The sequence below is a fragment of the Homarus americanus genome, unplaced genomic scaffold (genome assembly GCF_018991925.1).
Source record: "Homarus americanus isolate GMGI-L3 unplaced genomic scaffold, GMGI_Hamer_2.0 scaffold2235, whole genome shotgun sequence".
NCBI classification, from domain to species: Eukaryota; Metazoa; Arthropoda; class Malacostraca; order Decapoda; family Nephropidae; genus Homarus; species Homarus americanus.
In genome coordinates, this window is record NW_024726992.1 from 257,501 (window position 1) to 313,469 (window position 55,969).

Sequence of the window (55,969 nt, forward strand, 5' to 3'; positions counted from 1 at the left end):
GGAATATTGTTTACAAAGCCCCAACTGGATAGTTGGGTTTCCCCTACCAATCACCGTCTTATGGCCGGTGAAATATACTTGCAACAGATGCGGAGACGCTCAATGTCAGCTGTGGAGACACTGAGCACCAGCTGCGGTAACAATTTTTACCAGCTGCGGTAATACACCCTGTAACAGCTGAGAGGGGAATGATATATCGTGGCCACATGACATTTGTTATTTTTTACTGAAGGCTACGTGTTAACTCCTTCAGTAAATTTAATTAACCCAGTAAGTGAACTAACCCCTTGATTACAATAACTTAATCCCTTGAGTACGATGAATTAACCCTTGAGTAAGATATCTTAACCCTTTATTTCGATGACTTAATCCCTTGAGTAAGTTGACGTAATCTCTCGAGTAATATGACTTATTACCTTGAGTACGATGACTTAACCCCGTGAGTACAATGACTTAGCCCTTTGGTTATGATGACTTAAGCCTTCGAGTACGATGACTTATCCCTTTGAGTACCTTTTGTCCTTAGGGAATGGAAAGGGGAGAAGAAAAGGTAGGAGAGGGAAGGAGAAGAGATGGGAAAGGAGGGGAGAATAGATGAGAGAGAATGGAAGGAGAGGTGGAGAGAGGAGGGGAGAAGAAGTGAAAGATAGGGGAAGAGGAGGGAAGAAGGGGTGAGAGAGAAGGGGAGAGGAAGGGAAAGGTGGTGAGCGAGGAAGTGTTGTACAAAGGATCAAATAAACATACGGGAAATGACAGGAACTCAAGCATAAGAAATTAAACAAGAGAATATTGTGATTACTCTCTCTCTCTCTCTCTCGTCACCGATACTGTAATTTGAGAGTAAATTAAATCGTCTTTACCTTGAGCGAAAGATACGTCAACACTGGGAACAATATTGACCTCTGATGCCAGGTGTTAGTCAGTGAGGTGTGGAGGTCACTCAGTACTCATTGTTACTCGACTGGTTAGAGGTAAAGGGGGTGGGGGATAGTGAGGGCGTTGAGGTGTCAGGGAGGATGGGATGTTGTGGGTCAGGGAGGGTGGTGTTAGGAGTCAGGGTGGTGTTAGGATCAGGGTGATGTTGGGGTTTGGGGTGGTGTTAGGGGTCAGGGGGATGGAGGGGGTCAGGGAGAGGGTGTTAGTAAGGGGTTAGAAGCTCGTCGTTCCCTGCCTTGCTTCATACCTAACCTAACCCAACCCAACCCAACCTAACCCAACCCAACCTAACCCAACCCAACCTAACCCAACCTAACCTAACCTACCCATTAAGAATAAATTTCCCTTAAGGTATAGCGATAGAAGCAATAAGTTTTTAAAGCTTAATTAATTGTTATCCCTATTTAGCGTGACAAAGAGAGAGAGAGAGAGAGAGAGAGAGAGAGAGAGAGAGAGAGAGAGAGAGAGATATCATATGTTGATTACGAAGATCAGTATATTGATCGAGTTTTAAACCATTACTCAGCGCTTTATTCCACACACGCCATTAAAGAAACGTTGTTCCATTGACCGACCTGAGTCATGTGGCGGTCTTCAACTCTTAAAATCGTAAAAAAAATTATCTTATAAAACAGGCAGAACAAACTAGCAATAACTAACCTAACCTAACCCACCAATCGTCCCCCACACGCTCCTCCGACACACCACCACTTCTCACCATCGACTCTCTCATCCTAACACTGACCCAGGCACAAAGTAAACATTCCTTCCTTTCATTAAAACTCTAATTAAATTTGACTCGTTTAAGCAGAAAAGAATATTGCCGCCATATACTGTTATTACATGTCTGTCTGTCTTCTCTGTCTGTCTGTCTGTCTGTCTGTCTGTTTGTCTGTCTGGCCACCGCGGAAATATTACGCATTCCATGGACAGGCCAGAGTCGGGAGATGTGTGGGGAAAGTTGGAGCATTTTAACGGTGAGAGTGACAAGTTATGGCTGTGTTAGAGGAGGAGGAGACGGAGGAGGAGAGGGAGGAGGAGGAGGATTAGGAGGAGGAGGGAAGAGAAGAAGGGGAGGAAGGGGCAGAGGAGGGGGTATGAATAAAGAGGAGATTGGAGATGGTGGAACATGAGGTCTAGAAGGAGGGGAGGAAAGAGGAAGGGTAAAGGAAGAAGAAGAAAAGGGAGGAGAGGGGAATGGAAAAGGGAGGTAGAGGGAAGAGAAGGAGGAAGGGGATAGTAGTAGAAGGAGAGGAAGACAAAAGGAAGAAGATAATAGCAGTAGTTGTATTGAAACACCCTCCCTCCCATCACCTCACCCTCCCTCCACCTCTCCCTCTCCTCCCACCATCTCACCCTCCCTCCATCCCCTCCCTCCTCCCTCCCCCACCCCTCCCCACCCTCCCTCCCATCACCTCACCCTCCTCCCATCACCTCACCCTCCCTCCCATCACCTCACCCTCCTCCCATAACCCCACCTCCCCACCATCTCACCCTCCTCCCATCACCTCACCTCCCTCCCATCCCATCACCTCACCCTCCCTCCCATCACCTCATCCTCCCTCCATCTCCCTCCCTCCCATAACCCCACCCTCCCTCCCACCATCTCACCCTCCCTCCCATCCTCACCCTCCTCCCATAACCCCACCCTCCCTCCCACCATCTCACCCTCCCTCCCATCACCTCCCCTCCCTCCCACCATCTCACCTCCCTCCCATCACCTCTCCCTCCCACTTGGCCCCACCCTCCCTCCTCATCACACCTCACCCTCCCTCCCATCACTTCACCTCCCTCCCATCACCTCACCCTCCCTCCCATCACCCACCCTCCCTCCCCACCATCTCACCCTCCCTCCCATCACCTCACCTCCCCCACCATCTCACCCTCCCTCCCATCACCCCTCACCCCTCCCTCCCATCCCCACCCCTCCCCTCCCCACCATCTCACCCTCCCTTCCATCACCTCACCCTCCCTCCATAACCCCACCCTCCCCTCCCACCATCTCCACCTCCCTCCCCATCACCCCACCTCCTCTCCCACCATCTCACCCTCCCTCCCATCACCTCACCCCTCCCTCCCATCACCTCACCCTCCCTCCCATCACCTCACCCCTCCCTCCCATGACCCCACCCTCCCTCCTATAACCCCACCCCTCCCTCCCCTCCCTCCTCCCACCTCCCTCCATCCTCACCCCTCCCTCCCATCACCCCACCTCCCTCCCTCCACCCCACCCTCCCTCCCATCACCCCCATCACCTCCACCCCCACCCCTCCCACATGACCCCACCCTCCCTCCCCATGACCCCACCCTCCCTCCCATCACCACCATCCTCCCCCACCCTCCCTCCCATCACCCTCCTCCCATCCATCCCTCCCATCACCTCATCCCTCCCTCCCATCACTTCCCCCTCCTCCCATGACCCCACCCTCCCTCCCATCACCCCACACTCCCTCCCATCACCCACCCTCCCTCCATGACCCCACCTCCCTCCCATCACCTCACCTCCCTCCCATCACCTCACCCTCCCTCCCAACATCTCACCCTCCTCCCATCACCCCACCCTCCTCCCATCACCTTCCTCCCATCACTTCCCATGCCTCATCACCTCACCCTGCCCCATGAGAGGAGAGAATAGGAAAAAGAAAGATTAAATTACTTTAAGTTACATTGAAATAAAATAAAATTAAGTGTGTGTGTGTGTGTGTGTGTGTGTGTGTGTGTGTGGAAAATGTGTGTGTGTGGTATGTGTGTGAGAGGTAATGAGTGTGTATACATATGTGCGTGTGGGGAAGGGAATATACAGTATATATGTGTGTGTGGGGTGATTTCTGTGCACATATTTAGGTGTATGTTTACATGAGGGTATGAATAAGTGAATAGGTGACAGACAGACAGACAGACAGACAGACAGACAGACAGACAGACACACAGACAGACAGACAGACAGACAGACAGACAGACAGACAGAGAAGAATACCATACAGATAAACTTGTGTTGACTATATACAAAACAAAATATAACTTCCTAATATCTCTCACCAGTAACTCTTAACATATGGAGAACTTCCAATCCACGACCAAACTTCCCCAGTAAGTTCTTGAGTTACCTAACCTTTTAATCTACTCCGTAAAATGAAATAGAACATACAGGTATTTGGGTTTAAACTTGACTGTGAGAATTGGTGAAGTCTTACGCTAAAGTTCTTATTAGGTCGATTAAGTTGCTGGGTTTTTTTTATTAGGTCTAACTGATCACCTATAGAATAGACACCCCAGCATATTTCACCTAAAGATTAATCACTATATCGCTAATATAACCTAACTTAACCTACCCTACCCTAACCTACCCTACCCTACCCTAACCTACCCTACCCTACCCTAACCTACCCTACCCTACCCCCCTACCCTACCCTACCCTACCCCGGGGTGTCAGGGTCAAACTGTTGTGGATCCCTCTCACATAGGCCTCAAAAACATGACAGGGTTGATGCCCTCGCCAAACTCGCATCTAACAAAGACACCGTTGAATACAATTTGGGTCTGTCAAAAAGAACCCTTAAAACTGTAATTAGGAAAGAACTTATTGATGAGTTTGACGCAAGTAGACAAGTGCAAACAGGCACTAGTCGATCCATAGCTTACCATGATGAGATGTATCAAGTGAAACATGTATATGGAGCAAGTAACAAGATCACTAGATTACAAGATGTTGTAACCGCTAGATTAAGGTTAGGATATAAGTACCTTTGGCAGTATGTTCCTCAAGCAGATGTAAACAAAACTAAATGTAAAGTGTGTGGCCAGACATATGGCCACACACTTGAACACTACGTCCTCGACTGTGTGAAGATAGAACCTTTTAGGGACAGGTCCAAGCACACTGTGTGTGAAATGGCACAACACTTCATCTCTAATGGCAAGATAGCCGACATATTAAGATTGTATCCACTTTTTTGCACTTAGTAACTATATCAATTCTCATGTACAGAACCAAATATGCAATGTGCTTGAATACCTCCCACGTAAATGTGAATAACAAAGTGTGAGGCCAGACATACTGCCTCACACGCCTGTTCTCACGCATTTGTGAATAAGTTACCCTTTATGTATAGAACTAAACAAATAATGTAAATGAAATACTGTGTAACTTTCAGTGCCATAATATCCTGACAACGGGGGTTAATTATTATGACCCTTTGTAAACCCTACTCTGTAATCCTTTTGCGCTACCGCTCACAGGATGAGTGTGGGGTGCACAATAAAGTAGCTGCTGCAAGCGGCAAAATCAAATAAAAAAAATCAACCCTACCCTAATCCTGACCCTAACCTACCCTACCTCCTCTCTTTAGTCTTAAATTAGTTAATCTTCCCACAATATAAGCTGGGGACTTTAATATTCAGTTGATACTATTTAAATGTTTATATTAATCTGAGACATATAGTAATGACGCACTAAAGACGATAAGCTTTATGAGTCAGCAGAGGAGAAGAAGGAAGAGTGAGAGAAAGAAGAGATATAGAGAAGTATGGGAGAAGAAGAGGAGAGAACAGGAAGGAAAATGAGGAGTGCGGAGAGGTTTGTAGGGTGGGTGAGAAGATGATGAGATAGGGAGAAGGAAGCGTAAATTAAAGGAAGGGTAGAAGAAGGAGAAGGAGAAGGAGGAGGAGGGTAGCAAAGGAATGAGAGCCAAGGAAATGAAAGGATTAGAGAGGAGAGGTTAGGAGAGCAGAATGGAAAAGAGGGAGAGGAGGAAGTAGGATCCAGGAACAAGTGGGTGGAGTCGTGCCTAAGTGGTGGGCACTGTGACTCCCTGGTCCTTTTAACCTGCTCTCTCTCTCTCTCTCTCTCTCTCTCTCTCTCTCTCTCTCTCTCTCTCTCTCTCTCTCTCTCACACATAACCGCGGTAATAACTAATCTATTTACATAAGCTATTACGTTTTTAAGCTGACTGAAGTAACACCTACAGTATTTAGGGAGGCCCGTCCACGAGCCTGTGAGGGGAGTAATTCTATTTCACTGATCGCTGGATGTCTCCCTCACACCGGAGGTACTGTATACATGCCCGAGGCACACAAACGCCCATGGCACATACACACATACACACACACACACCCGAGGTACACACACACACACCCGAGGCACACACATACACACACCCGAGATATACATGTAAGGGCGGTTACGAGGCTTATTTGAAGAATTATGAGTCTTCTTTGGGAGGACGATTTTTGTATATATCACAGTAGGAACCTTGACAGTTTCTTCCAGAAAGATAGTTCACCTTTCCCACTGTACTGTACGTCAGTAGTTGGACCCCGGTCGTAATCATAGACCATGTATAGTTGTATACTGTATACTTTGTATATTGAGAAGGTCAAGTTAAACACAAACTACAAAATTAATTACTGTATTTATTAGTTGAAATATTAGGAACACCTCAACGAACACTAAGTGTATGGAACTGAACATAAGAACAGCAAGACCAGCTGTATGGAGAGAGACTGAATAACTCCAGCACTCCCACACTCCCATATTCCCACCCCTCAGCACTCCCACTCCCCAGCACTCCCACACTCCCACTCCCCAGCGCTCCCACAGTTTCAAAGCTGGAAACTGGTACAAGTAGCTCACTCCTGTGATACTTCGTGGGTGATCATACTGCATGACGCTTGACGGCCCTCCTCTCCTCTTTCATCTTCCTCTTCTTCTTATTCTCCTCGCCCTCCTCCTCCTTGTTCTTCTCCTTTCTTCTCCTTTTCATTCTTCTCCTCATTCTTCTCCTCCTTCTCCTTCTCCTCCTCCTCCCCCTCCTTCTCCCTCTCCTCCTCCCCTCCCTCTCTCCTCCTCCCCCTCCTTCTCCTCTCCTCCTCCTGACACAGCACGTACCCCAGCAGCATCTCCAACAGCATGTAAACTTAAAAAATGTTCAAAATAAAAATACGCAACTTCCCAACCAAAACAAACACTAGCATGATATAACGTCACTGACGCCAACCCCCGATCATGGTACAGATTCTCGTGTCTCGTCTATCACAGGTAAAGGCGAGATACTGGGGCATACACAGCATCAGTTTACCTTCCCAAGATTTAAACGAGTTAATCTAATGTATGCAAATGTGGCTATGAAAACTCCTGGGTTCACGATGGTTAGGAATTAGGCAACTTTTGTCCCTGTTCCTCGTACCCACAATCCTTGGGCACAGGACTCAGAAAGTTTGGAAATAACTTAACAGAATGAATATCCTGTTACTGGAGTCCTGTTTTACATAATCCCAAGGCTTAAGAGAGTGTGTGTGTGTGTGTGTGAGAGAGAGAGAGAGAGAGAGAGAGAGAGAGAGAGAGAGAGAGAGAGAGAGTTTATAGAATGCCTGTGGATACAAAACTCTTTGTTAGGACAAACTTGAGCCCCTGAGCTTAAACGAAAAATTGAGATGTGTTACAGATTGAAAACTCAGTTGTGGGACTTCAGAGTGATCATAATACCATTTTGGGGACCTAAAACAACGGTATAAAGTATTACACACACACACACACACACACACACACACACTTAATTTTCAAATGACAACTCCAAACATCAACTTCGGCTCTCAACACCGTCGGTTACACCACCATTACCGTCCACCTTGGGAGGTCAACAAAAACATTCTTAGCGAGAGGCTCAAGTTGGCAGGTAATATATGGTACTGTAGTGCACCAAAGTCGTGTCCACTACCTAGCCACAGTGAGGGTTCGAATTGCCTTGAGTCTGAAGTTTCGAAACAGCTGGGGGAAATGCTATGGTCGGCCAACAGATGTCGCCCACTGTAGTGTGTGTGTGTGGGGGGGAGGGGATAGAGGAGGTGGGGGCTGGATGAGGCAGGTTTATTTATTATTTATACCACCATAATTTCAAGCTGTCTTTTTAACTGCATTTTGTCTTACAGTTGTTTCTTTATGGTTACGAATTCATGGAACAGGTGCAGTGCCCTCGGTGCTTATTGCCTGAACATTACTAAGAAATCTTTTTATAGAACTGATCCCAAGCCCACCCATGACCATAAGAATCTCTTAGTATTACCATTTCACAAAAATTTCTCTCAAATTCTTTTACAACTAAATACCTGGAACGTCAATATGGCATTTATAAACTCATGCACTGTTAAACAAATCAAGAACTCCCCCAACAACACAATTGGTTGCATTTATAAAGTTCCTTGCAAGGAATGTAATATGTTTTACTTAGGCCAGACAGGTAAAGATCTTGTAACTAGACTTAAACAACATAAATATAGTGTTAGGACAGGCCAGGAATCCAATGCTCTTTTTATTCATTTGAGGGATAACAAGCATTTCATTGACTGGGATAATGCCTCCTCAATTTACCTTGTAATTCAATTGACAGTAGGAACATCATAGAATTTAGTCTCATTAAACATACCGAAGCATTCAACATGAATTTGAGTAATGGCATGTACAAACTGGACAATTTTGTAATTAAGAAGATTTGTAACCAGGTGAAAAGGTTGGGTCACCTTACCCTCTGACCTGATTACCGACCGTTGCGGTGCTATTTACTTTACTTTTTTTACTTTTATCCTCTTCGCCACTGATCGGCTTGTTGGCCGCTTGGGCGATCGGTCACGTCTCTTTTCATTTATATTCTTCACCTAAAGATCGGCTCGCTAGCCGCCCGGGCGATCGGTCACGTCTCTGTCATGCACTGTTGGCAAATACTGGGCATGCTCCTGAATGTACCTGAACCCGCTCCAGTGTTGGTCAAGTCTTGTCTTGAAAGAGCTCACACTCGGTGCCGTCACAACACTCTCTGGTAGATTGTTCCAAGAGTTTACAACCCTCACTCCGAAAAAGTTTGCCCTCACGGTTTTCTGGACTTGCGGCTTCTTCAATCTTGAGCTGTGACCCCTTGTGGGGCGAGCGTCCGCCAGCTCCAAGTAAGGACACTCAACTGAGTAGTGCCCCCTGAGATGCTTATACACCTCAACTAGGTCCCCCCTTGCCCGTCTGTAGTATAAGCTAGGCAAGTTCAGGCGCTCCAATCTCTCAGGGTAGCTGAGGTGCCGAAGTGCAGGCACCAGTCTGGTGGCCCTCCTTTGAACATTTTCAACCAACTGACAGTCCCTAGCATATCTCGGGGACCAGATGGGGTGACAGTACTCCAGATGGGGAAGCACTTTACTCCTGAAGATCGTTACGAGGGACTGACCGTCTAGATATCTGAACGACCTTCTTATAAGACCCAATAATTTATTTGCCTGATTTACCTTCTTCTCACAATGGCCCGAGAACTTCAGCTCATTGTCAACATACACACCTAGGTCCTTCTCACACACAGTCTCAACTTGTGCAGTTTCTTCATCCCGTTGGGACATCTGATACGCCTCTTTACCGTTGGTACGCCCCAGGTGCATCCTCTTACACTTCGTGACATTGAATCTCAGCAGCCATTTCTTCGACCATTCCTGGAGCCCACAGAGGTCCTTCTGCAGCTCTTCACCGTCCGCTTGGTTCTTAATTTCCCGAAATAACTTGGCGTCATCGGCAAATATTTGTATGGAGGAGTGTACAACGTCAGGCATGTCATTTATGAAACAAACAAACAACAGCGGGCCCAATACACTGCCCTGTGGTACCCCACTTGTTACAGGTACAGATGACGATTTCGTGCCATTAATCACCACACACTGCTTGCGGTCATGTAGAAAGTCTTCTATCCACGCTAGGACATTTCCCCGAATTCCGTACCCTTCCAGTTTGATTTTCAGCCTTTCGTGGGGTACACTGTCGAAAGCCTTGGCAAAATCTAGGTAAATATTGTCGATATTACCACCCCGTTCCAGAATATGGGTCCAAATATCCAATATCTTGAGCAATTGTGTTAAGCAAGAGCGCCCCGGCATAAAACCGTGCTGGCAATCTTTTACAAGGTTGTTTCGTAGTAGATGTTCCATCGCGGCATCTCTGATAATACTCTCAAGTACTTTACATATTATGCTGGTCAGGCTCACCGGTCTATAGCTGTTCGTGGAGTGACGATCGCCCTTCTTGAAGATAGGACTCACATAAGCCACTTTCCATTCACTGGGGACCATTTGTTCATCCAGGTATTTACAAAACAGGATCTTCAGGGGCTCTGCAAGCTCGTTGCACAACTCTCTTAGCACTCTAGGGTGCACCATGTCAGGTCCGGGACTCTTATGAACCTTTAGCCTGGACAGTTTATTTCTAATACCCTCTTCTGTGAACACAATGTGGGTCAGTGCTGTGTCGAACCGTCTGTCCTCAAACGCAGGAACGTTAGTTGCATCCTCTCTTGTGAACATTTAGGAAAAGAAGCTGTTCAATGCCTCAGCTTTATCCTGGTCAGAATCTGCGTAACTACCATCTTCAAGTCTCAGGTCTGATACTCCTACTCGCATTTTCAATTTCGACTTTGCATAGCGGTAAAACGCCTTTGGGTTTGACTTGACCTCGCTTGCAACCAGCCTCTGGAACTCCTTTTCAGCCCTCCTACACTCTATCTTTGCTTGGTTTCTGGCTCTTGCATACATCCTCCTGTCTTGCTCATCGTTTGACCCAACCCACGTCTTGAATTTCTGGGTTTTCTTCTTAATTTTGTCGACCGCCGCATGGTTCATGTGTAGTGATCCCCTCGTATTCCTAGAAGCACTGGGTTTGGTCTTGGGTATATATTTATCGATCAAATGGGTCATTTTACTAGTTATGATATTCAGCGTAGTGTCTGCGTTCTTGTACCTTAATAAGTCAGGCCAGTTGATACCCCTCATCTCTTCCCTCATCCCATTGTAATTTCCCTTGTAATATTTGCACCTTGGCCTGGCCTTATCTTGAACTAGGTAACAGTTAAATCTGAATGACAACACTGTATGGTGATTGGTGCCAACTGGGGCAAGGTGTTCCAGTTTGGCCACCATACCCTCCTCGTTTGTTATGATGAGGTCAAGTGGCTTGGGTGTTTGCTCCCCTCTGTAATGTGTCGGGTCTCTAACATGTTGGAGCAGAAAATTATCTCTCAGAGTTTCTACGAAAAGAGTAGCAGGGTTATTCAAGTCATTCGGGGTGGACTCGTTTCTCCAGTCGATGTCGCCATAGTTAAAGTCCCCCATGATAAGGAGGTGGCTAGGGTTGAGCATCGCCGCGTTGTTTATTAAGGTTCTTAGGTTCCTTTGATTTAGTTTGCCACAGTTTGGGGATCTGTAGATACACCCGACGATAAGTAAGTCCCCTCCCTTTAATTTAATTTTACACCACTTGGACTCTTCAAAACCATCCTCTCCCTGTACCCTCGCCTGGCTGGCTCTAAGGTCTTGCCTAGCGTAGATAACCACACCCCTCTTGCAAGTTTCTTGAGATAGGTTCGTAAATGAGTCATATCCAGCAATACTGAACTCACATTCCTCTGGGTCGATTCTCCTGTTCTTGTACAACAGTTCTACAACTCCTACAATATCTGGTTGGTGTACTCTTAGTAGTGTTTCAAACTCCTCTCTCTTATCAAGGAACGTGTCAGTATTAGTGTACATGACATTCAAGCCAGAATTTGTTCTCGGTAACGTCTCTGCTCTTAGTAATAAACCCGCTCCCCCCACATTCTCAGAAGCTGCAGCATTTGCTAAGTACACTGTATTTTGCAGGGTGTGGTTAGAAATGTCATTGTTTACACGGCGCTCGTTCCCTCCTGTCCGGTAGGCTGAGCTGGTGCCGCCTCCCGGGTGGGGGGTTGAGTGGGTGGAGGGTGCACTGCTGCCCCCTGGCCCTGTGTCGGCACACTTGTTTCCACTACCCTCCCCCTGAGTATAACCCATGTACACCTGTCCCCGTTCCTCCTCGACTCCTCCCTCTTCTGCTTCAAGTCCTGCAGGAGCTTCTTGTGCTGTTCCCTCTGCATTACCGTGCGGTCTGGGTGAATGAATACATCCCGAAATGCCTCGCTCCTTGCTAAGTTTTTTGCCTGCCGAATAACCTGCCATTTCTCCTCCTCACTCACTAGTGTGATCCTGAGGGGGCGAGGCTTAGCCCCCTGCTTTTGTCCCAGCCTCCTCACATCCTGAGGGGTTGATGGAATCTTCAGAACCTCTGTGCAAATATTTTGAAACAGCAACTTATTTACAGTCTCTTCTGTAGTCACTGATGACACTATGAACTGATGTAACTAAAGGCACAATACGACACTCCCTGGTTGGCCTTTATCACAGCCGTGACCACAACTCCTTAAAAAAATAAAATAAAATAAAAGCTTTGTCATGTGGCAGTGATTGTGTGGTTATAGGCCTGTGACCCTGGCTGTACCTCCAACTCGGTGGAAATTGAGTTTTCAAAAATACAATCGCGTCAAAGATTAGTAGGGTCATTACCTATTACCTGACCATTGTGGACCTGATCTCACCCTCCTTTGTATATATACACCTTGTTTTGTACTTCTCCTTAGTCTGTACTCACCCCTGAAGATGTGAATTACACGAAAGCGCTTGGGAACTTCGTGTTTTCTTCTTTCCTTGTGGTTATCAGCATATACCTGGATCACGCGCACCTACAGTGATTTACATATATATATATATATATATATATATATATATAACTACCTGTTATAGATGTGTACCCGCATCTCTTATCTCTACCTGTATGTGTATCTGTATTTATTACCTGAATCTGTATATTTAGCTCAGTTAAACCTTCCATTAAGCGTAATTAACTATAAAAAAGAAGACTTAATCCCCAATGAGTTATTCCCTGATATATGAAACAATGGACAGTCAGCCGAAGAGAAAAACTGTTGCGTTGTGACAAAAAAAATGGGGACTCTTTTGAGCGAGCGTCCGCGAGTTCAAAGAGAGGCTGACAACAGGGTCTGCCGGGCTAAGACGTTTTCCGTGTTTAGCCCCGGGCGGCAGAGAGAACGAGTCTATATACTTTGTACGGGAAGCTCTCTCTCTCTTTCTCTCTCTCTCTCCACTACTGTACTCGTCTTTCTCATTTCTCATATTTGCTGAAGGCTAAAGAGATACTCTTGAATGAAAGGTTTTGATGTAAATGCGAATAAAAAAATTGAACCAGCAGTGAAAAGTCTTAGTGAAAGGCAGAAAAGAAACAAAAGATGGTAGAGAAAATGAAGAATGGAAGAATAACATAAAAGGAAAGAAATCAAATATAATAATAACGACAGAAAAGAAAACAAGACTATGAGAGATGTGGAAGAGGTTAAGGGAGGTAAGAGTGGGTTGGGAGAGGTGTGGGAGGTAGGATAGGGGTGGGAGAGGTTGAAGGAGGTAAGAGTGCGTTGGGAGGGATTATGGGAGGTAGGAGAGGGGTGGGAGAGGTCGAGGGAAGTAGGATAGGGGTGGGAGGTGTGGGAGGTAGGAGGGGTGGGAGAGAGGTCGAGGGGAGGTAGGTGGGGGTGGGGGAGGTTGAGGGGAGGTAGAGTGGGTTGGGAGAGGTGTGGGAGGTAGGAGAGGGTGGGAGGTCAGGGAAGTGGGATAGGGGTGGGGAGGTTGAGGGAGGTAAAGTGGGTTGGGAGGGAGTGTGGGAGGTGGGAGAGGGGTGGGAGAGGTCGAGGAGGTGGGATAGGGTGGGGGAGGTAGAGTGGATTGGGAGGATGGGGAGGTGGGAGGGTGAGGTCAGGGGGAGGTGGGAGGGTGAGAGAGGTCGAGGGAGGTAGGATAGGGGTGGGAGGGTCGAGGGAAGTAGGATAGGGTGGAGGGTTAAGGGAGGTAAGAGTGGGTTGGGAGGGATTATGGGAGGTAGGAGAGGGGTGGGAGAGGTCGAGGGAGGTAGGATAGGGGTGGGAGATTAGAGACTGTTGAAGGAGGTTTCAGCAAGTTCTCGTTGGCTCGTGAGGACAACAACAAGAGCAGAATACACACAGGATCAAAACAACTGCCTCTACCCACGGTCACCACACACACTGCCTCTACCCACTGTCACCACACACACTGCCTCTACCCACGGTCACCACACACTACCTCTACCCACTATCCTCACACACTGCCTCTACCACTGTCACCACACACACTGCCTCTACCCACTGTCCACCACACACTACCTCTACACAGTCACACACACACTGCCTCTACCCACTGTCACCACACACCTGCCTCTGTCACCACACACACTGCCTCCCACTGTCACCACACACTGCCTCTACCCACAGTCACCACACCTACCTCTACCCACTGTCACCACACACACTGCCTCCCCCAGTCACCACACACACCTGCCTCTACCCACGGTCACCACACACTGCCTCTGCCACGGTCACCACACCTGCCTCTACCCACGGTCACCACACACTGCCTCTGCACCGGTCACCACACACCTGCCTCTACCCACGGTCACCACACAGACTGCCTCTACCCCACGGTCACCACATACACACCTGCCTCTACCCACGATCACCACACACACACACACACACACACACACACACACACACACACACACACACACACACACACACACTACCTATACTAACGGTCACCACACACACTACCTCTACCAACGGCCACCACTCCCAGGAAGATAACATCATAAAGCGTAGGCAAAATACTCCCTTGCCATCACAAATAACATGGCGGTAGTATAAAACAGTGAACACAAAGAATCTGCAGACAAGAGAATCTACGTCATACTTCCTGTTGCAAAAATAACTTCTCCCTCCCCCCCCCTCTCCCTTCCTCCTCTCTCCTCCTCACCCCCTCCTCCTCACCCCCTCCTCCTCACCCCCTCCTTCCGCCTCCGTTATAACTCCCTTACACCAACGTGATCTTATGTTGTCCTGTCACCAAGCAGACCTCGTGACGCGTGTATGTCAACTTGCCATCGTTGACAGGGGCAGTATGCATACACTGAATTGACGTCAGACGAGCTTAGTGTCTTTCCATTCACTATTTAAATTAATTATCCTTGTATTAAATACGTTAATGAGGTGTCTGTAGCAAAGCGTATAACTTGAGTCTCTTGCTCCTGACGCGACGAGAAGGATAACGTCTGTCAGTTGATTTAAGAGGTGCTTGTGATTGCTTATATTGTTCTTGTAATTTTTCATCCACTGACCTTCATGTTCCCCGCCCACCTTCTTTCAACCTCAACTTTCTGCTCCTTCTCCTCCTCCTCCTCCGACCCTTCAACTCCATCCCTGTTTCTCCCTGCCCTTCTACTCCCTCACTCCGTCTCCCTTCCACTTTCCGCCCCCTCTCCTCCTCCCCGGACACTCCACCTCACCCATCGTGGCTCGAACTTCCTCTCTTGAAGCCTGAGTTAGCACCACCTGTCTTGGCTCTACACGAGACTCAAGGCACAAGACGGAACACGAGGATGAAAACCGAAGAACACAATAAAACCTGAATAACAGTGACATAAGAGAGGAGAAGATAAAGCAGAGACAACGCAGAGAGATGATAACAGGAGAAGGATGGGAGTACGGCCTCAGAATGTGGTCGTGTATTACAAAAAGGAAATGAATGAGAGAAGGAGGGAAGAGGGACACAGAGGTAAACATAAACATTAAGAACCAGGAAAACGACAGAGAAAACAAATCACGATGAAAATAGAGATACTATGGGAAAGTGACTGAAAGAGATGGTTGTGAGCTTGAGACAGCGATAAGTGGAAATCAGAAGCGACAACAAGAGCGATCGGAAAGACAGAGGTGTGATAGAGACGCACAGAGGCAACACTGATGAAGCTGCAGATAATGAGGGAGGAAGGAGCCATGTGTTTGGTGATAGGCGATGGTGTAATAGTAGTAGAGAAAAGGTATGGCTATAAGGGGAGGTTGGAGGCCATGAAAAAAGTAGTAGTAGTAGTAGTATAGTAGATCCGCCAACACCTCCACGTTGCCCACTGATCTGATAAAAATGGAAATTCCACCTTTGTCCCTATACCCGTAAACATTTTATCTCTCTCTCTCTCTCTCTCTCTCTCTCTCTCTCTCTCTCTTAGTTCCTGTAGTTTAGTTGTTATAACATAGTTTACATCCGATTGATAAGTCCTAATTCATATGGCTTAATGTTTTATAAAATTTCTTAGCATATAATTCCTGGGGGGGTTTTTCTCGGCCTGAAGTGACCTTGACGGCCGCCAATGCCGCTACCACTGGAAAAGTTGTCATAGTGTGTTCCAGGAACCGGATTCTCAAAGATTATGAAGGTAATTTTCCTCCTAAATAGGAATGAAGGATACATCTCATTACGGCAGTCGAGTTTAAGTGCAATTTGAGCACCCTTTTGGAGTGTCGTGTCGTGATAAGAACAACGTGGATGTCGTACCATATTTGCAGACAACTGGAAATGTTTACACCTACGAACTTATGGTCATTAGTGCGGTGTGTCTACGCTACACCCACCACCACAGAGACTCGTAATTATTAACGTAACATACGTTGTGTTTCAAAGACGCACTTTAACTCCCAGTGTAACATTCATCACTCACCTCCACTGTCCGGTCCATTCCTTATGATCTTTCCCGGGTGACTGAGGGACTGAGGGTCATTTGAGTGGTGGTGGTGGTGGTGGTGGAGTCTTCCCGCCCTGGTTGGTCTCACATGAACCACAATGCTTCCCGCACGTTGCTCTCTTTTGTTTATATCTTTATTTAGTTGTTTATGGTCTGTTGGCTTTTTGGCCACCTCCAGTCCTCTGTTGTTTACATTTCGTCACCAGGATGACTCTCAAACGACATAGTTGGTGGAGCTCTCGAGGTGAAGCTGTATCACATAATAACTTCGTCCTGCCCTGGTGGTGGTGGTGTGGCCTGAGCACCCGGTACTGTGCTCCGTTGTCCCGATCACTGTTTCTCAATCAGTCCTACTGTTAGATATTTCGTGGTTCAGACTTATAAAGTGAGATATGATAACCTGGTGGCGGCACTCGCTGTGGTTACAAATAATTATCAGAATGAGACGTGTACTGTGGGAGATGACGTGTGTGTGGGCCGCGGACTGTTTACCATCCTACCATCGACTTTCTGCAGGCTTTGATGCGGGACACATTTGATCTGCGGTGTGTTTACCTGGTGGCAGCAGTTGATGTCTTGTTGGGGTTTAATTCATCTTGCCTTGTGCAGCTTCCCACGGGTTTGCTGACGTCACAGGTTTTATATAGATACCTTAATACTGTAGATACGACCATGATGAGGACTGTTTAAATGTTATTATTATTATTATTAATTATTATTAGTATTATTCTGTTCTGACTTGAAATAATGTAGCCTGATCTTCAAACTGTATGAGCCCAATCTTAAAACTAACAGTCTCAGATTTCCAGGAATACATTGGTAGTTGTGTAGTTTTGAAGCTGTAGGCCTACTGTACTATTTTTAAAAACGTAGGTCATCAATAAACTAGCGAGCACAAAATAAGATGTAAAAAAAATTCTGCCAACTCTGTTACCAACTTGTAAATACAGTGATGTTCTTTATATCACTACTGAAATAGTAGCCTGTTAAAAGACATCTACAATAAAATGTATTGATTAACTGTCTGCGGTATTTTTGTTCATATTAAATGGTGTAAAGCTGTAATTACCACCATCGTTATTACTGAAGAATCGAAGGGAGTATATTCCCTTCAGTAGTTTGCCCATCGAAGTGCTCCATCCTCTTATAGTGTAGGAATCCTTGTCTTGGTTCTTAGTCTCTCCATAGCCGTGTTGTTTATGTGGCTGAGGATCTCTTTGGTGATTCCCTTGTAGCCAGGAGCTTTGTTGTTGGTGTTGGAGATGGGTGTATTGAGTTCCTCCAAGGTGATTGGGTTAGTCAGTGGGCTATCCTCTCTCAGATCCTCCCATATGATTTCAGGGGAAGGCTGAGTGCGCTGTGTCTGGACAAGCTCCTCGAGGGTATTATGAAATCCCCTCTTCTCTTCATTTGTGATTCGGAAGATGTTCCTCCATATGTCCCTGAATATAGGTTCACTGTCTTGGTCGTCATAATTTTTGTATTCCCTGTGAGGTCAGTTATATTTGGTGACTCGTTGTGGCTGGAACCTTTCAGTCTCTTAACTCGACGCCAAAACTCTCCTGGGTCGCTGTATGTTTGCGAGAGTTGTTCCACACTTTCGGCCCATTTGAGGCTGTTTTGTTCCAGAGATTACTTTTTATTTACTCACGTATTCTCCTGTATGTGTTGTAGCTTCCTATGTTCCAGCCTTGGGTTTCGGCTTTCTGTTAATGTACGTCTAGTATGTTCTGTACACAGCCTTACCATGAAGCGGGAGGTGATGCGGGTGGGAAGAGAGTGGCGAGGGAGGCGAAGGTTAGGCAGGGAAAGTCCTGAAGGGTTGAGTGGAGCGCGAGGGGTCGGGTGGGGGTGGAGAGAGGAAGTGAGAAGATGCAGGAGTGGTGTTATCTGTCAGTTAGTCACGTGGAAGAGACGTCCATTGAGCTTCTGAACAGTAAATAATAAAAATAAAGAAAAATACGACATATCAGATCCTAAAGTTCCAACGGTAAGATGGCTGTAAGGGTTCCCAGTGGGCGGGGGAGAGCCCAGTGAGACAGCCGAGGGAGGAGAAGAGGAGGGTTGGGTAGGACGAAAGAGATTTCCTGAGTTGTGAGTCAGTCATTCAGTAGTGAGTCAGGAAGGCGGCTCATTGACGTCCTAAAAATAAAACAAACAACAGAACTCAGCCAGACAGTAGACAACACCTCACCTCATTCCCTCCCCCCACCTGTCACCGACATCCATCCCAGTAAATTATTATCCTTAACTATTTTCTTCTCTCCCGCTCGACCAGCCAGGATTTCAGGATCAGATATACAGTCCCCTGACATCTAATATTCCAGTATGTATATAGAGCTGTCAAGAAACAATACGGGTCGTCCCATTGCATGTAAAAACGTTAGTCCTCCAGTTGGTGTTATGGAACATTCTGGTAGCGAGATGAAGGGAGTGATAAGTCTGAATAACTTAAGGAGGAACTTGGGTACATGGACGAAAAAGAAGGAAGAAATCCTCGTACATAATAGTAACCCTCAATATATATTCAAGAACGTAGGTTGTGATGAGTGTTGGGCATGATTGGAAAAGAGTAAATATTCCAGTGGATTGGAGTTGAGTCAGCAGTAAACTGGATATGAGAAGAACTTGTTCACGGCGAATGCACAATTATTTCTTAACGAATACCAAAGGAAATGTGAATATTTTCCAGACTCTATGATGTCTTATCTTTTGTTGTTTGCCAGTACTACATAAATATTATTATTTATGAACGCTACTATAGACACAAATACCACTGATTATGAATATATCACATTTTGCTAGATGCCAGCAATAATTATATATTTATTATAATTTCTTTTCTTTTTTTACCAATATTAACATACTCACGTTTATTGAACATCATTCACCTTTGCCGGGCGCCGAGGCTGGAGCAGCTTCATGCCGCCTAAATAAAAATGGCAAGTGTTTGTATAGGGACAGTGGTGTACAGGTGGACGAGTCACACGACATGACCCACCATGAAGCCTTTGGTGGATGAGTGAGTCATATGACACAGCCTCGTGACCCAACAAGACCCCACCATGGTGTCCTTAGTGAGTGGACAGGTGTCCACGAGACAGCCTTGTAGCAGCAGGGCAGCCTGCCACCACAATCTACCCTCTTACGGTCATGATTCTTTCTCTCTCACGGCCTCCTTGACCAATGGGATGACCGCGGTATTCCTAGGGCCTACGGGTCCTATATATGACCAATGGGAAGGCCGCTTAATTCCTACACGAATAATCGGCTACCGGTATAATAGCAGCCCAGCTCAGGACGTTTCACACCCCGGCACTGCCTCACCGACGTCCAACGGCTCCTTGCCACTCCTGTAACGCCAACTGACCCCTGATTGTAGTATATACTCGTAACGTAAGTCATTATTGCAACACTTTATTTATATTTTGTCCTACTGTTTTTACCTAACCTCATCAAAAACATAGAACCTAGACTACTAGCAGGTAATCATGACAGCCTCTTATGTCACGAGGCACCACCCTGTGCCTGAGACGCATTTTTTACTAGTTCACAAGTCGACGGTTCCACTTGAGATAGGTGTTTGCTGTAATGGCAGGAAAACAAATGGTAGTCACTGTTTACCTGCAGACAGCATCTTCATGTAACATCAAAATAAGCATCGGACACTATATATACAGTATATTATTATAAGGATGATTAACAGCGCCAACGTATGGATAAACAGCAACATATTTATTTGGTAACGTTTCGACAAATATCTCTTGTCATCCATCAGACCGAAACATAAAATACAACATCAAAAACCTTTATTATGACGAATAAAATTAAATATATCACTTGGTACAATAAGTGGCTGGCGAAAAAAAAAACATAGAACATCAAACCATTGAATTAATAATTATTAACCTTTACTCCCATTTAACTATACAGAGCAACAGCAACAAAAAGACGCTTTGTAAACTCCATAAACTGAGTAAATACGGGAAGGTAGTGTAACCTGACCACTGTTGTATAGCAGGCCAATCACACTCACCCAGCAGCTGCCCCAGTACGACGAGAAATAGCTGTAGTGGAGACGGTGATTTCCTACGACTGTCTACAACCATCATGCTATACAGTAGATAGGATTTAACTCTTGCTCAAGTCACTCATGCTGTGCTTCTTTAGTGGGCACCTTAAGAGCTGTCGAGTGATGATTATGTTGTAGTAATAATGAATAAACGGGTTATGTATGTATGTATGTATGTATGTATGTATGTATGTATGTATGTATGTATGTATGTATGTATGTATGTATATGTATGTATGTATGTATGTATGTATGTATGTATGTATGTATGTATGTATGTATGTATGTATGTATGTATGTATGTATGTATGTATGTATGTATGTATGTATGTATGTATGTATGTATGTATGTATGTATGTATGTATGTATGTGTGTGTGTGTGTGTGTGTGTGTGTGTGTGTGTGTGTGTGTGTGTGTGTGTGTGTGTGTGTGTGCGCGTGTGTGTGTGTGTGTCATAATAATGCCATTTTTCACGACAGCAAGCGTCAGTATTAACAAGGTTTCACTTCCCTGTTCTACGTCTTCACTAGGAAGTGTTCCGCAGTTTTCTCTGATAACGTTGGCGGCTGTTTGTCTTAATTCACGTTTGATTTGACTACTTCCCTCTTTATTGGTCTTTGACTTGATCACTTTCTTCTTTGTCTTGAAGAATTACCTCCTTACTCACATTTAACTGGTACGTGTTTGTCTGTGCTCCTTGACAATAGCAGGAATTGTTGCCCGAGTCGTCAATCAGGCTGGCTCTCACTGGTGGGGATCTGTTTTGGTCTTTATTTAGCTTAGGTAATCATTTCTATAATGTCCGAGTGAAGAACAGATGCTGGCAATTCATATTCAGCAGAAAGCCTCTCGTGAAGCAGTTGAAATAGTTTATTCTGTTCTTACCGACCGAGTGAAGCAATTAGAAGAAAAATACATGGAGCTCACCATCTCGCTTCAGTCCACTCAGAAGGAAGTGGAAGACTCAAAAAATGTCAACTAGACGCAAAAAGAAGAGATCCTGACCCTGAGAAAAGAAATAACTACACTGAAGGTAAATGATATCAAATAGAAGGTAAAGAAACTTAATCAATGGGTGGACTCTCAAGATGAAGATTCAAGGAGGAACAACATCCTCATAGAAGAATTAGAGGAAAACCCGCCAGAGACATGGCAGGAAACTCAGAAAGCATTACAGGTGTTGCAGGAAAAGTTAAGCATCGCAGAGGTGCAGCTTGGGAGAGTTACGTTGGGAGTGTCGTCACTTGCCTCCAGGTATTCGGTCCGGAAAAGGGGTTCTTAGGAACTCAACTAATCAAACATACAAATATATACATTAATGATGATTAAATGTGAGGCTTCAGACAAGCTCGCAAGAATCTACTTCCTGAACTTAAAGTAGCCCCTGATGAAGGAAAAATAGCCAACTTCAGACACGAAGGTTGTGATTCGAGATCGGAGGGAGGAGCAATCAAACTCACCTAATAGCAAGGCTCAGCACCCAGTCCCTTCCCGTACCTCAGGGAAATAAGTAATCTTGCAAGTTTTATAAACAGCTATATGTACTTTTTCTGCATAATTATGCTAGTAGTCTAGACTTCTAGTGTAACATAATAGGAACTACTTGGGTTGTAAGCTCAATTCTGTGTTATATTATGACAAGACTTTATAGAAATATCATCCAGGAGGTTAGTGCAGTACCGTAATTATTTAAATATTTATTTTGTATCTGGGTACAGTATGTTAATGTATATGGAGAGAATGTTCAAGAACCTTCAATTACTCTCAGGATCCATTGAATGTGAGTATTTATCTCCAGTTAATTATCTCAATTCCCTACACTTGTGAATCAGAGTCCAGGTGTTGAGTTATAGTTGCTGTGGAAAATAAATTCCCTCAAGGGGGAGGAACTTCCATACATACTTCTGTACTGTAACTAGAACTGGAATATATTAGAAGGATCTATATAGGTACAGTAGTGGTTCACAGATTATTAATACTGTTGTCAAGGGAAGTGGGACAAATTTCCGACAATACATACGTGCATGAAGGCTTCTGTTTGTGTAGATAAATTCCAAGGACATTGATCGCCATAGTCTTGTGACCTGGTCGGTGTGAGTAATGACGTCAAACTGTTGCAATAGTAAACAAGAATGCTATTGCTGCTGTTGATGTTGTTCCTATTGTCTACCCCATTGTTTGTTTTGTTATCGTTATGGCATTTGTTGCTTTTTGTGTTATTATTATTGTTTTGTTGCTTTTTCTATTGTTATTTTTATGTTTTATTCAATGTAATATTAGTCACTTCAATGTAGTACTCCTATTATAACTTACTCAACACACTCACTAATACAGTATATAATTTCTCACAAGCGTAATGTAATATTTATCGTATCTTAGACCTCCAGTATAAGTGGGGTCATTTGCTTCATATCATACAAAAAGGAAATGAAAATCCGTGGGTGATTTTTTTTTTCACTCTAGTTGTTTCGTGTAGATTATTGTACATATTTACATCCTGGAGTTAACACTACTAAAGGCTACCTGGTGGGAGTATCCGTGAAGTTTCCCACGTAACAGTAGTCGGTATTGTGTAGGTGAATAGGTGTACAGGTGTCATGCCTAGACCAGTTCCGGAAGCCAGACGCCAGCACTCAATCTGTGTATGGCTTCTTTACACGTATACAGTGAGAGTATGAAGTATCTTACCGGAGTTTTGACAAATACATAGCAGAACGGTTGAGCCACTCGAGAGACACAGGTGTGGAGGCTATAAACAGTTGGCAGGCCTGTGTGACCTTGGCAAGTGGTCGCCAGTGACACCAATCACTGTGTTGGGTAGTGAGGTTTTGTTATATAATTTGGCCAAGTTGGTTAAATACTTCATTCTTTCACTATGTATGTATGTATGTATGTATGTACTGTATGTATGTATGTATGTATGTATGTATGTATGTATGTATGTATGTATGTATGTATGTATGTATGTATGTATGTATGTATGTTACCTCTCTTATCAACACATCCGTATATTCCTCAATTTGATTTTATAACATTCATTCACTATTTATGTATACTATTTATTTAGTATTCATCTGTGTTTGTCCTTTGTCGAACCTTCAGCTGACCATTTCATTCACTCACTTTTCTTTGATTTATTATTTTATTTTTGATTCGTCAGCTTGTTTGTGTTATCTCACCTTCACGTGTCCCGTCTTTGGTGCCTCAGTACTGTACTGTACACCTTCTCTTGTAACACAGGTGAGTCTCTCAACAGGTGAGTCTCTCCACAGGTGAGTGAGTCTCTCCTCCTCGTGTGTGTGAGTGTGACCAAGTACTGATCTTGTCTCAGTGGAAAAAAGTACTGGGGGAGAGAGAGAGAGAGAGAGAGAGAGAGAAGGAAGGTCAGGTTAGGTTAGGTTACAATTTGAAAGCGAAGGAGAGAAGGGGGGACTAGACCTTTGTGAAGGAGAAAATGAAAAAGAGAGAAAGATTGTGAAGGTTAGATTACATTGAGAGAGAGATGGGGATATGGACGGCTGAGAGAGAGAGAGAGAGACAGACACAGTTAACCACGATAACCATCTCTAAACTCAGGCTGGAGAGATAGGTCAGTATGGCGTCCCCTACCTTTCCCTCCCCTCCCTTCTCTGCCACCGTCACTATCACCATCACCACTACCACTATCACTGCCGTCAGATAATCCACGTAACACCTACCCACAAAAACACCCACATTTACTTGTCGTGCTGTTGCGTTTGTTCTTCATTTTTTTTTAAAGGAGTGTGATGATGAACCCCTTTCTCACTCTTGACGTAAGCCGATTCTTCCTCTTTGCCGTTTTAGCCCCACCGTTGCCTTAAGATGTATTTTGAGTCTTGGTCGATTGTTAGTTTACATGATATAATGTGTAACCGCCCAATGAGCGACTGTGCTGTGGCGGTAACATAATGCATTTGCGTATTTGTGAAGGTAGGTATAGGTAGGTAGTAGGATAGGTAGGTAAGTATACGTAGTAAGATAGGTAGGTATTAGGTAGGTAATAGGCACAATAGGTGTTAGGTATGTAGGTAGATAGGTAATAGGTAGGTAAGTAGATATTAGATAGGTAATTAGGTATGAGGGAGGTAGATATCTAGTGTACATGATTGTATGATCTTTAAACGTAATTGGTTTTGAAGTAATTGGTCGTAATAATGACACTCAAATTAATTTCAGTTCCATTAACAGTTCTAATTATTGAAAATTTAGCTCACGTCGCCGGGTTGTTAATCAGCACGATGGTGATTACCTACGTTGAGATTTTGAAGTTAACAAAATATTAACTAAAGGAAAGGTAAGGCAGTATACTGTAGGTCACATAGCCACACTCTAACACGTTCTGTATGTGCACTCGACGTCATACACTCTGCCACATACACTTGACGTCATACACTCTGCCACATACGCTTGACGTCACACATTCTGCTACATACACTTGACGTCATACACTCTGCCACATACACTTGACGTCATACACTCTGCCACATACACTTGACGTCATACACTCTGCCACATGCACTCGACGTCATACACTCTGCCACATACATTTGACGTCATACACTCTGCCACATACGCTTGACGTCATACACTTCTGCCACATACACTTGACGTCATACACATTGACTGCTACATGACGTCACTCTGCTTCATACACTTGACGTCATGCACTCTGCCACATACACATGACGTCATACACTCTGCCACATACACTTGACGTCATACACTCTGCCACATACACTTGACGTCATACACTCTGCCACATACGCTTGACGTCACACATTCTGCCACATACACTTGACGTCATACACTCTGCTTCATACACTTGACGTCATACACTCTGCCTTATACACTCGACGACATACACTCTGCCACATACACTTGACGTCATACACTTTGCCACATACACTTGACGTCATAACTTAGCTTGTCACAGTCAACCTTTGAAATCCACTACTTTACGTTATTCATTGAGGTCCGTCGATGTGTTGCGTTAATTGCACCTACAGTATCCTTAACGCGCTTCAGGTAATGAGAAAATTGATAGGTACTGACAAACTCCTTAAAACCACGAAGTTAATTTACGAGCAAAAACACACAACAAGTTCACTCATGATCTTTGTGTTTAAACCCACCGTCACGTTTTCTGATGAAGGTGTAACTTAGTTGTCTTAAATGTAAACAAACGTTATCATACCCATGTAACGCCATGAGAAATAATTATAATGTACAGGCAATTACAGGGTATAGTAGTAATCATCAATACCATTATAAGAGGCAAAATATAGCCTTAGTTATTGAAACCTCTCCCAGAATCTAATGATAAATACCAGCTTGGAAAGTTATAAAAGAAAATACCAAATAGTTTTTACAAGCACGTCAACACGACTTCAAGAGACGCATGCGCGATGATGATCAAAATGGCCACAGAGCTGCATTCGATGTCCACCAACAGGGGATTTTCAGAACTATGGAGGTAAACTGTTATATGTGAGGGGGGGGGGCGTCGTGGGATGCTGAGGTAATATTCTTTCCTCACCCTCACTACATCCTTCTCTCTCTCTCTCCCTCTCTCTCTCTCTCTCTCTCTCTCTCACTGTTGTGGATTTTGATATGGAGAAGCCCATGTATCATACACAGTAATGAGAGCGAAAGGGGATGAAAAGTGAGAAAGAAACAGAAAGCAAGAGTAAGAGGAAACAGCAAAGCAGAAATAGGGAAGAAAGAGCGAGAAATAAGCGATAAAGAGGGAGATAAAGTCTTAATACGAAGCTAACGTGATGTCTTCGTGGAAACATCAGTGTGTTAATTTCCTTGACGTTTGAGTTAGAGCACATCTAGGTCAAGGATGATTAACTCATTGTTACTTAACCTACTCTCTCTCTCTCTCTCTCTCTCTCTCTCTCTCACGTACGTTTTAACTATCTCTTATGTTGACCCGCTTCTTATACCACGATCAACCCATAAACGCATCGAACCACTACGGGAAAAACGCCAGTAAACTAGACCCAACATACGGTAAACAAGACGATGTGTTGCTAACTTAATGCAGATCGATATTAGATGGGTCAGAAGGGTCATATTTAAGGTCACGGATAAGGTTTAGAAAGGTCAACTTATTTACGTCATCGGTCTGCATCACTGACCTTTTTGTGTTAGCCAGATCGACTCATCAGGAGGGTCATTTAAGGTCACGGTTAAGGTTTAAAATGGTTAAATTACTCTTCCTCTCCTCTCACATGACGTCACATTATCCCACCAATTATTCGTTCTTACGTATCGGGGTGCGCTGGCTGAGTGGTTACGGCATTCATCGTTAATAAGGGTTCGATCCCGGGGTACACTCAGTTGGTACTAACCTTACTGTTGGGGAAGTGAAGATGGTCGAGTGCAGTGCCGGTCACGATGCCTCCCTGTGTACCAAAGACTTAGACAAGACGCAATAAAGAAGAAGAAGAAACAAGATGAAAAGAGGCGCGTCATCCCTTTCTCTTGCTAGAGCTTCGTTACCTTCCCTTGAGCTTCACTACCCTCCCCTTGAGCTTCTCTACCTTCCCCTTGAGCTTCTCTGCCTTCCCCTTGAGCTTCACTACCCTCCCCTTGAGCTTCTCTACCCTCCCCATTGAGCTTCGCCACCAACTCCCTTGAGATTCTCCACCTTCCCCCTTGAGCTTCTCTACCCTCCCTTTGAGCTTCCCTTTCCTCTCCCTTGAGCTTCGCCACCCTCCCCCTTGAGCTTCGCCACCCTCCCCCTTGAGCTTCACCACCCTCCCTCTTGACCGCAATACGTTGAAGCACTTTGCAACACAAATCTGATATCCGACAACCTCGCCCTGCCTCATCACATTAAGGAAGGAAGGGAGGGAGATGGGAAGGAAGGAAGGAAGGGAAGTAGGGTAAGGAGATTGTAAAGGTGGGTGAACGGGAGAGAGGGGGGTGGAAGGGGAGGAAGATGGGATAAAGAAATGGAGAAAGGGTAGGAGATGGGAAGAGAGGGGAGGAGGGAGCTGGGAAAGAGGGGAGGGGGAAATGGGAAGGGGAGAAAGAAGGAGATGGGATGAAGAGAAATGAGATTGGAGAGTAAATGAAGAAGATGAGAGGGAGGGAGAAATATGGGAAAGAGGGAAGGTTATGTGAAGGAGGTGAAGGCGAGAGAGAGAAATGTAAGACAGAGGAAGGCAGAGTTTGAGGGAGGGAGATGGTGAGGAAGGGAGAGGGAAATGGGAAGGGAGGTGCATGTAAACCTTAGCTCGCACCACTAAACAACTCCACTGTAGGCAGAGAGGTGGGCATTTGTTCGCCAGACGTAGAGCTTCCATCAGTAAATTAAAATCGATAGTGAAGATTGTTTCTGTTAGCGCTCTTGAGTGCTTGTGTTGACGTCCTTGAGTGCGTGAGTGAGAGATGAGAGGAAGGAATAAGTGAGCCAACCGGTAGGAAGTTTCTTGGGCTGACGAGAGAGAGAGAGAGAGAGATATACTCGATGGGAGAGCAGGGCTGGGAGAGTTAGAGGAGAAAGGGAGAGCACTAAGAGAGAGATAGGAGGACGAGTGAGAGTGGTCGAGAGAGAAAGTGAAGCAACAGGTGAATGAGGAAAGAGATAGAAGGAGAAGAGAGGACTGAAACGAAGAAAGAAGAAGAGAAAGCTAAAGAGATGGGAAGAAAACTGAATGTAGAGAGAGAGCGGGAGGTGCTGGATGAGAGGAGAGGAAGAGACACTTATGGGGAGAAGGGAGGTGCGTGCAGGGAGCGAGTTAGGGAAGGAAGCGTAGAAGAGAGGGGGGAAGAAAGTGGGATAGAGAGGAGAGAGGGAGTGGAAAGAGGGAAAAGGAGAGAGAAAGAGATGAGGTATGTGAGGGAAGGGAATGTGGGAGGTTGTACAGAGGCATCATGCAGCAGGGGGATAAAAGTGGCTGAGTGAATTACTGAGTGGGTCGGTCCCTACTCCCTCAGTCCTGACTCCCGCCGCCCCGCGGTTCCGTCAGTCAGTCATCAGCTACTGGTGTGTGTGGGTGTGATACGCAGCTCCCGTCCCTCGTATTCTTTCAGGTAGGTCCTCCCTCCCTCTTACTCCCAGGTAGGCATCCCCCCCCTCCCCCACCATTTACCCACTGGTATGATTCTTCCCCCTCCCACGTTGTCTCACTCAGCCCCATCACATGTGAAACTATTGGCTGAGGAGACGAGGAGCAACCTTACCAGGTGGTGAGAATGTTTGATTAGACTCTTTCTCTCTCATATTCTGTGACTCTCAAATTACTTTGCAACCTTATGTCAAAAGTGGTATGTGATATTAAAAGGAATGTGATAACCGCTGAGAAGAACCTTCATATTGAACTGTGAGGATTTCGCCCCATGTTGGAATTAGGAAACAGTATTGTGTTGGTCGATTGGCCAAAGAAAAGACAGACTGTGACGACCTTGGCCAATACTATGCTGTACTTAAAAACATACAAGCTAAAATTATGAACTCTGACCTAGAAGAACTGAAAAATTCATAAGAGACCTGACAGTTGTGACATTTGCAAGTGTGACAAATTTTGTGACAAAAAGTACCGGTATGACCAACACAAGGACAGAACCAGACATTGTGATGTCGTCTTACCCATATCGGAACACACACCATTTTAACTTTGTGAAAAAACCTCTGAAGCACCAAGTCACTTAGCTTATTGTATCATGAACTATGTAACTACTACAGTGAATAAGGAGTCCTTGAAGATATATGGCAGTGTATCTTACACTTCCTAGTCCATCCTGTTTAGTCTGCAGTTTATATTATGGCACTAATCAATATGACCTACTCTATTGTCATCTCTTGTGTATGAACCTCTGTCCTGCGTGGCAGTGATCAGTGACAACTCCCTCAGTATCAAGACCTGACTGAACTACTTAGATTTGGCAAATTTGCACCTGGATCTTGCCAATAAAGTTGTTTAACTAAACATTCTCTCTCTCTCTCTCTCTCTCTCCTTAACCTAGTTATTCTAATTGTTCTTCTGCTTCCTTTATCTTTTTGTTTTCTTATTTTTCCTTCTTATTTTTTGTTATTCACTTTTTCTACCATTACTTGTTATATGTTTTTATAGGATTAAGGTGGTGAACGAGGTTGGTCGGTGACCCACTACACCTTCATGCAGTAATCCCCGTGTGGGACGACCTTGTCCTTTGGTACCTTCTGAGTTTTCTTCTTTACACAATTATTATTTTTTTTTTTTGGTGGTTTTGATTCTTCGGCTTCATGGTCTTGATACTAGCGACCGAACCCTTCTTCTTATGGACACAGGCTGCATTGTTATGACTGTGTGTAGTGATGACCGAGAAATCTATAAAAACTACTGGAAAATCTGAAAGAAATTTGATGAAAATAATCTGAAAATAAGAGCGAAGATTCATACTAAATATTGAAAAAATTTAAATATTTATTCTCTTATGATAGAAGTTATTTGAGCCTCACACCATCCCTCCCTCTCACCTTCTCTCACTTAACTCCCTCAGTCCCTCCCTCCCACCTCTCACTTATTCCCCCCAGTCCCTCCCCACTTTCTATCATTTACCCCTCCTTCACTTCCTTCCCTCCTCACCTCCCTCACACTGACACCTCAACAGCACAGAAACAGATGAACGTGAAATGTTAGAAATAAGAGACGTCAACAGTAGCAAGAATTATATGGATGTTTGGAAAGTACTGGTGATGGTGGTAGACGTGGTGGTAATGGTGGTAGACGTGGTGGTAATGGTGGTAGACGTGGTGGTAATGGTGGTAGACGTTGTGGTGATGGTGGTAGACGTGATGGTAATGGTGGTAGACGTGATGGTGATGGTGGTAGACGTTGTGGTGATGGTGGTAGACGTGATGGTGATGGTGGTAGACGTTGTGGTGATGGTGGTAGACGTGATGGTGATGGTGGTAGACGTGATGGTGATGGTGGTAGACGTGATGGCGGTAGACGTTGTGGTGATGGTGGTAGGCGTTGTGGTGATGGTGGTAGGCGTTGTGATGGTGGTAGACGTGGTGGTAGACGTTGTGGTGATGGTAGACGTAATGGTGATGGTGGAAGACGCTGTGGTGATGGTGGTAGACGTGATGGTGGTAATGGTGGTAGACGTTGTGGTGATGGTGGTAATGGTGGTAGACGTGAAGGTGATGGTGGTAGACGTGATGGTGGTAGATGTTGTGGTGATGGTGGTAGACGTTGTGGTGATGGTGGTAGACGTAATGGTGATGGTGGAAGACGCTGTGGTGATGGTGGTAGACGTGATGGTGATGGTGGTAGACGTTGTGGTGATGGTGGTAATGGTGGTAGACGTGAAGGTGATGGTGGTAGACGTGATGGTGATGGTGGTAGATGTTGTGGTGATGGTGGTAGACGTTGTGGTAATGGTGGTAGACGTGATGGAGATGGTGGTAGACGTCGTGGTGATGGTGGCAGACGTGATGGTGATGGTGGTAGACGTAGTGGTGATGGTGGCAAACGCGGGAGTGAAGGGAGGAACATGGGAATGGTTTCAGTAACGCGCGAGTGACGTTATAAGCGCAGAAGTGATGTCAAAAATGTGTCAGTATTGTCAGAAGTGTGTAGATGGTGTCAGAGGCATGTGAGTGACGTCAGGGCGTGTTAGGGTTGTCAAAAGCGTATCAGTGATGTCAGGAACATATGAGGGAAGAAAGAAGCTCGAAAGTGAAGGCAGACGAGTGTGAATGATGCCATGCGAGTGTGAGTGACGTCAGCAACATGTGAGTGGCGTCAGAAGTGTGTGAGTAACGTCAGCAGTGTGTGAGTGACGTTAGAAGTAAGTGACGGCAGAAGCGTGTTAGTGACGTCAGAGGCGTGTGAGTGACGTCAAAAGTGTGTGAGTGACGTCAGAAGCGTGTGAGTAACGTCAGAAGCGTGCGAGTGACGTCAGAAGTGCGGAGGTGGGATAAAGTGTGGGAGTGTTTTGTGTTGTTGGGCTTCAATAGGAGTTGGAGTTGGAGTTCTTGTTGGTCTTGAAGCGGAGCCCACCACACACACACACTCTCTCTCTCTCTCTCTCTCTCAAACGCACACACACACCAACTTTGCTCATCTGTTTAGGTCTTTTCTGGATCCGGTCTATACCTTTCTTTTATTTTTTCTCCGCCATACTATAAACAACAACAACTTTGCTGTAAGTTCCCTAAAAGTTTAGGGTATATATAGCAAGCAAACTAGTTCTCCTTAACTTACTCCGTCCGTCCGACAGACCGTCTTTGTTTTAATGAGTTTCCACCAGCCTTCCCAGTAATTTAATTCCACCTAATTTTAGACAAGAAATATCACAGGTTGGTAGGAGAAACATCTCTGGTTGGTATGGTAATAATGTTAAGGGTTAGTATGGTAATAATGTTATGGTTTGGTATGGTAGAACTCTCATAGTTCAGTAAGGAAAAAATATCATTCAAAATATCACGGAATGGTAGAGGAAAAATATTTGTTTCCCACACTTCTAATTTGTTTTAATTTTCTCGTATTCTTTTGTTTTCTTCGTGGCATTGAACCTTAGCAGCCATTTCTTCGACCACCCTTGAAGCTGATAGAGATCTTTCTGTAGCTCTTCACAGTCTGTTTGGTTCTTAATTTCCCTGAATAACTTGGCATTATCCGCAAACATATGTATGGAGGAGTGTACAGCTTCTGGCATGTCATATATAAAGCAAACAAACAACAACGGGCCCAGTACCCTGCTCTGTAGTACCCCGCTTTCCACGGATACAAATGAAGATTTCGTGCCATTAATCACCACATACTGCTTGCGATGCTGCAGAAAGTCTCCTATCCACACTAGGACATTCCCCGAATCCCGTACCCCTCCAGTTTAATTCTCAGCCTTTTATGGGTGGGGTACGCTGTCGAAAGCCTTGGCAAAATCCAGGTGTATATTATCATTACCTTGAGTAATTGTGTCAAGCAGGAGCGTCCCAGCATAAAACCGTGATGGGGGTCCTTCACAATGTTGTTTCGTAGTTGATGTTCCATCATGACATCTCTTATGATGCTCTCTAGTACTTTACATACTATGCTGGCCAGGTTCACGGGTCTACAAATATTCGTAAAGTGATGATCATCCTGCTTGAATATAGGACTCACATAAGCCATTTTCCGGTCACTGGGGACGTTTTGGTCATCCAGGCATTTACAGAGCAGGATCTTAAGGGGATGCACCATATCAGATTTAACTGTTACTTGGTCCATGATAAAAGCAGGCCGAGGTTCAAATATCACAAGGGCGATTACGACGGGATGGAGGAGGAGATGAGGGGTATTCATTGGCCTGGCTTGAGATACAAGAACGCAGACACTACGCTGAATATTATAACCAATAAAGTGAATTATTTGATTAATAAATGTATACCCAAGACCAAACCCACTGGATCCAGGAATACAAGGAAACCGTTAAGCATGAACCATGCCTACCATAGTTTTTATTTTAGGAATTAGGATTTGTTTCATAACCAAACTGAATAGCACAAACTGACAAAAGATGATCCAAAAACTTGGTGAATCCTCGCATCCACGACGTGCCCACTTTAAGTCAGCTCTGTTACACCACCCACGGATCATAATATACTCTTTAGTCCTTGACACTACCAGTGTATGCTTCATGTCAATACCACTCAAGTAATAAGGGTACCATTGTTGTTAAATGTTACCACTTCAACTCTACTGAACGTAATTAGAATATTTTGTTAGTTTTATATTATTTTGGTAAAAATGGGATTATCTGGTAGTTACCCGAACACAATGATGAAATATTGTTGTTAGTCCTCGCACCGGACCACTGTTACCAGACGTCATCGATTGGTAGACGACAACAACACGGGGCTAGTGTGAGTCAGGCTTTAGACCCCTATCATATTGTGTCGATGGATACACTTTCAAGTGTCTGTAGTTTTGTTAAACAATAGGAAAAATATAAATGATTATTAGTTGTCGGATTGTAAATTATAAAATAACTTTTTACATAAAATCATGTACTTTATTAATAAAATGAAATACGATTGATGATAATGTAACCTTGGTTTAAAGAGAGCAGACATTGTGTTGGTGAAGCTGAGTCCCTGGAGTATGAAGACTCTTAATGTAGTGTTCAACTGGCGGTGTGACCACTAGAGTGAAACAAGGTAATGCAACACTGTTAATGATGTGCCATACATTATTAAATCTAAATGCAAGTAATGGTTCCTTACAACTTACCAGGAAATGCTATCAGTGTTACTGTAATTCTGAATGCAGCAAAAATGACGTCTTAATATTTACCATAGTATTTAATCATTTACGCCACTTATTTGCCGTTCGAGCGATTGTCCTATCCAGTGTTCGTATTGGAGGAAACCCTGGTAGATTTATAGATAAGCACCGTTATTTCTTTGGATATTGGAAGCATAATGTGTTGTCTAATGGTAGACCCTGCTGCCAGCACCACGAACACTGTGACCAAGTCCCAGGTTGCTCTTCTGACTTTCTGCCTCATTTACACACAATTGCAGGGTCTCTATTGTTTCTCTTACCATTGACAACACAACATACAGGTATATATATTGTTTCTCACTCTTGATCTTTGTTTTATTTTTTGTTTATTATTATTATTATTATCATTATTGTTATTATTATTATTATTATTATTATTATTATTATCATTATTATTATTACCCAAGTGACCTGTGCCCTGGTGGGCTAATCCCCGTAAAAAATAAAAATAATAAAATATGTTTATCCTATGGTATTTTATGAGTTTCGAACGAATTTGATATTCATTTCTGCCGGAAATCATCACTTTTTTTTCTTCTTTTTTTTAACCCCCTTCCCCGTCAACAATCTAAGGGAAATACTTGGAATTTTTTTTTTTACTAAATCACAAATAAAATACCAAACAACCAACCCAACCGTGGAATTTGAAGAATTTTTTTTTATGGGATTATTTCAAAACTGACTTTTATTTTTGTCGAAAATCACTCGTTTGTGATTTAGCCCCCCCCCCTTTCCATATAACAATACTGGGAAAGAGTGTGGGCATTCAGATTTTTTGGTGGGGGAGAGCATAAAAACGAGTGATTTGTGGATTATACAGTACAACCAAACTAAACCTTACCTAACCATCTAACCGCGGACCCACGGTGGCCCTGCCCCCGTACCCCCACCCCCCCGATGGCCCTGCCCCCAGAGGCCTTGCCACGGGCCCTCGGTGGCCCTAGGTGGGGGGCGAAGGCCGTATGCTAGATAATAACCCAGAGTCGCGTGGTCACATTAATATAAGGAGCCGTTTCTTACCTTACTCAGGGTCAGAGTTAGAGACAGGTGCTCTGAGTGTATTCTTTTTAAAATTCAATAACTTCATTATTATAAATTTGCAACGGAAGTGTTTATAAGAAATTGATAATAGAAAGAAATAGTTCTATCGATTGAGTGAAGTGAATTTCCGGAATTCTTTGGTTGCTGTAATCTGCACAATTACCCCCTAACATAACCTGGGTAGCACCTCTTCCGTTTCTTACTGTTCGGCTGAAGAAAACTGTGGTTACACCGCCAAATGTGTTCTTCTTCGTGCAGTGTTACACTAATTATTACACTTTCGGCAAATAATTTGTTCAGTAATACTCAGTGTTTTCTAAAAAAAAAATAAAAATTGCCTCACTATTTTTCTGATGAAACTCGGCAATTGACGTAAAATTATCTCTTATCACAATGTCAGCACAGCTCTTCCACCTGTTCAGCCATATCTCGTACTGAAAATTCAAACTTCTACTCCCGACGCTCCCACGCATTGTTCATTGGCTAAGACAAAAAACTCTTGCCCAATAATAAGTCTCCTATCACTATAGCCAATAAGAAACTCCCACACCACATCCCGCATATGCACCGCAGACGCTTAAGAAGCGAAGTCGGAGGTAAGGAGCACTGCGGGAGGGGGGTGTCAGGCCTTCTCCACCAGATGTAAACAAATCATGGCGACACTTGTGACTGACCAAATCTAATAATATTGAAAAATTAATATCTCGGTTACCCATAATTTCCGGTGGAAATATCATAGAAGAAAAATGTCTTAGAATTGTCTAAACATTATGAAATGAATATTAATAACAGCGAGAGAAAGACCGGTGCTTTACTATAAATTCACCAAAACCAGGGACTGGGAAACCTGTGATTGTTGGTAGGGTCACACTGGATATGTTAGTAGTACCTACCGGTAGGATAACGCCCTTCTTGTGTGTGTCCGGGCTGAGGTTTGAACCTTTTGACGTATTGGTGTGAGTTAAGCGTGTTATTCCTGTACCACCAACACCCCTAAACAAGATGCTGCAGACAAGATAAAAGGTTAATATTTAGAAGTTGCCATCACCTACTTATAAAGGGAGAAAGAGGTAACAAACTAAAATTAATTTATTCGAGAACGTTTTTGTCGGAATTGTTTATTTTTTGAGTATTTTAACTAATAAAATTACCCTCAATACGTATTAGTTGTTTAATGTGGGCAGGGCTTTGAAGTATAGGTAAAATATGGTGTTCCCAGGTGGTCACCCATCCAAGTACAGTACTAACCAGACCCAATTATGCCATAATTCTGTCAGTAAAATTTCACTTGTTGCCATGCTACAAAATTTGAGAATTTTATGGTGAAGGAGACAGTTAGCACCAGAAATAAAATATGTAATTGAACCAAAATTTCGGGAGATGCTCTTTGTATGATACTGAACATAAAAATGGAAGTGAGAATGCACAGAACCTATTAGAATGTGGCCTAACCTACCTAACCTTGGTACATATTTGTTTAATGGCTGTGGCTCCTTTTTGCATAAGAAAGGAAGGTCAGATTTGAATAAAACACACCGAAATACGCACAAAAAACTATTCTCATAACAATTTCAACTTTCAAATCACTGTTGAAGCCTAACCTAGTCTAACCAAACTTAACCAATCCTAGAATAACCAAATACGAAAATATTGCCGCAGCCACTAAATATTAACCCTAACCTTACCAAACCTAACCTAACCTCACCTACCTTGCTAACCTGTGCATTATCATCATCATCCAAACAACATCTCTAGAAAAAATGAATGAATTCAATCCAATATAAATCGTAATGAACACACCTGATGAGATTGTTGATCGTTTCTCAACATGCACTGTAAATAAAAACTGTGGACTCTCCCATATATCAGACTATGTGAACCAAAACATAGTCACCATGGGAGATCTTATGGCACCATAATTACGGTAAATATTTTATTTCTTCATCTACAAAGCATGAAAAGAGTGAAATTACATCTTTCGTGCCCTTATGTTAAATGAAAAAAATGTGTTAATTAATTTAGGAAATTTCTATATCCAGGTTAGCTTATTTTCATATCTTTAACATTCATTAAGTGAGGGATACCTGTTCCAAGGTAGATAACCTTTGGACCCATATAATGTGTGTATAAAGTTATAGGTCTCACTGCTTCCATTTTGGAAGCAGTCAATAGTACGAGTAATACTGTACCAAGGTGGACAACCTTGGGACCCATATATTATGTGTATATAAAGTTTCAGGTCTCTAACTTCTTTCATTTTGGAGCTATGGTTGGATCAGACACAGGCATGTCGTTTTATTATTATAGATTCTTCAATAGTATTGTTTTACTTGATTTAGAAGTGTTCATGCATATCTTATAATCCTCTACATGAGCAACCTCTCTTATTAATCACAGTAAAATTGAGTTATTCAACAATGGATAACATGTAAGATTACACTGCGCAAAAGTACCCAAGTGAGGAGGTCATATTAAATTTGTATATCTAATTTCAACTGGGTTAAAAGATTCTAAATGATTACCGTCGGCGAGATTGCAACCAATAACTAATATATCCAAAATGGATCAATCAGAATATGCCTTAGTGTTGTAGCAAACTTTAAGTTTACTTAGCATCAAATGTAGAAGCCTAGATCTGGGGTTTGTGATCATTGAAGACTTCCTTGATGGTAGACTGCTTGCTAATTATATAAGTGAATGTCATTTGTCTTCTTTGATCAGTGAAGTCTATTATTTTATTTTGCAGTTTTACAGTCATACCATTGAGCTTTGCATTTCAAGTAAGATGCCACCTCGCCGTCAACCAAGGCAGCTGTTGTGGTCTTGCATCAGCTCAACCAGTGAGATGGTTATAGCACAAACTCTCTCCTCTCCAGAACCTGTTCAGGTAAGTTCATATCCATAACTAGTGTTTCATTTTAATGGTGCGGTTTCATAACAGAACCTTTAATTAACCCGAAAAGTGATTAAATGAGCTTAGAGACAGTCTTACAGCCTTATCTTCAGCTTTTTTCTCTTTTTTTACCCCTGAATTTGTAAAGTACAACAGATCTTCAGCAAAGTTTGGTATTATGGTACACTTATAATTAAACTTCCACTATTCTGTTTTGAGTTATTGACTTGCTTGTTCTCACATTCAGTGAGTCAAACTGCTTAATCCCTCCGGGGTCACACATGCATGGGGAAAAATCTAAATCTAAGTATGTCAGTTGTAGCAGTGTGGTCCTGGGCAGAGTGATCTCAAGTGGCAAAATTTGAAATCTTAATTCAGTTGTCAAGCACTGTTTTAGATGCAGCAGTATAGTCCTAATATTCTAGCCAAGATATTAGACCTCCTGAAGGCTATACTGTACAACTTGACATTGATGCTTGGAAGTGTATTACAAATGATACTGCAGTGCACTATTTAGAGAGAGAATGTTCGAAGCATTTTTTAAGAAAAGTTGGCAAACAACTTTTTCCAAAGTATTTGGGTATACAGTATTGAAATTTAATATTTTGTTTGCCACCCTTGATTTTGTAATTTTCTTGCCAAAATTACTAGAACAAAATGGCCAACTTTGGCTGCAATGGAAAATTTAGAATGACCATGACTTCTCAATAGGAGGATAAAGCCATGATTTTTGCATCAAATACCATGTTTTTTATGCCTACCAACACACATCAGAATAGAGTTATGTTCAATATGCTGTACTGTACAGTATATGGATGAAACCAGTGGGAGTGGCATTTCAATTGAAAATGGCCTTGTCTAAATTTTAGAAGCACAAGTACAGCAAAAGAAGTCATTAGTGTGATTTATTCTTTATTTCTATATACAGGTGTATATATATGGTACTTATGATTATTTATTAACTCCTTTAAGCACATAGCTCATATTTTGTACTACTGTACTCCTTTTTTAGGGTTATATGTGTGGTGGGATGAATTTCAAAACATGCATCTTCTTCGTCTTTCTAACAAGATTGGGATATAGCTGTTACTTTTACTACCCGTCTTGAAGCCTCTTACCTGAGAAAATATGAGGGAATGCCAGAAAAAGGTTCGGCAGTGAAAAATTTGGTTCAGTTTTCATTAATATATCATCTTACTCCAACAGCATCCAGTCACTCATTCGTTTCCTGTAAAGTTGCCCATGTTAACGGTGTCGAGGGTGGAGTTGTCCAGCCACTCGTGCACGCTATCTCCCACTTATCTCTCACAATTCACTTCCCACTCTTAATTTTTCTTAATTAAAGTTTATTTTCTTCATTTCTAAGTTGTATTAGAGCATTGAAATGAAATATCCACAACTTTTATGCTTATATAACAATGGCACATGTACAGGCTTCTCACACCTAACTAGCACCTGTGTGTTATAGTGATTTCTGGACTTGATATTTTCCCTCACACAATATACCTCTAGCCTTATTTTTTTTCTTCTTATATCTTTATATTATTGTATTGTATACATTCTTGGCCACACACAAGTTACCATCTCACTAATTGTCAGCATCTACCCACACATGTTTAAAAAAGAATTGTCATGTGTATGGTGCCTTATGAGCACTGTTTCCATAAATGAGTTTTGACTACCTTCACCACTGTAAGGATCAGTTAAAGAGTAGTACATCACCCAGAGGCTGGTGCAATAAAGATACAGTACGACCAGATGAGCTTTCGCAAATTAAGAACTTATGATTCGACAATATAATGTGCAGGTGATGGAGTTTAGTTTAATTTGGTATTAAATGTCTGTAGATTTAGTAATTCCATGAACATGGATTGTTTATTAGTACTATATTTTGTAAATGAAACTCATCAAAATTTATTTTTTAATCCTAAATGTAATAAACTATTTGACTGGAAAACGTACTTATTTGCCTTGCAGGAGATGAGCACACGGAAGTTACTGCTCAAATATGTGCCACCGATGCTGATACAAGATGTCCTTCACAGTGTCTTGTGGCGGCTAACCTTACATCATTCAGTACATGCCTCACCTGCTGTCTTGTCATGTCTTTTACGTATTCTGCTTCATCCTCAGTAAGATTTATGAATACACATTCTTTGGATGGTTTTTACAAAATAAAAATATATAAAGTGCGCACAAAATATTGTAGTTAAATTTTCACCTACATTCTTACACTAGTGTATATGTTGCACCCATGATTATTAGCTGCACTGGTAACTATGAACACTCGCTCTAAAAAAAATTGTAAAAGGTTTTGTGTGAGACAATATAACATAACGGACGAAAGATTTTGATAACCCTACCAAGACAACAGGAGCTGCAGTGTTCATTTTGAAATTCATCTGACCCCTCTTTGAAGATAGTACATATTTCTGTAAAGTGGAAATTAACATTCCACAGATTTAACATAGACAAGGAATTTTATAAACACACACAGTATACAGTGCAGGGGGTCCCCCGGTTATGAACGGGTTCTTTTCCTGAGGACATTCGTAAGCCGGAATACATGCTACAAGCGTACCGTACTTACAAAACAATGTTTAAAATCCCACTATATCATAACCTAAGTCTTTATATACATCTAAAATCATTTAATTTAGGACAAAAGAAGAAATAGAATGACAAAATACAATAAATGAAAGTAAAAATAAGTCATCAGGTAAATAAAATACAGAACTGTAAATTTCAAGTTTAGCCTCGTTCGCATTGGCGGGCATTCGTAAGTCAGACGTTCGTAAGTTGGGGACCTCCTATACCTGTATTTTATTTTTTTCGCTCGTCTGTATACTGTATTGTTGAAATTAGTTCATGAATCACATTATAAAATTTAGTCAAATAACAGTGAAATTTAGCTTAACTAATAATTACTTTACTCTACTTTAAAATATATGCATAGTAAATATTCATATTGGAAATAAAAAGCTTCAATACAAAATAATATAATACAGTATGGCAACACTGCATAGAGGCATGTTTCCTGAAGGGTTGTTTTACTCCTCTTTCCAAAGGTGATATTCATTTTTTGTGGAAATGAGTTTTAACCCAAAATACAAGTATCTGCACTTTATACTGCATTACTCGAATAGTATTTACAAATTTAAACACCACATTCAGAAAGGACATAAAGATACTGTAGATAGTTATTGTGTGGCAGATAATTTCATTGTGTACTGAGTGACCCCTCACCATCCACCCCCTTATACTGGAGTGGCATAGTCCACTGTCAGAATTTCCCTTTTAAAATTATCATGTTTACAACATGGAAATTAGTGTGTAATATCTTTAAGATGTGATTACTTTTTTTGGTAGGTTGTATGGTCTAGTTTGAACAGGGTCTGATTTCATATTTCTAGATTTTAACAGAAGACTCAGTTGTGAGGAGACATATTTTGATTATGCTGTACAGTACATTAATAAAAGAATGCATTGCTATACCATGGACAGGTAATAAACTATTTGGGGGAAATAACTTCAAAACAGCATTTAAGTGAAATTATGCAGTGTAGACATATGGAAGAACCAAAAATGAGTGTATTGTATTGCAAAATACCTGTACAACATAAAATATGCTTACTTTTACAAATACCCTATGTATACTACACTCCTGTGCACGCACACACATAAACACACATATAAGATTATTTAAGTTTGTTTATTTTTATTTTTTCCAGAATGACAGATCTCCAGCTATCAGATCTAGGTTATGTTGGATCTGTAGAATTAGAAACTCTTGACAAGGTGGAGACAACACTGATGCAACTGTTGCCTGCTATGACAAAATTGACAACGTTAAACCTGTCAACACATAGAAACAAGATCACGCTCCCATCGTGCTCCACAGGCATTCTGCAGGTCTTAGGGCGCTCATGCCCTAACCTCAAGCTTCTCAATCTGAACAATAACAACCGTGTTAGTGGCGAAGGACTATTACATTTGTATCCAACTGACCATCAACCAGGTTGCATCGAACTAGAGAAACTCTTTATACAAGATTGTAGTGTTGAACCAGAAGATGTGGCAATGCTTATTCATTTCTTTCCAAACTTACAACTTGTAGGTTACAAAGAACTTGGTACATCTTTGCAGATATTGAAGTCCCAACCCAAAAAGTTTGGCCGAAAGAGACGACGGTGTCAGTACAATCTGAAGCTTACTCATGTTGATAATTCTATGTCAAGAGTACAAAAATGTGATGGTGAAATAGTGGACTTTATATGTGAAACATGTCCTGATATAGAGAATTTAAAAATTCGTGTGTGTGATGAAGATGTGGGAGAACTTGGCAAGTTACAGAAACTAAAGCACCTGGAGCTCAGATTTTACACTGGGGTGCATCAGCCCATCAGCAGCTGCACAGAAAATCATCTGAGGACCAATGGGTGTCACTTATCATCCCTCACAATATACTGCAATCGGTTGCATTCTCACCATGTACAGATAATAGCTGAAAATTGCACCAGTTTGACTAAACTATTTTTACATGCAAATGTGGCAGTTGTGGACAGAGTTCTCGAATCAGGTTCTAGCAGACTTAGCAAGTTAGAGGTAAGGAGTTTTCTTAATGAATTTTTATTTAGCAATAGTACTGTTTTAAGGGATTACATGGAGATCATTTGGGTTTGCATTTGGCAATTTCTATTACTACAGGTTGAACTTTGATTTAACGGCATTGACGAGACCTAGACCATGCCATCAAATCGAAATATGGGGGGGGGGGGCATCGCTGACGAAACTATTGCATCAAACTATCAAGATTGTCATATTTGTCATAATATTTTAGGTTAGAAATTATAAAAGTTTCAGAGATGGTATTGATATTAATATGGAGTAATTTTGTAATAAAAACTAATAAATTTAAACAAATAATTGTTTTCTCTATATAATTCAAGTCTGAGTATGTAAATAAACACCTAAACATGTACAGTACTTTCCATGGGACGTAAATCAGTCAGGGTATTATAGTCTACCCAAGTAAAACCATGTTTTCTAATACAGAGGAAAGGTGTAGAAATTACAATACTCAAATGTGGCTTAGAAATAAAGAAAATATAATAGAAAACTGTAAAGTAAGAAAACTGACGTGCAAGGGTGTGTATGTGTGGGAAGTGAACTTATGTATGGAGGCAGTGAGCACTGAGTTGTAACTGCATCTCGACTTGTCAGTCGGCAGTCTCAATCCACTCGGTTCCTACCCCAGATGTGATGTCACAGCATACTGACACACACACACATACACACATCTCGGAGTCAGCTAATGACTGCCTAGCTGATCTGTGTCGCGTGATGTCTTGATTTGGCTACATTTGCACTTAAACAACTGAGCAGTGATTAAAGCAGTTCATATGGAGACACAGTATACACTACAATAATATTTATTAACTTCTGATAAATACGCTACAATATTATTTACTAGTGCCCAAGATAGATCCCATGGTAAGCAGGTAGAGGAACTAGTGGAAATTACAGGCGGACTTTTCAAAAAAAAAAATCCACGATCTATAAAATCAAGGTTCAACCTGTAAATCTCTCTTTGTAACCAGTAATTTTCAGCATCCTTCCAGTTCATAATTACTGTGATAGTAATTTACTTAAATTGTTAAAATCTCAACAGTGCTATTAATGTTTTGAGGTTCAGTATGTTAGCCACAGCCTGATGCACCCTTAAAAAAAGAGAACTAGGCTGGAGCTTATTTGTAAAATTGTCAGAAGTAAAGCTATCTCCAAACTGCTTAGTTATGTCTTCTGTGTGAGATTGATGTATTTGTATCAGAAAGTAAAACCTTTAGTTACTGTTTAATAATAATTACCTCATACTGATGCATAATTCCTATTTCAGGTGTTAAGTTTACGACTGGGACATGACGAACTGATCATGAGTCCCGCAGCATGTGAGCTGGCACTGTTCCTACTGAGTGAAGCTCGCCTCATTCAAGAGTTGTTCTTATTAGTGCGCTCCCCTGGTGTTCATCATGACTTTATGAACACCCTCCTAGTAGTTAATCCTCTCTCCCATTTAAAGGTTTGTGAATTTTACTTATTTAAGAAGGCAGTACATCCTACCCTAAAGTCAGTCTTTTATTTTTTCCTTATTGCCATAATATATTGCAGTAGCTATGTAGAGTCCTAGTCATTCACTGGTATTCTTTCGTTGTTTCTGGCAGGTATTTCAGTTATATTTTGTTATTTAAATCCAAATGTCATTTTATGCTGAATTGTACAATATGAACTGCTGCTTTTGGCTGGTGCTGAGAATGAGGGATGGATCCCACCCTTTGGTAGAATATAAGTGCAAAGAAATTGTCACATCTTACCTACCAGGAAGTTAGTTACCTTACAAAACATTGCTTCTCTGGGATAGAGGATTCAACAGAATTTTACCTCAAGAAGCTATAAAATTGGTCTTTGAATTTTGTTTAAGCTGTGGATGAAGATACAGTACTGTAGTTGCATTTCAACTGGGAAATAGTACACAAGACTGTCTAGTAGGTGTCTCTTAACCCCTTAGGGGGCAGAGTTTGGTATGGAGGAGGTGGTGATGTGCCTTCCAGTCCTTGGATTGTAGTTGACCTAGAAAAGAGACATTGGTTGAGGGCTTTCCAAATGTGGGACTATTATGGGTAATAATTACCCCTTCAGGGATTTCCTCTGAATCCAGAGACACTCCACAATTTATGTTAAGGCATCACCGCCACTACAGAATATTACCTCAGAAGGTTGGACAATAAAATATCTGGTCCTGGCCCTTTTCACTGAAGTGGACATTGGAAAGTGTTGGAATTCCTAATGACACTGGTGATGATGTATAGAAAATCACCAGTATTGTCTAAAACAGCCTCGCAAGTGGTGTGGTGAAGATTCCTTTCCAAGCAGTAAAAGTTTGAAACACAACAGGCATGGTTAGCTTTCTAAACAATACTGGTAGCTGTACTGTATTGATATGCCTTGTGAATGTTTTCTGGATGTCCTCTGGAGGGAGATGGAAGCTGTTGATGGAATCAATAAAATGCAGCAGTTCTTGTAGTGAGGGCTCTCCATCTGTTTGTAAAGAGGATGTGAAAAGTGAAATTGGTTTCCATAGGCCTCATGCCCCATTAGGGGCACTGCATATACAAACACACAGAGGCAGTGTGGCAGACACTACCATATCTGCCTTCATTTTTCCACAACTAGCGATACTTAGGACAGAAAACTTGGAAGATGTAATTTCCCACCTTACTGGCAAGACTCACAATTTTGAAATGTGAAGATTTATTGTTGTACTGCATTTTCAGCTAATGTTATGCCTAAATCATAGAGGAAATACCTGTGAAAAGTGGTGCATTTACCTGTATTGATTTATAATGAACTGTGTTGTTCTTTGAGGACCATGAGTAGAAATGTTTAGGTTCACCTGCATAAACTTTACCAGTACATTCCCTTTGTTTGACACAGGTTCCCACATGTAAGTGTCTTCACTGATGAAACAAAGGATGAGCTGTTTACTCACTCACTGGTTCAGTGTAATCCAAATTGATAGCTTTGTTTTGCTTACTTGGTGTGTCGTGAGAGAACTGCATAATCGTGGTTGGTGCTGGCAGACAATATATTATGTTGCCATCTATTGAGTTGTGTGGGGGAACTACATTTTCATCAGCTGCCTTCATTTTATATTTATTATTAAACCTTTAAAACCTTAGCTCACAACTTTTTTTTAGGCATGATCTTTTTCTTCTTTTTTTCAGATGTTTACTTACAAGGGAATTAACACTCAAAATATTGTGTTACAATTCTTATTACTTTAGTAAAATCAGTACTATATATTGAGAGTAGCTTTGGTAATTATCCCCAAATAATTCGCTGATACAAGAAATTATGAAAAAAATCGCAATTATAATGACAATCTGTATGCTAAATAAATCATTCTATTTGTAACTAAAACATTTTGATAGAATTTACATGCAAAAAAAGGCCATTCACAAGAAAATAAGACATTTCTTTGAAGAAATAATATTTCCAAACATTGTAAAATTTCTTTTGGTGTTCAAGATGATTTAGAATGTATGGGAAAAGAAGAAAAATCAAAGAGAAATGAGTACCCTGAAATTACTATCAGTTTTCTGTCTCTATTCTTTGGTAAACTACACTAAATGTAATGTGGAAACTTTTTTGACAATTGTTTTCAAAAAATCACAAACAAAAACATGGATATAATACATTCGCTTATATAAATGTGTAAATGAAGTAATTATCTAATCAAAGATAAACAAGACATCATACCATACAGAGGCATTACTGTATCATTCAGGCTCCCCTAAATGTTTGTGGAAGTGTGATAAACACAAAAACAAGGTACTACACATAGAGCAACATCACAATCAGAACAATAATATCTGCTTTCTCTTCGGATTTTCTTCCCATTTGCATCACATTTTCGAGGGCACAGGGCACATCATCTTGTTGGGGCTTTCTTCTTTTCACTTGCAGGCAGAATTTCTGGAAAGTGTCTTCCAGTGAGACGAAGTCCTGCTGATTTGGAGTCAAGCTCAGGTGTATGGTATTTCAGCTAATCTGCTCAGTGATACTTATTCTGTACTGGAAAGGAGTACTTGTCCCTCCTGATTTCATATAAAGGAGGTAAGGGTTCCACACTGCCAAATCTATAGGATGCATAAATATTTTCTCATAGAACTTCTTCCCTCACTTTCTTAGTACAGGATATTCTACCAGGTATTGATCCACTTTATCTACTCATCCAATTGTATTATTATAGTCCATTACTGCTTGTGATTTCATCTACACTTCACCTCATTTTTCCACACTCACCATTTCTGCCTTATTGATTGTTTAAAATAGAGAGATATCTTTCTTGTTTTTCTAATGCACAGCAATGATATGAGTTTTCCTCTAGTAAATGATACAATCTCCCCTTTCTTTAGGTTTTCTTTGGGAATATCAATGGACATGTCCTTTCTTGTGAGTTCCATACAAATCAGTATTTTGACTTGTAAGAATGTCTGCTAGCTGTGGAGATGCTTAGTAATTATTCACATTGAGACAATATCCTTTATTCACCAAAGGTTTGATAAGTGTCATTACTACCTGTGATAACATTGGAAGATCTTTGTTATCATTATCAATAATTGTACCTTTCCCTGTATATATCATGAAAGACAAAAGCACAAAAATTTATTCACTAGAAGTTGGTAGACAAGCCATATTTTATTCAGTTTAGGATTTGGATGGATTTGAGGATCATACTTTCCATTATCTACAGAGTGAAAATATAGGTACAGGTATGTATTGTTTTACTTAACAAAACCTGTTGAAAGACAATGCTTGTTGAAAAAAAAAATTGTGGACAGCATGGAATTCTTTGACCAATACAATGATATTTTGGGTTTCTTGACAATGCCTTGTAAAATAAGAAGCCCTAAAAATAGTACTCTAATTTCACCACTTATAACAGGTACTATTTACTTTTTTGAATGTTATGTATCACAGAAGTATCAGCTAACTTGTGCTGCAAACCTATTAGTGTCAAGTACTATATGATCATTTCTACTAGCTCATCATCAAGGTATACATTCAAACACTGTACTGCTAAAACATTCTTCATCTTCAAACTCATGGTTGATATTTGTGTCACCTTCATAAGGAAATAGTGGAGCAGGTTCATTTGTTGGCAGGGATGGATTTACCTTCTTCTGTCCACGAGCATCAGCCATACTGTCAGAGTCAGAGGAAAGTTCATCCTCTTGTGTATCTCTCACCATAGTGTCCTGGAAAGATGTGATCCTACCAAACATTGCAGATTTTCACTTGGTACTCTGGTTTCCTCCTGTACTAATAATGGAAAATACTTGTACAGTATAGGACATACTCATCAGATACATTGGGGGAATTAACCCTTGGGCTTCGGGCTATGGTCGATATAACCCCCCACGCATTCCTTGCTGGTATATTTGGGAACATTTAAAAACAGTTCATCTTACTGGCCATACATGATATAAACAGGAAATAAATACATATCCTTACCACAGGTTGGCAACATGAGCCAGGAAGAGTCAAAAATGTTCATGAAGTGATGTGTGTGTGTGACTCAGTTGTAACGAGGTATACAACACTAATTTGTAGGCAGTATGAGTTACAGGACACTTGTTTAGCTACTGTATGTTATTACTGTTTACACTTTTAATAATCATTATTACTACTACAGTTTTTGATCACTATACTAGACTTGTGCTTGGGGGATTGGAAACACATGGGTAAGTGAGTCAAGTTCAAGGGCGAGATTCCTTCAGCACAAAACTTGAGAAGAGACTAGGAGGTTCTTATGTGTGAGTGATTGAGTGAGTGAAGGATTAATACCTATGTACTTGGCAACATAATCTAGCCAGGCCCACCCTTTTTATTCAAATAGGCCCGCGAAAGATCAAAATATCATATGACATGACCCGAAGCTCTACAGGCACACGTCATATGACGTGACCCGAAGCCTAATGGGTTAAACAAGCCAATGGCTTCCTTTCCCTTTTCAAAGTGGTGAATTAAAAAAAAAAGAGAAATGTAATGGGCCTAACCATCAATTTTTTTTTATTTGAATTGGGTTTATGAAGAAGTTGGTAGAGCCAGAGTGTAGCAGAGGAGAGTACAGGACTGTGTTTAATGTGAAGTATGTTGACCTGTCACATATTTATGCTCATGTAGAATGTTTAGATTGTAACAGTATAGTTTTCAACATTATATTTTTATTGATGAATGTGTCATCCAACAGATTTTGATAGCAGATGTTCCTCGAAGAACTCTAGCAGCCCCAATGCTGGACTTAACAATAGAGACTGCATACCTGCTCATTAACAGCTGCCCATATTTACAACTTTTGGGAAATCTTATTTCCTGGAATGTAACTCCTGAAGAGGTTAGTGATCATTATTATTCACAATAACTTTTTCACTAGCTGAGGTCTTTTTCAGAAGCTATAAGTAAGAATAGCTGTTGGGAAGCACACAACTATCAACCATATTATAATACTTCATGGTTGTTTATGGGGATGTGAGTATGAAACTTGGACTTGCGGCTTGACTTGGACTCGGATATAATCTGACCTGACGTGGCTCGAGACTTACCTCTCTTGACTTATTACTTGAGACTCATAATATTCTGACTTGTTTCTTGCCTGAAATTAACTGATTTATTTTAAAATTTATTAATACAGGGGGTATCAAGAAAATTTAATGTATTAACTTTTATTCAATGCCATTTCGATTGTGCTTGTTTATCATGGTATGGTATAGTGACCTTAGAAAGTAATTATAAAGGGTAGGATGGAGGTTATGCAAAACAACAATTAGATATATATACACTTTATGATTCGCCCACAACAAATGATGTATTTGAATAATTTAGCAGTGTTGGATTACTTCCTCCAGGGGTTCCTCATTCACACCACTCATGCTTCAGTCATACCACCCTTGCCTCAGTCACACCACCCATGCTTCAGTCACATCACCCATGCCTCAGTCACACCACCCATACTTCAGTCACACCACTCATGCTTCAGTCACACCACTCATGCTTCAGTCACACCACTATGCCTCAGTCGCACCACCCATGCTTCAGTCACACCACTCATGATTCAGTCACACCACCCATGCTTCAGTCACACCACCCATGCTGAGAACTATGAAACTCATGCTGCATCCTTGTGTGCTGAAAAAGGCTTAGGCTGCAGCACACTGGTCACTACATGTCAAACCTTCACCATTGATAAAGTTGAAGAATGCTTTCTCACTTAATTCCACACGAACATATTACAATAGTCTTATAATTTTTTTTAATTCCATTTTTCTGTTATGCAACAGGGATCCAATTGCATTACATAAACCTATCTGATTTTCATTACCGTAGCTACAGGAGTATATTTAAAATATTGATGGTCATGCTTGCTTGTACAATCTTTAGGAGATGATCCATAATTTTCTCTTACGCTGTCCTTGGATTTTTTATTTACACACTGGAAGATGTTATTTTTAATTATTTGAATATTGTTTCTTACAGCTCTGAATATATCCTAGATCATTGCATCAGCCTATACTAGTTATTTTCCTCCACAGGTAGCTGAATTACAGTCTGTGACAAGAACATGCAACCACAATCTTACAGTCATCTACACCCAGTCAAATAAAATGAAAGGCAACTTAGCAGCTTAAACCTGTTCATCAGAATTGTTTACACAAAGCATACAAGATGTGGGTAGACAGTACTCCTTGTTGTATAACGCAGTATTAAATCATTGTACTGTACAGTCTGCGCGGAATGTCAGATCGTGTGCTGAAAAAATATTGATGTTTACGATTATGTTATATAAATAAAGTCAAGTAACATTTACCACTTCAATTAATACTTTGTAGTGTTTCCTCTGCGCTTCAGACAGTCTTTTAGCCTTCGAGGAACACTGTCAGCAAGGTTTTGTAAGAGGTCAGGTGGCAAGTTAGCCCAGGTATCCTTGATGGCTGCCTCTAGCTTCGGGATTGATGATGTGTCAGCGTCGCGCAGATGACGCTTAACAATGGACCACAAATTTTCTATTGGGTTAAGATCTGGGCTACTGCCAGGCCAGTCATTAAAGAAAGGTACCTCACAGTCTTGAGCCACTGTATGACACTTTTAGCAGTGTGGCATGGGGCACCGTCCTGCATGAAAAGGCTTGCCTTAGCTGTATCAAATGATTCAGGTAAGAAATCACTGAGCAGTTCAAGATAGTTGTACTGATTCATCATCTGGTTCTTAGGGAGGATTACTAGTTCACCAACACCATAATACGTAAAGGAAGCCCAAACCATAAGCGAGGCAGGGTGCTTAACAGTCTTTACAGTGTACTGTGGGAGGTGCGCGTCTGAGTGGGGGGGCGGTACACCCTCCCTCCATTACTCCCAGTCACAGAAAACGTAGCCTCATCCGACCATAATACACTCCTCCATGTCTCTAAATCCCACACATTTCTTGCAAAATTTCACTCTATTTTCCTTCTGTCTCTTTGTCAACAGAGGTTTACGGCGGGCACGAAAGCTCTTAAATTCCAGGTCATCGTGCAGGGCTTGTTGAACACAACGTAACGAGACGTGACTCAAAAGACGGAGGTTTCTCTCTTTCACTTCACGTGCTGTGAGTGAGGGATTGGACCGAACTTGTTGAGAAATAACCTTAAGTGTCCGTGGAGACAATAATTTAGGCCTACCAGACTTAGGTAGTGAGCTGGTAACTCGTCCTCTCCAAGGTCACGGAAACGTTTGACAAGATTTTGAACAACTCGTAATGCCACACCAGTCTGAGCCGATATTTCTCTCAGTACATGGTTCGCTTTGTACAATGCAATCACTGCTGCAATATCGTCTCTTGTAGTAACCCTCCTGGACATCTCTGATGGCCACTATGTCGGGTTAATGCACCTTAAACTAGACAAAACATGGCCACATGGCGCGGGAACCCGCACAATAAATCTCACCCTCACAGCTGCCAGAGGCGCACTGACTACAAGCCGTGACCTGTTCTCGGTTGCCAAATTACAGCACTTGCCAACAAACCAAGCGTTTTGACATCTCGCATCCCAGGACAGGCTTCACAACATATGATCTTATTTTTGCGAGAACTTAGTTCGTCGGCCCTATCGCGACTTAACATTCCGCGCAGACTGTACGTTAACAAATACAGATATTGTACTAAAAAGAAAACCAGAAAGATGAAATTCAAAGGAATAAAAACTGAATTTACATACAGTATTTATACTGTACGGTACTGTGATTCTGAGTGTACTTAAGAAATTTTACTCATTCAAAAACTGAGTAAATGATATCTCCGTTAGCCGGAACAATTCGGGCAGAGCACTTCCAGGAGTGAGAGATTTCTGGGTAACGAGATGACTCTCGAACCCTGGAAGAATTCCCCCCATTCCTGGAATTTTCCAGGTGCCGTGAAAATTTTTTCAGAATTTCGCAAAAAATATGCCCCTCACAAAATTTTTCCCAATGCCGGAATTTACGGAAAATTCAGGCTTTGGAAACAGTTTTCTGAGAAAATTTCAATATCGGCTATCAGAGAGTTGTGGTTAAGAGGGATTCTGGCTGAAAGAGGTATTACTGTACTGTAGTCTGAATAGATATTTCCAGAATATCATACCACAACACAAATCTGTAAGCTTTCTAATTACCCTTCTGTACCACAAAAACCTGCTATCCATTTGGCAACTCCCTGTGTATAGAATGTTCCACAGCATAAACAATATACTGTATGTATTAGTAAATAAAAGATTTAATTATATAGTGTATCATAGTAAATGATTCCAGTCAAATTTTTAAGTTGGGTGAAATGAAACTAATGCAAGTCAGGAGGGTCATTGATTTTATTTGCTTTATTGTATCATTTTGGTTATGTTTATCTTGCAAACAGAAGTGAACCTGAAGTGTAGAATATGGTGTGAGTGTCATAGGCCTAATCCTGTATTGGTTATGATTCTGCTAATTTTTATAGTATTTAATGGAAATTAAACCATTGAAGATGAATGAAGTAAGATATATCTTTTTATATGACTCATATTGAGTGCACGATTCTTACTTGTTTCATAAAGAACCAAAGATAATTCTGAGTGAATTTAACCTTTTATTTCAAACATTGGGTTAGATTTTTATGTAGGTAATTATTTGAGTGGATATTCCATTGTGATAATTTTGTTTCTTTTTAACATGAGTAGTTTTAGAGACTAGGATTTGATCATGTAAGTATTTGGCATATTTGAAGCTTTAGTTAATATGTTTAAGGAAATACTGTACTGCACTGTACTTATAATCATTGTGATGAATTATTATACATCTTTAATTTATATACTGTATGTGACTCAGACTGTTTCAAAAGTCTTTTAACTACAGGTATATGCTAATTAACCTGAGACGTTTAAAAGATATGGTTTTAAATTTAGTTGTGTTAATGCACAAGCAAATGTGCACTGTTATACACATTTGATAACTGTGACAAGATATGCACACACGCATGCACAATGAGTTAAAAACTGTGATTATGATTAACCTAAAGCTACTCTTCATGCATTTTTGTGCATGTAATGATCATGCAAGGTCTTGGAAAGAACAGGCAATGACTGCTATACAATGGATCTCTATAAGCTCGATCAGTTTTACAATGTTAAAAATTTACACCATTTTCCCGCTAGTTTTACGATGGTTGCTACCCGAATGCCTTTCTTGCATTATCACTGCTATGAAAAAGTGATATGCAATAACTCACAATATTCCAAGATACAATGATGCAATCTCAGAATGGCATAACATGTGCAACCCACTTGGAATGCGTCACAGGTTCTGCTTGTCCCCAGAGACTGCCAGGCTAAGCAGCTGAACTGTCATGCCGTCCAGAGGATGGTTTGCATGTGGAAGAAGCTTTTCTTTGTACATAATCAAATATATAGTGTACCAGTAAATTTGAGGAATAAATAAAAGAAAAGACAAAATACTGCATTGCCATTTGGGAACCTTGTCACTACTCGTGAGACAGCGAGCCAAGATTCCCAATACCATTCCTCCGTTATATGCGTTAAGTCTTGCACACGTAAGAAATGTTAATTTCATTATATTTTGGACCTTATGAAAATTACTATATACAGTAATGTACTGTATTAAGTATATATATATATATATATATATTTTTCACCTGTATGAATGATTGTGTGTGCATGTAATGGTAAAAAAAAAAAAGAAAGAAAGAAATTACATACTGTACAGTATATCTACCCAATTTGTAAGTTCAGAAATAACAATAATGTAGCTCACAGCTGGGTGGGTGGCTGAAATCCAAACTAACTCCTATGGATGTAGGAAATGTTTTTATAAAATTTTTATCTTATTATAATAATCTTTTTTTGTTCACATTTTGTATGACAGATTGTGTGTGCATGTAACAGTAAAAAAAAAAAAAAAACATGAAGCAAATTCTATATGTCTGCTCCCACCCTGTGGTCCCATGCACGTAAGAAATGTTTATTCCCTTTATGTTTTGACCTTTTAATAATTATGTTTTTATTTATTATTTTTGTATTTTTTGCACATTCTGTATAAAAAATTGTGTGTATGTAACAAAGGTTAAAAAAAAATTAAATTGCCTATGTCTACCTGAAATTTCAAGCTGTGCCGCGGGTGAGTCTTCGTAAGCAAGCTCCCAGCCTAGTAAATGTTTGTGGGCATTGTCCACAGACTGTGTCGAAGTGCTGGCATCAAGCGCAGAACTCTGCGATGAGTTTTGTTGAAGGATTAATATAGTTTTATATAACTATATAATATTTCAAACATTGTTATGGTTGTCAGAAGTAAGCTCCCAGCCAAGTAAAGATTTACAAGCCGTGTCCATATACCGTGTCCAAGTCTTGGCACAGAGCTCTGTGATGAGTTTATGGGAAGGATGAGTATAAGTTTTATCTCACTATATTTCAAGCTGTGCCTTAGGTGAGTCAGGAGCAAGCTCCTCACCGAGTAAAGGTTTGTGGGCCATGTCCTCAGACTGCATCGAAGGTCTGGCACCAAGCACAGAGCCCTGAGATGAGTTTGGTGAGGGATTAGTATACACTGTACAGTAGTTTTATATAACTTTATATAATATTTCTAGCTGTGCCTCGGGTCAGTTGGAAGTGAGCTCCCTTCCAGGTCGAGATTTATAGGCCATGTCTGCAGACTGTGTCCAAGTCCTGAGATAAGTGTTTGTGAGGTCTGTATTATCTTTCTTAAGAATTATTTTATATCATTAGTGATGTACCAGAAGGTTTGGTATCATGAAACGACTTGCAAGAGTGATTCAACTGAGGGAAGGTTTTCGGGCTCGCTACACAGAATATTTCCAAGTTCTTTCACCGAGCGCAAAGCCCCGATCACTTTTGTAATGAGGGGTTTGTCCCCCCCGACCATTGGTTAAGTTAATGCCTGTTCGTTAGGTTATACTTCCAAAACAGAGGGTGGGGTTACTACACTCCTAAGTGGGGGGGGGGGGCTTAGGTTACACGTCATGAACGGTAGTTTGGTTGCAGCTGGAAGACCGCAACTTGCTCCTGTACACATACATGTCATGTAATGGTAAATGAAAAAAATGTTTATAAATTTATTGTTGTGCCTTTATTTTGTATAAATATATTGATTTGGTGTCTATATATAAATTATTTGAGTTATTTAGACATCAATTAAGCATTATAGCAATAGGATATAAATTTTGTTTGGGCTCTTCTGGGTCTCGGGAATGGAACCTTTTTCCCCATGTCATTATACGATCGATCACTTATCAATGGCTTTTTGAAGTCCCTAACCCCATCCTATGACGATCATTGCCTGCACAGTACCTGCAAATCTCCAATAGTAAAAGAAAAAAGTTGTCTACTTATTAAACAACATTTATAATAGGTGATTTTGCTGTATTGTACTTTTTTGTATACAGTACAAATATAGAACAGTTAGTTTTCTTCATAAAAAAAAAATAATTTTTCTATGAACTATTTTAGTTTCTAAAGACTTTATATAAACTAAATTATTTTATTTTTTCCATCTGTACAAATGAATTATGTACTCGATATTACTGTAATAAAGAATCTTATGTTATTTTATTTTATTTTCTATCCTTTAATCCATCAATGACAACTGTATTAACCTTTAATCCCTAGGCTTCGGGTATAGTTTTGTGACGTGTGCCTGTAGAGCTGCGGGTGACGTCACATAACGTTTTGATCTTTTCTGGGCGTATTTGAATAAAAAGGGCAATCCTGGCTAAATTATGTTGCTAAATAGGTATATACAGTATCTTAAACTGACACACTCATGAGAGCCTCTCAGTCTTTTCACAGTAGCTTTTCAGCTTTTGTGATGTAGGCATCATGCCATTGGACTTGACTCACGTCACCATGTGTTTCTAACCCCTCAACCCCCAAGAAAATAAGAAATACGGAGTGCAATGAGCCCACCAGTTGAACCTTGTAGTTATATGTTAATAATATCTCTTTTCCCCTTTGATTTTATATTAATAAACTTGTTCAATGAGTATTTTAGGAGTACTGTATTCATTTCTCCCACAGTAGTTACCTTTATTTCCGTCCAAGTGACCCTTCATGACATTCTTATTGTTATCAGTGATTGCGGAATTCATGATGTTATGTGCCACCTACACACAGCCTGTTACTAGACTAACC

The 55,969-nt window shown here is 41.6% G+C and overlaps 1 protein-coding gene across 2 annotated transcripts; it reads left to right on the top strand.

Annotated features, from left to right (window-relative positions):
• Window positions 1–33,364: 33,364 nt before the first annotated feature.
• LOC121865750 lies at window positions 33,365–50,431 on the top strand. 2 transcript variants are annotated; one of them, XM_042365299.1, is made up of 7 exons: window positions 33,365–33,643; window positions 37,558–37,698; window positions 39,682–39,836; window positions 41,436–42,309; window positions 43,601–43,783; window positions 48,518–48,661; window positions 49,857–50,431. In XM_042365299.1, exons 2-7 carry the CDS (start codon window positions 37,597–37,599, stop codon window positions 49,950–49,952), a joined length of 1,554 nt encoding a protein of 517 aa, XP_042221233.1. In that variant the 5' UTR covers window positions 33,365–33,643; window positions 37,558–37,596; the 3' UTR covers window positions 49,953–50,431. The 2 variants fall into 2 exon arrangements, with proteins under 2 accessions (XP_042221233.1, XP_042221234.1); XM_042365300.1 differs by lacking the exons at window positions 33,365–33,643; window positions 37,558–37,698 and adding an exon at window positions 38,718–38,853.
• The last annotated feature ends 5,538 nt before the right edge of the window (window positions 50,432–55,969 follow it).

Excerpts from the sequence above, each read along its gene's own strand:
- LOC121865750 (XM_042365299.1), top strand. The coding sequence starts at position 37,597 with ATGCCACCTCGCCGTCAACCAAGGCAGCTGTTGTGGTCTTGCATCAGC. Across the intron at positions 37,699-39,681 it reads CCTCTCCAGAACCTGTTCAG|GAGATGAGCACACGGAAGTT; the intron begins GTAAGTTCATAT and ends TTTGCCTTGCAG. Across the intron at positions 42,310-43,600 it reads GCAGACTTAGCAAGTTAGAG|GTGTTAAGTTTACGACTGGG; the intron begins GTAAGGAGTTTT and ends TTCCTATTTCAG.